Below are 66,910 nucleotides of genomic sequence, written 5' to 3' on the forward strand. Positions count from 1 at the left end.
CATTTTGGTCATCCTTCTTGAATTTCATGTGTTCTGTGCATCTATGGTAATTTGCGCATTTGGGCTAATATCCACTTATCAATGAGTGCATACCATGTGTGGTTTTCTGTGATTGGGTTACCACACTCAGGATGATATTTTCCAGTTCCATGTATTTTCCTATGAATTTCATAAAGTCATTGTTTTTGATAGCTAAGTAGTATTCCATTGTGTAGATGTACCACATTTTCTGTATCCATTCCTCTGTTGAAGGGCATCCGGGTTCTTTCCAGCTTCTGGCTATTATAAATATGGCTGCTATGAAAATAGTGGAGCATGTATCTTTGTTATATGTTTGGGCATCTTTTGGGTATATGCCCAAGAGAGGTATAGCTGGGTCCTCAGCTAGTTCAATGTCCAGTTTTCTGAGGAGCCTCATTACTGATTTCTATATGCATGCTTCTCTCTCTGCTCTGTGGCAGGGTCAGCTCATAATGACTACAGGACCTAAGCCAGAGAGTAACCACAGCCTCAACCCTGCGTCTGTAGCTTCTCGGATTTTAAAAGCCTTGGTGTGACAGCTCCTGTTTGTGGACATTCTAGATTAACTTTTCTCTACTTTAACTCTCCGAGTCATCTCCAGTTTCAGTAAGTCCGATCAATTCCATAAACTGAAAAACAGTCACCTGATAAAAATACATTCTCAATATACTCCCAGATCTGCCATGGCAAAGGGGCAACTTTTAACTGTCCCTCCTAGATTCTAGGCTTGCACAGGCCTGCTGTCCAAAAGAAACATGTATATGCAGCTGCAGTCTCCATTCACTAAGGATGCTCTCAAATCTCCAAAAACTGATTAGGTTAAGACAGTTTTCTTGCTATGTATCAAGAGGATTAATGATGCCAAGCTGGCCTAGAGGAGTCTAATTTCTCTCCTCTGTTTTCCCAGATATGTATAATCTACATTTTCATCATAGATCTAGAGATGAAAGACCTGATCTAATATTGAAAGTCATTGATGCTGGTAGATGATCCTAAGTCTCAGTGAGCAGTGAGTGCACCAGATCACTACATGGATACCTGGTAGTCTGAGACACTGATCATGCACATCTCAAACAACTGTACATACACATCTCCTGATATCTCTCCACCTAATTGGAGGTGAGCCTGTTCACCTAACACAGCACATGCCCTGGAAGGACTAAAGCCACATGCAGGAGTTGTGGTGATGACTCATAAGTTAGAGCTTCTGCTGCTTTCTCAGAAGAACTACATGGTGCTGAATAATGTTTTACAACAGGGAATGTGATTCCTTCTTTTGAACTCTAAGGGAACTGCACTCAGGAGGGGCCACAGACATACAGTAGAAAAAACATCCTTTGACATAAATGATAAATGTTAATCTAATGGGCAACAAAGAACACAGCAAATGTATCGTCAAGGACAACAGCATTTATCAAAACCTATTTCCCAAAATGACTTGGAAGGTCATTGTCTCTGTGGTTAATATTGATGCTGTATTGCATGAAAAATTGAAGAACATGGTTCTCAATTAGAATCACCTCTATATTCCTTTGTGAATGTTGTCATTTCCTCAGAGGCTCTACAGAATTGACTGTATATTACTTAGTATCTGGTGGACACCGTCAATAATGAATGTGTATTGTAGACAGATATATCCTAGGATTATCAACACCAATGACTGCATAGTTAAAGTATGGTAGTTATTACATTGTAAATTGTTCATGGAAAAAGGCCCATTATGCTAACAAAAGACACTATTACCCTGTTTACTCCTTAGTGGCTTTGAATTCACTATTTTGAACAGGCTGTATGGAACCTGTGGGAATCCATCTGTAGTTGTGACATGTAGGTCTATAGGAGGGGACAGAATCCTTGAATAAGGAAGATGGTCTTAAGAGTCGAGAGTTACAAATCAATTTTTATTCATAAGCAATACAATGTTCAAAAAATGGGCTTTTAATGGACAGTTTGCACAAAAAGTTAAATGTCTTATCAAATATGAAAAGCAGGACCAATAACATATAACTAACTTTAACATGAAGAAAAACTAAACAAATAAAAAATTATTCAATGGAAACAATGAGAAAAATTAATTCTATTCAGCTGCTTCTTACTAACTCTTTAGAAGTAGAGTCCTGGAGCCTGTTTCTCTCATAAGACACTTGGTAACAAGGCAGTCAAGTCAGTTCTCCCTGAAGTCGTGGTGTCAGTTCATGAAAGGGATTAATTCCTCAACCAGACAGGATGACTTAAGTTATGGACTCTGAACACTGTTGAAATTACCTAAGAGGAAGAATATTGGTCCAAAAAAATGCTGTGGCTGTTGGTCAGTGGGGCACTCCTGAGAAAGCAACTCATTCTTCAAGAGGTTGTATTCTTGGAATGTGTCCAATTCCAGCTCTCTTGTAGCTTCTGAGACCTGGGAGAGGAAGGCACTTATTTAGACACTGATTTGGTGGGGACATGCATGCCAGCTGTCAGATTGGTGACTCCTACAACCTCAGTTCTATTGGACAGTCAACATAGACCTTTAGCTCAAATCATGGCTGCTAACACTAGAGGTCGGGGAAGATATCCACCAACCCTCACAGAAACGTGGGCTGACAAGCTGCTATTCAGACATCCTCCAGTGAAAATGAAAGAACAGGGCAATAGGAAAATACCTCATTGGGTTGCAGGAAGAAAGAAGAAGGCCACATGCCACCCAGGCCAAAGACACAAACAAGCACACAGTTGACATTTGCTCTTGGTTCTTATCCCTGGATGGTGCTTCCAACTTAGGAGGACATATGGTACCTGCATTACCTTTGTCCCAGGCCCTAGAACTTGTTCAAAGCTCTGCATTGCATCCAGTCTATCGAAAGGGCATGCAGTAATGGAACATGTTATTCATCTTTCACCATTACTGGACTGCAGTTCAAAAAGAGTAGCAAGGCATACTTGCCAAGTATTCAGTGTCTCACAGGTAATATCCCAGAACATATGTGCATAGACAGAGCAATGAGAAACTACATCACATGAGGTGGTTGGCTGGTTGGGAGAGTAAATTAGAAAGGTGGTAAGGGAAAGCAAATATGTATCAAACTGGCCAATGGTATCAGACAATGTTAATATGACTCAGCTGCTTGTCCCTACCGGAATTTGTTGGGTCTGGAAGTTGCTGGTCTTCTCCTGTTTGTCGTTATTTTCAAGGTTCAAGTCCAGCAGGTATTTCTGTAGAACTGCACAATCAAGCTGTACCACATTGCTCTCCTGCTTCAATGTGACCAACTTCTTCATGAGACTCTTCTCTGTCTGGATCTGGCTGTGCAGGTTGCTGGAAACACACTCTGCACAGTAAGATTCTGTAGTTTCCTCCACCCATTCCTACTACCAAGTCTCACTAATGCCACCAGGACCCAGATACCCATAAAGAGTATATAGAATCCACATAGATACATATACGGCTGCTGCACAAATAGCAAATAGCCAATTTGGGGAACAATATGTTGTTCCTGCTGCTCAAACTCCAATAAGGGTATATGTCTCTTCAAAAGAACAAGGGATCTACATCTATCCATGACATCCCAATGCATGGGGCATCATCTATTAGTAACGGGCAGATACCCTCATTGTATCTCAATAGAACCAAGTGGAGGTCATAATAACCATGTGTTCCATCACAATCTGGTCTGTAAAACCGTGCCTGAGCCCAGAGGCCCATGGAAACCTAATCACCCCCTCATGACCTGTATTACTACTGTTCCATGTAAAGCCTTCTGAAGATGCCCAGACAATGCTGGGATCAGGAAGAATCTATTATGTAACTGACTACTGATTACTAAAGTCCCTAAGCACAGTGATGATTGAACCAGAGACGAGATGCAAGCAGAGCTGCAGACTCTCCCATCTAGAACAGAGACAGACATGGCCATTCCACAATTGATATCCTCCTTTCTGACCAGTACTGACCAACAGAAGTTAATCTCCTTCTTGAGCTCCTGGAAACTTGGAGGGATCTCAGTGCTCTCCAACTGTAAGTCGTGTAGTAGCAACATGACCCCCTTCTCCTTTATCTTCAATTTTTCATGAATGGGTTTTGTCTAAAGTAGGGCCTGGACACAGGAAGATAAATCTCAATGAACACGGGCTCTTAGGAATAATGAACATAGGATGGGCACTGTACTAGCTCAGCCCTGGAAGGACACATTCTGAATTCTACAGAATGGGTTCTTCTTCAGCTTTGTAAAGTTGTTATTCTGGGCCCAGGAGACAAGAACGTAGGAATCTAGATGGAGGGTGTCCTGGATCCCTTTGTTCACTCAGGAGGACTGGATGGACAGTCAAACAAGTTATGCTCTCAAGAGCCTAAGCCACAGCTCTTTGTCCTCCAGAAACCTGGGATTTCATTTTTTTCTATTTTTAAAATAGGAATTCTTTGTCCTCAATAACTAACACAGTAAGAGCAGACTTACACATAATTCTGGAAATGAGACCAGATATCTCCACAGCTTTATAATCTGCCAGAGCTTTTCCAGTGTATAGACAAATTTGACCATAGAGGAAAAGAACTGTGCTGTTTAAAGAGGGGTTTCCAAAACTCAGCACTCACCTCAACATAAAACTGTCATACAGGTAAATACTCAGGGCAAACCACAGAAATATGGATTACAAATTTGGAGGAATTTACAAATATATAAAGGGTGTACATATGCATGTGAATGTGTGCTCACAGGGACACAGATGTTTCCATATTTGTCCCAACACACCAACAAGAAGAGAAAAGTTAACAGAGTGAGAGAATAGAAAGTGAGACAAATATGGAAACGGAGAGCACAATGAGAATCAGAAGGAATGCAGGTGAGGTTACTGTCTCAAATCATAATGCACACAGACAAGAAGGAACAGGCCTGAGCCTCAGGCCTTCTAGTAAATCACTGAGATGAACAATGTGCATCCTGTCCTCTCAGGCTGCTGTCAGGAGATTCTAGCACTCTGTTGACTGTGAGGCAAGTACAAAGTCTCGACATAAACTCAGTACCTAAAATCTCACAGAGCCACTACCTCTCAAGGGTTTTCCAAATGCACAGTGGGGACTCACTGTTCACTGCCTCTGTTTTTGAATTTTACACTCAGAACACAAGTTAAGCTTTTTAGTTGGAGGAAGTAGAGGAGTCCATTTCCCTTCTCACTCCTGACCAAACTTCAGGTTCTTTCTCTCCTGTGAGAAGTATTTTGGGACATGAAACTGAGCAGAGGTATGTTCTGGAGGCACAACTTTCTAGAATTCACAACCTTAAATGGATGAGGGTGACAGTGCAGGCCCATGACTGATACCACAGGATTTGGAGCAGTGCATATCTCTTGTTCATGGATCCCTCCGTTATGTAGGTCAGGCGATCTCTCAGCTCATTTCTCTCCTTGGTAACAAGCTGTAGCTCTCTAATAATTCTCTTCCTTCTTGTCCTGCTCATTGCTTAAGACAGTTGCAGGGGTCAATGTCTGTTTGACAGTCTCTGTAGGTAGAAGAACTCATGTGAACCTGCATCAGGAGAATTCATAGCCTCTATATAGGCCACACTGAGGCCCAAAGAAAAGCAGGACATGCCTGGAAGCTAGTGTGACCACAAAGAGTTTGGTCCAGGCTGGAGATGCCTGGGAATCTCAGCTGTTCCATCACTCTATAGAGACCAAGAGATATCAACAGCCAGCTGTTTCCTCTGCACATGCCTTTGAATACCACAGATATGGCTACTCCTGGATTATCAACTGTTCAAGGTACATCTTTGCTTCCAAGCCCCGAGTCTTGTGGTTTTATAAGTCAGATGATAAATTCATCATCAATACATACTTGAGTGCTCAGATGATCTGATGTTTTTACCCTCTTATTCTAGGTGCATAAGTTTTGATTAAAAATCCATGCAGCAGAAAAAGATGGTCAAGAATTTATGCTACTGGAATGCCAAACGTCACTGGAGTTCCCTTAGTATTCAATCTGTGTCTTGGTCTAACTCTCTGATAATTTTGGGTACGCTGAAAAAATGTTTGCCACCCACAATCTCTTATAAAAATCTCTGTATGGCCCTCCCAGGGCAAAAGAGGTCAGAGAAGTTCTAAGGACACACTCTAGTTTTCAGGACCATAATTATCTGCCAGTTCCTACACTCAGATAGCCACTGACTTTAAAGAAGTAATAGGAATGAAGTGTATTGATGCCATGCCACAAATTCAGATAAGTTAGACACTCCATGGCTCCTGATGGTCTTATTAAACCCAATGTACCATCACCAATGCACTGTAGAAGTAAAGGCAAGGAGTATTCAATTTAACAGTCTTGTCATTGCTGTATACTGCCTTAAGGGATAGAGAAGATAGTCTTCTGAAAACCTTGACTTTCAAGAATTGAAATCATAGAAAATCATTTGCTTTGCAGAGGCTCCTGTTCTTTTGCCCCACTGCTAGAACGGTCAGCTCAAGCCCCACCCCTGAGAGGATGAGGCACATATCCTGCCCAGGACTTACTCTGCATTCCCCAGGACCACCTCCTTTGTCTTCCATTACTGTGAGGTGAAAGTCCACCTTCCTTTGCCTTCACTCTTGTCTCTCCAGAATCTACCTTCACCCGCCCCAACCACTTGTGCAATTGGTCCAACATGCCTGTGGATGAATCCTTCATACAGTGGCTGAGAGACCTTAGCAAACTGCTTGTTACTACAACACTGGTGACATCACAGGAGATGTCTCCAGGAGAAAATAGAATGTCCAAGAAGGAATTATTGATGTCATGGGGAACAGAATAGCCTCCCTGCTAATATTCTCCCTATACTTACCAGAAAAGAGGGACCCTATCCAGGAGACATTCCTGGGGATTATCCACAGAGTACCTCCTGCTTCCAAATTCAGATTCGCTTTAGACTTGATTGGATAAAATGTAATTCATATGTATCTAAATGAGTGTTTCTTTTGCAAACCCTGCCCAGCATTCTTACATTCTAATTCAAATTCTCGTCCTGCAATATTAGCCATTAAAATCTGAGATATCAGACCTGTTTTTCTATGCAGCCAAAAAGTTCCCCTGTCTCATTATGTAAAGGTGCATGAAAACACATCCAACAATTGCCTGCAATGTAGGATTCTATGTGGGCGTGTGTTAGTGGTACACTCAAGAAGCCTTGTGCTTAGCTTTACTTGCTTTAGTAGGAGAACTGGACTCTGATAATGCCAAGTATTTGGGTTTTTTTGTTTTTTGTTTTGTTTTCTGTGTGTTTATTTTTTCCTCTCTTTATTAAATTTGGTATTTCTTATTTACATTTCAATTGTTATTACCTTTCCAGGTTTACTTGCCAACATGCCCTTAATCCCTCCCCCTCCCCTTCTATATGGGTGTTCCTCTCGCCATCCTCCCCCAATTCCCAACCTCCCCCCAACAATCCCATTCACTGGGGGTTCAGACTTGGCAGGACCAAGGGCTTCCCCTCCCACTGGTGCCCTTACTAGGCTATTCATTGCTACCTATGAGTTTGGAGCCCAGGGTCAGTCCATGTATAGTCTTTGGGTAGTGGCTTAGTCCCTGGGAGCTCTGGTTGGTTGGCATTGTTGTTCGTATGGGGTCTCAAGCCCCTTCAAGCTCTTTCAGTCCTTTCTCTGATTCCTTCAATGGGGGTCCTGTTCTCAGTTCAGTGGTTTGCTGCTGGCATTCACCTATGTATTTGCTGTATTCTGGCTGTGTCTCTCAGGAGAGATCTACATCTGGTTCCTGTCAGCCTGCACTTCTTTGCTTCATCCATCCTATCTAGTTTGGTGGCTGTACATGTACGAGCCATATGTGGGGCAGGTTCTGAATGGGTGTTCCTTCAACCTCTGTTCTAAATTTGCCTCCCTATTTCCTCCTAAGGGTATTCTTGTTCCCCTTTTAAAGAAGGAGTGAAGCATTCACATTTTTGTCATCCATCTTGACATTCACGTGTTCTGTGCATCTAGCGTAATTCAAGCATTTGGGTTAATATCCACTTATGAATCAGTGCATACCATGTGTGTTTTTCTGTGATTGGGTTACCTCACTCAGGATGATATTTTCCAGTTACATCCATTTGCCTATGAATTTCATAAAGTCATTGTTGTTGATAGTGGAGTAGTATTCCATTGTGTAGATGTGATACATTTTCTGTATCCATTCCTCTATTGAAGGGCATCTGGGTTTTTTTCCAGCTTCTGGCTATTATAAATAAGCTATGAACATAGTGGAGCATGTGTCTTTGTTATATGTTGGAGTATCTTTTGGTTATATATCCAAGAGAGGTATAGCTGGGTCCTCAGGTAGTGCAATGTTCAATTTTCTGAGGAACCTCCAGATTGATTTCCAGAATGGTTGTACCAGTCTGCAATCCAACCAACAATGGAAGAGTGTTCCTCTTTCTCCACATCCTCGCCAGCATCTGCTGTCACCAGAGTTTTTGATTATAGCCATTCTGACTGGTGTGAGGTAGAATCTCATGGTTGTTTTGGTTTGCCTTTCCCTTATGACTAAAGATGTTGAACATTTCTTTTGGTGTTTCTCAGCCATTCGGCATTCCTCAGCTCTGAATTGTTTAGCTCTGAACCCCACTTTTAACAGGGTTATTTGTCTCCCTGCTGTCTAACTTTGTGAATTCTTTGTATATTTTGGATATGAGCCCTCTATCAGTTGTAGGATTGGTAAAGATCTTTTCCCAATCTGTTGATTGCCATTTTATCCTAACAACAGTGTCCTTTGCCTTACAGAGCTTTGCAGTTTTATGAGATCCCATTTGTCAATTCTTGATTTTAGAGCATAAGCCATTGGTGTTTTGTTCAGGAAATTTTCTCTAGTGCCCATGTGTTCGAGATGCTTCCCCTCTTTTTCTTCTATTAGTTTGAGTGTATCTGGTTTGATGTGGAGGTCCTTGATCCACTTGGACTTAAGCTTTGTACAGGGTGATAAACATGGATCAATCTGCATTCTTCTACATGCTGTCCTCCAGTTGAACCAGCACCATTTGCTGAAAATGCTATCTTTTTTCCATTGGATGGTTTTGGCTCCTTTGTCAAAAATCAAGTGACCATAGGTGTGTGGGTTCATTTCTGGGTCTTCAATTCTATTCCACTGGTCTATCTGTCTGTCTCAGTACCAATACCATACAGTTTTGATCATTATTGCTCTGTAATACTGCTTGAGTTCAGGGATACTTATTCCCCTGGAGGTCCTTTTATTGTTGAGGGTATTGTTACCTATCCTGGGTTTTTTGTTATTCCAGATGAATTTGCAAATTGTTCTGTCTAACTCTCTGAAGAATTAGATTGGTGTTTTGATGGGGATTGCATTGAATCTGTAGATGGCTTTTGGTAAAATGGCCATTTTTACTATATTAATCCTGCCAATCCATGAGCATGGGATTGTTGCTTCCTGTTATATTTGTGTTTGGATGTGAGATTATGTTTGTGCTTGTCTTCTGTTTGTTTTGTTGCAAAGTGATTAGTTTCTTGCTTTTTCTAGGGTGTAGCTTGACTCCTTAGTTTGGGCTTTACCATTTATTATCCTATGTAGGGCTGGATTTGTAGAAAGATATTGTGTAAATTTGGTTTTGTCATGGAATATCTTGGTTTCTCCGTCTATGTTAATTGAGAGTTTTGCAGGATACAGTAACCTGAGCTGGCATTTGTGTTCTCTTAGGGTCTGTATGACATCTGTCCAGGATATTCTGGCTTTCATAGTCTCTGGTAAGAAGTCTGGTGTAATTCTGATAGGTCTGCCTTTATATGTTACTTGACCTTTTCCCCTTACTGCTTTTACTATTCTTTCTTTGTTTTGTGCATTTGGTGTTTTGACTATTATGTGACAGGAGTTTTTTTTTTCTGGTCCAATCTATTTGGAGGTCTGTAGGCTTCTTGTATATTTACAGGCATCTCTTTCTTTATGTTGGAGAAGATTTCGTCTATGATTTTGTTGAAGATTTTTACTGGTCCTTTGAGTTGGGAGTCTTCAGTCTCTTCTATACCTATTATCCTTAGGTTTGATCTTCTCATTGTGTCCTGGATTCCTTGTATGTTTTGGGCTGGTAGCTTTTATATTTTACATTTTCTTTGACAGTTGTTTCAATGATTTTTATGGAATCTTCTGCTCTTGAGATTCTCTTTTCTATCTCTTGCATTCTCTTGGTAATGCTTGTATCTACCGCTCCTTGTCTGTTCCTTTGATTTTCTATATCTAGGGTTGTCTTCCTTTGTGCTTTCTTTATTGCTTCTCTTTCCATTTTTAATTCTTTTACCTGTTTGTTTTGTTTTCCTGTAATTCTTTCAAGGATTTTTGCATTTCCTCTCTATAGGCTTTTACTTCTTTATTTGTGTTTTCCTGCATTTCTCTAAATGTGTTCTTTATGTCTTTCTTGAAGTCCTCTATCATCATGATCAAATGTGATTTTAAATCTTGATCTTGCTTTTCTGGTGTGTTTGGATATTCAGTGTTTGCTTTGGTAGGAGAATTTGGCTCCTATGATGCCATGTAGTCTTGGTTTCTGTTGCTTGGGTTGAAACATAGGATTCCCCTCTACCATACAAGGGACGGCAACAGCAAATTTCCTCATACACACCTCCAATAACATCTCAGTTTGATGCACATAAGCCATCAAGAAGACCTCAACAGCACAATCCCTAAAGTTTTATTCCAAATGACCAAGATTACTATGCCAGAACTCTACTCAATGCCAACACGTTGGCCTTTACAGGTCATTGGTAAACTTTATCACTTGACTGACCTTGTTTCAAAGCAGCATCCTACACTTTTTTCCAAGAAAAAGTACATAATTTATTATATAACCTTTTTCAAATCTAAACTTCATATATGTAAATGGCCAAGTTTATATAACACACTACATTATATAACCCCATAATATTTCAGCATATTTAGTACTGGTTAGAGCAGAAAGGGAAGATTCTGGATGACATTGAAAGTTCTATCTTCTCTGTGTACAGCAACCCACTTTGGCCTGGTCCAAGTCAGTGATAAACTTCCCAGTATTTTTCCCATCACAGTTTTCCAATTCTGCTCAATTAACAAGTTGAAAAGCAAAACAGATCTCAAGGGCATCAATTTCCACATCTTCATGGGGCAAAGTTTTATGGACTCAACAGAAATGACCCAGGCATGATGAAAGGGACATATAAATGACAGAGTACCGCCGTCTAGGGTCTGTTGCCGTTTTCTCCTGTACATGTAATCTGATGTGAGCAGGGAGAAGGAGGCAGGAAAGGACTGCCTTTACTGACAATACATTTGTATAACATCTGATCCCACTGCCCATTAGTTACTCTTATATTCACATATACTCACATGCCTCATACACTCACTGGAGCTGTCCAGCCCCATCCCTGTTTTTGCTATGCTGTCCAGCCAGCACTGCTGCCCAGTCACCACCGACATAGTGAGGGTGAGCACATGATGGCCACCTGGCTGCCTGGTGTTCCCAGCCTCCTGATGACAAGCCCAGGGCTCTTATGCCACATCTTATCAGGACACCTGGAATCTCCCTAACTGTATCAGTGAAACCTTCTCTTAATTATCCATAGGTCCCCAACCTTCTTAGTGTAATACATGGTGGAATCATGAGTCAGATGAATTACTTATGCCCATGCCATGAACATATCAGGATACAAAGCTGATTTCTCATATCATGGTTGGAGGCAGAGAGATCTAGTCTGAAACATTTGGTGAGAAATTAAATAACATAAAAGGGATGAATTTTTGCCCCCAGCTTATGAAACTCAACAGGTTGCACTTTTCACAGTGCTTCCTCTAAAACAGAGATCCTCAACCTCCTCAACATTGCAACCCTTTAATACAGTTCATCACAGTGTGGTGACCCCATCCCCCCCAACCATAAAATTATTTTCCTGGTACTTCATAACTATAACTGTGTGACTGTTGGGAATTATAAAGTAAATATCCCTGTTTTCTGATGGTCTTAGGCGGCCCATGTCAAGACCCACAGTTTGAGAACTCTGCTTTAAAGCCTCGTTGAGTCTTGATAGTTCTTTCTTGAATCAATCATTTAAAATCACAGAAGAGGCCACTTAGGGAGAATCTACATGCTGTTAGCCTCCCTGCTGTTTTCCTTTCCTAAGGGTTTTTATATATGTGTGATCCTACAGCATCTTGTAGGGTTTGTGCAAGCCTTTTATAAACACCGGACAGTCTGAACAAAATATTAGTAGGAAAACCAGGGAAAGCATAATTAGGACTAAAATTAAGAGTATGTATGTGAGTCTGTGTGTGTGTGTGTGTGTGTGTGTGTGTGTGTGTGTGTGTTTGCATGTGTGTTCAGTCATGTAAATTCTCTTTCTTGAATTGTAGGGTTTCTCAGTTTTTCTGAAAGTAGGTCTTTATTCAATGACATTGTTTGCCTAGACCCTTGAATGACATTTTGGGGAAAAAAAAAAGACCTAAGCCCCTGATTCTTACCAGGCACAGAAAATTGCCACAATTCCAAAACTTCCTAGCAGAAGCTCTATGAGCATTCTGTTTCTGCCTCCCACACAGGGACTTGACATTGAATCCAACACATGATCGAGGATGTCATTTTCCAAACTGCCTGTTCCCTAGGGGGATTGGAGGGGACTGTGTTTCACACTAATGTATAATTGAAGTGATACTTTTTTCTTTCTGAAGATGCTGCTTTTCTTTGAGGGATCTTAATAGAACTGTCCCTAATTTTCAACAACATATTTGATGGAATGCTATGACCGTAATACAGCTTACAACAACACAGAGTCCAGAAATTCTAAGTTCAGAAAATTATCAGGTTTGTTTTAGAATATACTTAAACTTTCTAACCTCAGTTTAGTCTTTTTTTTTGGCTTTTTGGTTTTGTTTTTTGCCTGTTCAATAAATTGTTGCTGTAGACAGCAACAACAACAATAATAGGAAAGGAGAAATTTGTAATTACCCAAATTTTCAAATTTCTTCTATGTACAAAAATCAATTAAAAGGAAAAAAGAAAACACTGTCCGTTTAGATAAAGAAAATATCTGGTGTCTGTATTGTCTTCCTCCTAAGATGGTAAGAAAATAACAACTTCATTTAGTCTTGCTGTAAGCTAAACCAGTCTGCTTGTCTACCTTGGTACCAGGTCAAATTGGCTGGGAAAAACCAGGGTGTGGCTGATGCTGGCAAGGTATAAGGACTTGAAAACTGCTTCAGTTTCATTTTCCATTTCTCTGAAATGGAAAGAGACTTCCAAAAATGCTTTTTTCCTCCTTTTCCTGGTGTTCTTTAGTACCAGCTATGACACTATCTGGTCTGCTTGGGTAAAGCCCAAAGACTTGAAGTCTGAGTTTTTCCCCCATTAATTAATTAATTCACTTTACATCCCAATCAATCAAGTCCTCTTCCCGGTCATCACCTTACAGTCCTTCCTGATACAGCCTCCCCTTCTCTGAGATCCTATCTCCCTCTACCCCTTTAACTGTCACAAGTCTCTGCAGAGCTACGTGCATCCTCTCCCACTGAAGCCCAACAAAGCAGCCCAGTGTGGGGCTACAGGATCCCCAGGCAGGCAACAGAACTGCATTTCTTATAGACAGAACACATTTTTGGTTGAAAGGTTTGTGGCTGGGTTGTTGTTCTTATCCTTCCTCTGGGATTACTGCCTGGCTACAGGAACTGGCCACTTCAGGTTCCATATCAGGAACCCACTAGGAGTCTCAGCTAAAGACACTCCTGAGAGTCTTTTTCATCCAGGAGATGCCTGCATGTCCCTATCCTTACCAGCTGTAGATTTTCATTCATTCTCCTGTCCTTCTGGGCATCTCTCCTGCCACTCCTCACACCTGCTCCTGAACTGCACCCATTCACTTCCCCATCCCTCTTCCACCCAATTCCCTCCCTCTATCCACCTCCTATCACTACTTTATTCCCCTTTCTAACTGGGGTTCAAGTCTCCTCCCCTGAGTGTAAGGGGAGGTTGTGATGTTTAAGTCCTGTGCCCTAATTGGTTTTTGATTTGTCAATAAAGAAGGCCAGGAGCCAATTCCTGGGCAGAAGGTACAGGTTGGACTTCTGGGTCCTCAGTGGGAAAGGAGATGCAGGGAAGGAGAGAGGGGCTTTCCTGCCATGCTTTGGAAGTAGAAGAACACAGCAGTCATGTAAGACCTTGGGGGGAGGGGGAGGTAAGGCCTGCAGCCTCTGCTACAGACAGGTGGCTAAGGATGTTTGGCCCTAGGTTGAACTAAACACTAAGATTAGGGCAGGTTGAAAGACAGACAGAGATAATAAATTATTAACGGCATGTTTTTTACAGGCAGAAGATAGCCTCCCCCAGCAGTTGTGCTTCGAAGGCAAGTTCAAAGTGAAAAGCTGTGTGTGTGTGTGTGTGTGTGTGTGTGTGTGTGTATGTGTGTGTGTGTGTGTTATCCACAGATTCAAAAGTCCCACTCCCAACTCCCAGAGCTAAAGGCAGGTAGAAAGGAAATCTGGGAGTGGCTGGTAGTGTGGCCCTTCCCAGGAAAAGGCGCTAGTGATTTCAAAACTATACACAACACTTGAGTCGTCCTTCTTGTTGAGCTTCTTTGGAACTCTGGAATATAGCATGGGTATCTTGTACTGAAAAATGCTTTCGCAAAACCTAACACCCCTTGAGGGATACAATGATAAATATAATAAAGGTTGTTTATAGCAGGCCACTAGCCAAAATCAAATTAAATGGAAAGAAAGTTAAAGCAGTTCCACTAAAATCAGACACTAGGCAAAGCTGTCACCTCTCTCCCTATCTCTTTAATATAGTACTTGAAGTCCTATGTAGAATAATAAGACCTCTAAAGGACATCAAGGAAATACTGAAAGATTCCTGTTTGATATTAGTGCAGCCATTTCCTCTGGAAATCAGTCTGGAGGTTCCTCAGAAAATTAGACATTGAACTACCTGAGGACCCAGCTATACCTCTCTTGGGCATATACCCAAAAGATGCCCCAACATATAACAAATACACATGCTCCACTATCTTCATAGCAGCCTTATTTATAATAGCCAGAAGCTGGAAAGACCCCAGATGCCCTTCAACAGAGTAATGGATACAGAAAATGTGGTACATCTATACAATGGAATACTACTCAGCTATCAAAAACAATGACTTTATGAAATTCATAGGCAAATATATGGGACTGGAAAATATCATCCTGAGTGAGGTAACCCAATCACAGAAAAACACACATGGTATGCACTCATTGATAAGTGGCTGTTAGCCCAAATGTTTGAATTACCCTAGATGCACAGAACACATGAAACTCAAGAAGGATGACCGCAATGCGAATGCTTCACTCCTTCTTTAAAAGGGGAACAAGAATACCCTTGGCAAGCATTAGCAAGGCAAAGTGTAGAACAGTGGCAGAAGGAACACCCATTCAGAGCCTGCCCTACATATGGCCCATACATATACAGCCACCAAACTAGATAAGATGGATGAAGCAAAGAAGTGCAGGCTGACTGGGACCAGACGTAGATCTCTCCTGAGAGACACAGCCAGAATACAGCAAATACATAGGTGAATGCCAGCAGCAAACCACTGAACTGAGAATGGGACCTCTGTTGAAGGAATCAGAGAAAGGACTGAAAGAACTTGAAGGGACTTGAGACCCCATATGAACAACAATGCTAACCAAACCAGAGCTTCCAGGGACTAATCCACTACCCAAAGACTATACATGGACTGATCCTGGGCTCTAACCTCATAGGTAGAATGAATAGCCTAGTAAGAGCACCAGTGGAAGGGGAAGCCCTTGGTCCTGCCAAGACTGAATCCCCAGTGAACATGATTGTTGGGGGGAAAGTGGTAATTGGGGAAGGAGGGGGAGGGGAACACCCATATATAAGGGGGGTTGAGGTGTTACGGGGATGTTGGTCTGGAAACTGGGAAAGTGAATAACAATCAAAATGTAAATAAGAAATACCCAATTTAATAAAGATGGAGAAAAAAAAAAGAATGAGGATCTTTAAGCTGGCCCTTGCTTAGCCCCTAGATGTTAGACAATAGACCAGAAAGTACAGAAAGCACATTCCCACCCACTCTCTAAGAAGCTGCCCAACCATAAGAACAGATGGTATAGATTGTATTTACTGCAGGACAATTACAATGCTGGAAACATTTCCAGGAAGCTGACTAACCACTATAGAGTGTGCTGCAGGACGAAAAACATATATCAAGTTACATGTCCTTGGTACTGACATAGCTGTGCTGACATAGCTATAGTCTTGTCCTGGGAACTTCAGGAGAGAAACATCTGCCAAGTCACATACCCTGGGTCCTTGTCCTGGGAATCCCAGGATGGGAAAACATATATCAAGTCAGACATCCTTGGTACTGAAATGGCTACACTGATATGGTTGCGGCCCTGTCCCAGGAACTCCAGGACAGGAAACATGCCTAGTCAAATATCCTTGGCACCAAAATAGCTGAGCTAATGAAACTGTGTAACCTTAAATGTTTATATAAGCTGTACATTTCTGCTGGTCTGGACTCTTCACATCCCTCCTGCGTGAGGACCATGTCGAGCTCCAATGCATTGGTATCCCAAAGTAAATCTCTTGCTTTTGCATCAAGATGTGAGTCCCGCATGTTTGTGGGGTGGTGGGTGTCCTCTGGTATTCTCGACGTTTTCCAATGATGCCATTCCTACTCCCTTAGTTTGTGGTTTCTTCGTTTAAATACTCCTTCTCCCAGCTATTCAGGATTGAACTCCTTTACCCCTGCATGGGATACAAGTCTCGACCCCAGTGCCCTGGTTCCTATCAATAAACCTCTATGATTACAGCACAGACAGTCTCACGTGAGTTCTTGGGGTGTTGTGTCATCCTGACACTTGAGTGAGGGTCTCCCTGCTCCAGGGGTCTTTCATTTGGGGGCTTGTACGGGATTGGCAACCACCCTTGTCTTCGGAGATCCACTTGGAGATGAGATATTGTCTGTGTCTTTGTGTTTTTGTGCTGGCTGAATTCTGGGTCTGTATTTGCTCACAAGTTCTGGTTTTGCAGCTGCTTGCATCTCCGGTAGAGACAGAGGCTCACATCTCAGGAAAGATGATGAGTGTGAGCGGTAGACGTGCCAGGAGCTCACCAATTGTGCTGCCCTGGGAGACATCCCAGGAGGTCTGGGGGAACCCCAGGGATGCCTGAGAGATTCCCGTCTGGGTACTGGTGAGGATACGATAGTTCTGTAGTTCTCCTGGATTGGAGAAATCTGCACGCCTTCCCAGACTTCTATATTTCCAGAGTGGTCTTGTCTTGTCTGTCTAGGTGGAGACAGACATCTGTTATTCTTTGTCTGTGTGTCCTAGGTCTCTGTTTTGTGTTACTTGTGACTTTGACGATGGGACAGACTGTGAAGACTCCTCTGAGTTTGACTTTAGACCACTGGACGGAAGTTAGGGCTAGAACACACAATTTGTCAGTTGAGATTAAGAAGGGACCAAGGCAGACATTTTGCTTCTCAGAGTGGCCGACGTTTGATGTCGGATGGCCTCCAGAGGGCACCTTTGACTTAACCATCATTTTTGTAGAATCTGTTCTCCTCCATCTGTCTTTGGTGTCCTGTTGAGAAGGAGGAGTGAAGTGGAATCCACTCCCCTTCATCTGTCTCTGGTTGAGAAGGAGGAGTGATGTGGAATCCGCTCCCCTTTATCTGTCTTTGGTGAACTCATGGAAGCTCCTATCTGAATCAGTTCCATTTTGTTTTTTGGTTTTTGTTTTTTTTTGTTTTTTGTTTTTTGTTTGTTTGTTTGTTTTTGTTTTTTGTACGCACTTCTGTTTTTTGTCTGTTAATCTTTTGATTGTCTTTCTGTGTGATTGAATGCTATTTGTCCTCTTCAGCAGACCTCTATTTTCTGGACTCTCTTCTTTCTTTCTCACTAGCCCACTTGAGATGCTTGTCAGTAGCTGTTACAGGAAATACAGAATCCTAGTAGAGGCCAGAAAGAATGTTCCAGATATGGATGAAAAGTCCTCACTTCTGCCTGTTGACTTCAATATGCCTGAAGGTAGTGAGGGCCAGGTCTACCGCCAGGATCCAATGTTGGGTCTCTGAGGGGCTGGAAAACAACCCACCAATTTGGCTAAGGTAAAAAAAAGATATGAGGAAAAGGTTGCAGAAACTTGAAGGGTTAAGCTAAGTTGCTGGGAGAGTTTGTGTAAGTTGCAGAGAAAGTAAGATTGAAGTGCAATTCAGGGGGGAGAGAGAGAGAGAGAGAGAGAGAGAGAGAGAGAGAGAGAGAGAGAGAGAGAGGGCAAAAAGAGCAGGAAGCTAGGGAAGAAAAGAGACAGAAAGAAGAAGCTATAGAGCTAAAGAGAGATAAAAGACAGGAGAGGAACTTATACTGGCCACAGCAGTTAGAGAGACTAGGAAGACAGTACCTGGCAACAGAAGAGAATTCCTGGCTAAAGATCAGTGTGCCTATTGTAAGAAAAAAGGACATTGTGTCAGGGACTACCCCAGGATAGAGGGGAAGCACACCCAGTGTTTTGTGGACATGGGGGCCCAACACTCTGTGCTCCTATGCCCAAGTGGGCCAGTATCCATCAAAAGACCTTGGGTACTGGGGGTTACTGGCCACAAACAATACTTATGGACTACCCGAAGAACAGTGGACCTTGGTGTGGGTCGGGTAACCCACTAGTTCATGGTCATCCCTGACTGACCCTATCCCTTGCTCATGAGAAATTTGCTCTCCAAAATGGCTTGCGTGGGCTGAAATGGCTGGGTGAGGCCATGTGTATGCATATCTGCAGACTGTGTATGTGGAGCTTAAGACCCAGGCTGACCCTGTCTCATTGCACCAGTACTTGAAAGGTGATTTCTTCTGCCTGAGCTGGGTACCCTGAAGTCAAAAATGCTTTGCCTTTAAATGAAATGTCACAGAGGATGGGACCACTGGTCAGCTGAAATGGACTAGATACGCCACCAGTTGGGGGCAATCTGGTCACCTTGCTGCCCAATCCTGACCTGGAGCCACCAAAGCACGAGTGTCAAGTACTGGAAGAAGCCCATGGGTGGAGGGAAGACCTCTGTGACTGACCGATGGACCACTGCTGAAAGCCGAGGCTACCTTGTCTACAGACAGGAACAGTTCTCTTCATGAAGGTCAGGGATGAGTGGGTATTGCCATGGTGTACTACACAAATGTCATCTGGGATGGATAAACCTCTATCCCCAGCACATCAGCTCAGATGCCTTTGCCATCTCTTGGATGCCATGATGAAGCCAGCAACTGCTAAAAGACCTACAGGTGATACAGAAAGAAATCTGGTCACAGCTGGCAGCAGCCTATGCCCCGGGGACCCCTGAGACATCTCACCAGTTCCAGGTCGGAGACTTGAATACATATGATGACACCAAGCCCAGACACTCGAGCCTTACTGGAAAGGAACGTACCTGATGCTGCTAACCACCCTGACAGCCGTTGGACCTAGAGGGACACTCAGATTTTTAAAAGCTCCCTAGACTTGCACATCACATAAGTAGATACATTGGGGAGCCAGGAGTAGAGATGGCGTTGGCAGGAAGCCCATGGTCCCGGGTTTCCCAAGAGGGCAGTTATTAAACATGAAATCGGCCCCACAACTAGCTAAGCATTAGATGGTGCCACTCTTACCAGGAGGATAAAAGGCCTCAGCTGGGGGCTTCCTGCCACGAGCACTGGGTCATAAGAGCTGCCATTCAGGATGGCAACCCCAACCTCAATCCCAGACACATGGGCTCTAATGGTTGAGCTGGCCCCGGGGAAGGCCCAACAGCCAACCTGATACACCAAGCCATGTGGGCTGCTGGAGACAAGTTAGAGACCCACTTCCAGCACACCTTCTCTGACCTGGCCACTCAGCTACATGTGATGCCAGGCTCAGCCCAACAATGCTTCACCCAGGTTTCCAACGAACTTTTCCAAGGGGGCCCCAACTAGGGCCATCTTGTGACATTCTTTGTCTTTGGGGCTGCCCTGTGTGCTGAGAGTGTCAACAGAAAAATAGAGCCATTGGTGGGACAAGTGCAGGATTGGATGGTGGCCTACCCAGAGACACGCCTGGCTGACTGGATCCACAACAATGGGGGCTGGGTGGAGTTCACAGCTCTATTCCGGAATGGGGCCCTAGAAGAGACATGGTGTCTGAGGGAGGGGAGCTGGGCATCAGTGAGGACAATACTGACTGGGGCTGTGACACTGGGGACCCTGATAACTGTAAGGGCCTTTTTTACTAACAAGTAAAAAGTCTAGGGACAGGGGTTGGGGATTTAGCTCAGTGGTAGAGCGCTTGCCTAGGAAGCGCAAGGCCCTGGGTTCAGTCCCCAGCTCCGAAAAAAAGAACCAAAAAAAAAAAAAAAAGTCTAGGGACAGGTGGGGCTAGGTGTAGCTAGGGGCCAAAAGAGCTATAAAACAATAAAAAATGCCCTAAATTACATCGAGATAGGTTCCCCAGTCGTAAGTGCAGGGGTAGGCTGGATGTCTATTACAAATGATGTTACACCAACAATATCATGCTTTGCAAAGTTAAAAAATCAATAATATAAAGGTACTGAAATTTAGTTCTATGGCTAGAACTAGCCACTAGAAGAAGTGGGGAGATGAAGGACCAGGAAAATTCAGACCCCCTAGCAAACAGAGTAGAGCCAAAAATATAGGTTAGCCAGTTCAGTGACTCTGTTCCAGTAACTTGACTGACCATAAAACTGATGATTACACCAGCCAGTTCAACAACTCTCTCCCAGGAACTAGCTGACCATAAAGTTAAATGAAAATCTTAAAAACAATCTTAAAAAACAGGGAGTTTCCCCTTATGATTTTTCACTGGTATTCTCGACATTTTCCAGTGATGCCATCCCTACCCCCTTAGTTTGTGGCTTCTTCCTTTAAATACCCCTTCTCCCAGCTACTCAGAGTCAAACTCCTTTACCCCTGGGTAGGATACAAGTCTCAACCCCAGTGCACTGGTTCCTATCAATAAACCTCATATGATTACAGCAAAGACGGTCTCATGTGAGTTCTTGGGGTGTCTTGTCATTCCGAGACTTGAGTGAGAGTCTCCCTGCTCCAGGGGTCTTTCAGTGCTTCTTTCTGGTGCATTCTGGGATTAGAGACAGTCTAATGCATAGACGATGCTATGTAGATCTTAATTTTGATTTGAATAAGAGCACAAAAATCAGTTCAATTTTAAAAGGCTTTAAGACCTGGAATTATAAAGCTGATAGAGGGAAACATAGTTAAAATACTTTGGGATATTGACATAGACAAAGCTTCCTTAAAATCATCCTACTCTTCATGAAATCATTCTGTACTCTTCTGTAACATCACTGGTATTTCTAAGCTTAACATAAATTTATATTTCTCAGATTTTGTTTCTTTTTCTTTTTTAGCTGCTCATGTGTTTGGAGAAAACATGGGGAGTACTGTTATTATTGAAATGTACAAGCTGTGTAACACTTAATGATCACTAGCAGGAAATATTTAGAAAACCTTGAGTTAGCAGTGATGCTACATATCTATTCTCAAAAGGATGCCAATTTGTGGAGGTTGTATATAAACATACTTGTGCTGTTTAGTTTTGTCAGCTTGACTCAAGCTTAGTCATCTGGAAAGAAGGAACTTCAGTGGAGAAAAAGCCTCTATCAGATTTCCCTGGATGTAGAGGATTTTCTTGATTAACAGTTGATGTGAGAAGACCAAGGTCACTGAGGCCAGTGTCACTCCTGGGTTGTATAAGAATGCAGGAAAGCAAGCCATGGGCCTGCTTCAGACAGCATTCTTCTGTATTCTCTGCTTTACTTTCTGCCTAAACGTTCCTACACTGTCCTGCTTTGGCTTCTCTCAGATTCAGACTGTTACTGAGACCTTTAAACCTTTAAGTTGCCTTGGGTCATGGTGTTTCATCACAGCAATAGAAAGCAAACTAGAACGATGTCCATAAAAGTGGAGATGGGTATAATAGCCAACCTGCCTTTGTATGATTGCTTGCAGGTCTGTGTGCCAGCTTTTATGCAGTCTGTGTGTGCTAGTCTGTGCTTTGCCCAGAGGGAATAGTGAATATGGCATATCACCCCTCTCTTGGGATGCTTGCATTTTTAATTTCCTAGCTCCTGGAGCTTCCTCCTACCCAGCTTCAGAGCTTGAATTTACAGGGGATCACAGTTCTAGTAGACACGAACCTGGCTGTTGGATCATTTGTGAATGTTTGATACTGTCATGGCACAAAGACTTGTACCCTCACAAACTTACATTGAAACTTTCTTTTCTGAGACATTAGGGGATGCTACTGTCTGGGACCTTTAAGAGGCTGAGCCCTCATGAATGGATTAATCTATTCAAAGAGTAAATGATTCAAGAGTCAATGGGATATCTGTAGCGTGGCTATACTACAAAATCCACTTGAATTGGACCTGTTCCACCCTGGCACTCATAGGTCGCAGATACTAACTCGGGATTCTGCCAGGATGAAGGCAGTCAGTGGACATGATCTATTTTTCTTAAACCAGATCTGTGAGCTATAAACCTTCCTCCTATAATATAGCCATTCTGTGGCATTGTGCTTATATTGATGTGTATAGGGGGAGCAAGCAAAAATATAGCCACTGTTCACAACAGAAGGTGCCTCTAGAGGTGATAGCATAGCAGGAACAACCATGCTGGGATGGAATGACAGGAGCAGGTACCAAAAACCTTTTCTAGCTTAATGCATGAAAGAGGGTGTGTTCTTAGTTTCTCTTGGTTATCCTCCTTTCTTTCTGCTGAAACACTGAGAAGGGAGAGATGATTGAGCAGCACCTCTGATTAAGAACCACCTTGACTTTGATAGGCACTTTACTTCACTGATAGGTCCTTGTTCTTCATATAATTTGTTTGTGCATGCCCAGTCAAATGGAGCCTGCCTGGGTCTGTGAAACAGTGGGTAAAACCTTTTAGTCAGTATGGTTCTCAATGATGCTCTGCTTAGAGCCTGCATCCTAGCTACTTTAGCTCTATACTCAGAGGGAACCTTTGAAGTCAGATTTGCTCCCTCAAAGGAATATAGAATTGACTAGTCTGTTCAAGTTTCTTTTCTTTTCTTTTTCTTTCTTTCTTTCTTTGTTTCTTTCTTTCTTTTTTTTTTTTTTTTGCTGTGATGGAACAGCCTCACCAAAAGCAAGATAGGGAAGAGTTTATATGACTTACAGTTCCAGGTTACAGTCATTACTGTGGGGAAGTCAAGGCAGGAACTCAAAGGAAATACAAAATTTGGTGAGTAGGGGGGAAGGATGAATCTGAGAGGAGTTAGAAGACAAAAAAGAATAGAATCAAAATATACTGTATGAATATTTCAAAGAAGCCGTGAAAATATGCATGGTATGAATTTTTGCCATATAAAAAGGAATAGAAGTGCTGATGTGTGCTGTAACATGATGAGCCATGTTACAAGGGATCATCTATCGTACAAGTTCATCTATATAAATGTTACTACTCATCATATACTTGTAATTAGTTTACCTCCTCCACTTATAAAAGATCAAATCACTTCACTCCTTTTCCTGTAAACGGGAACTCAGAAGCCAGATGAGCTGACATGTACCAGAAATCTCAGTTGTTGGGAGCCTGAGACAGGAAGAAAACTGCAAGTTAAAAGTCTGTGAGGGATCCATTGTATCAGGCCTCTCAGTTCTACATCCTGTCCCCTTAAAACCAATGGAAGCAACCCAAACCAACTAATAATATGACACAGTCAGCAAATGACTAGCACAGAGAAGTGTGGACAATAAGTCTGTCTCCGTTCTAAAGTTGCTTTTATTCCCTAGCTGTCTTGATTGACTTTATTTCCAAATGGTCAGACCTACAGATTATTTGTTGTGCTGTTATCAGTTGTTTTAATCTGCCATATGCTTGGAGCCAGTTGGATACCAGGAGGGCAGTGAGCCCAAGAAAGGAGGAGTTGAAGAAAGAGAAAACAAGGTTAACAAGTAGTATCACAGACTGATAAATATTCTCTGTAACAACATTTTCTTTCATGTTTCCTTGATGATATAGAATGAAAAGGAATAAGCTAGAATGTATAGTCATCTATCATAAGTTTTTTGTAGGTGGAATTTTCCCCACATAACAAAATAAAGTCTCACTCAGCTATACCAGAGGTCACACAGGTACCCAAAACCCCAGGAAAAAAGCCTGTTTGCAGATATCCAGTGCTTCCTCAGTGCCTGCCCAGCTTTCTCCCAATAATACCCCCATACTCATCTCTATAGTCCAGCCCACAATTCTGGCAAAAGACCTTGCTCTACCAGAGGCCACCAGAGGAAAAGAAAGTCCCCTATAACCCACTGCATAATGATCAAAACACTAAACATATAGAACTAAGAAAGATTATTTAAAGCTGCAAGGGAAAAAAGCTCCACTCTTTGTCCTAGTATTTCCTTTAGACAGTAGCAATTCTGGGTTAAAATTTTGTGAAGTGTGGGTGATCTCATCTCTCAACGGGAGACCTTGCCAAAACTCTGAATATGGTCTCTACAAGTTCTCTCTCCCCTTTGTTGGGGATTTCCACTACTATCATCTCCATTGGGTCCTGTGAGACTATTGCTTTCCTGGCTTCTGGGATTTTCTGTTGGCTACCCCCAGTTTCCCATGCCCCATTGCTACACACATCTGTTCAATTTTCTGACTCTCTGTGCTTCTCTCCTGCCCAGTCTTCTTCCATACCTGATCCTGTCCCCTTTTCCCCCTCCCCCTCCTCTCTTCCTGCCAAGTCCCTCCCACCTTAAACCTCCCATGATTATTTTATTCCCCCTTCTAAGTAGGACTGAGGCACCCACACTTTGTTCTTCCTTTTTTTGAGCTTCATATGGTCTGTAAGTTGTATCATATGAGCTTTTATCCCAATATCCACAATCAGTGAGTACATACCATGTGTGTTCCTTTGTGATTGTGTTACCTCACTCAGGGTGCCATTTTCTATTTCCATCAATTTTCCTGTAAATTTCATGAAGTCATTGTTTTTAATGACTGATTAGTACTCAATTGTGTAAATGTAAAACATTTCCTGTAACCATTCCTCAGTTGAGGGACATCTGGGTTCTTTCCAGCTTCTGGCTATTATAAATAAGGCTGCTGTGAACATAGTGGAGCATGTGTCTTTGTTATATGTTGGAGAATCTTTTCAGTATACGCCCAGGAGTAGTATAGCTGGGTCCTCAGGTAGTACTATGTCCAATTTTCTGAGGAAGTGCCATGTTTATTTCCAGAGTGCTTTCTACCAGCTTTCAATCCCCTTGTAATGAAGGAGTGTTCCTCTTTCTCTATATCCTTGCCAGCATCTGCTGTCACCTGAGTTTTTGATGTTAACTATTCTGAGTGGAGTGAGGTAGAATCTCAAGGTCGTTTTGATTTGCATATCCCTGATTACTAAGGACATTTAACATTTCTTTAGGTGCTTTTCAGCCATTCCTTAGTTGACAATTCTTTGTTTAGCTTTGTGCCCCATTTTTAAATAGGTTTATTTTGTTCTCTGGAGTCTATCCTCTTGAGTTCTTTGTATATTTTGGATATTAGCCCTCTATAGATGTAGGGTTGGAAATGGTGTTTTCCCAATCTGAAGATTGCTGCTTTGTCTAATTGACAGTGTCCTTTGCCTTACAGAAGCTTTTCAATTTTATGACATCCAATTTCTCAATCATTGATCTTAAGAGCCTGAGTCATTGGTGTTCTGTTCAGAAAATTTCTCTCTGTGCCCATGTGTTTGAGGCTCTTCCCCACTTTCTCTTCTATTAGTTTCAGTGTATCTGGCTTTATGTGGAGGCCCTTGATCCACTTGGACTTGAGCTTTGTACAAGGAGATGAAAATGGATAAATTTGCATTCTTCTACAAGCTAACTGCCAGTTGAACCAACACCATTCATTGAAAATGCTGTCTTTTTTCCATTGAATGATTTTGTCATCTTTATTAAAAATCAACTAACATAGGTGTATGGCGAGTTTGTTCCTAGGTCTTCGATTCTATTCCACTGATCTTCCTGTCTTCTCTGTACCATACAGTTTTTATCACTATTGCTCTGTAGTACAGTTTGAGGTCAGGAATGGTGAGTCCTCCAGAATTTCTTTTAATGTTGAGAATAGTTTTCACAATCTTGGATTTTTTTTATTCCTGATGAATTCTAGAATTGCTCTTTCTATTTCTGTGAATAATTGATTTAGAATTTTGATGGGAACTGGAATGAATCAGTAGGTTGATGTTGGTAAGATGGACATTTTTACTTATGTTAATCCTGCTGATCCATGAGCATGGGACATCTTTCCATCTTCTGAGCCCTTAAATTTCTTTCTTCAGAGACTTGAAGTTCTTGTCCTATAGATCTTTCACTTCGTAGTTAGAGTTGCACCAAGATATTTTATATTATTTGTGATTTTTGTGAAGGGTGTTGTTTTCCTATTTTCTTTCTCAGCCAATTCATCATTTGTATAGTGTTGATGATTTGTCACAGTTAATTCCAAGAAATCTTCAATTTCTTAATTTCTTTTTTGACCAAGTTATCATTGAGCAGAAAGTTGTTCAGCTTCCATGAGTATGTGGGCTTTCTATTGTTATTGTTGCTATTGAAGACCAGCTTTAGTCTATAGTAGTCTGATAGAATGCATGGGATTAATTCGATCTTGCTATATTGGTTTGAGGCTTGTTTTGTGTCTAGTTATATGATCAATATTGGAGAAAGTACCATGAGGTACTGAGAAGAGGTATATTCTTTTGTTTTAGGGTGATTGTGGAAAGCCGCAATAACATTCACCATCACAAGATGGCACTGGCTTCCGCTGCGCCAGCCCGACTTCCTTTCAGGAAGCTAGCTGTGTGCGCATGTGCAAGAGTGTGTTTGCGCCAAGTCTTTGCCCACCCCAGGGCGTGCCAGTGAGATCATGGGTAAGCGACCAATCAGGCGTGGACGCGCCGTGCTAGGGTGTATATAAGCAGCGCCATTCTGGGGCTCGGGTCTCTCCTCTTCAAGATGCAATAAACGCTTTGCTGCAGAAGGATCCTGGTGTCCGCATCGTTCTTGCTGACGAGACGTTGGGTGCCGAAACTCGGGAAAAAACGCCTCACCATCGCCAGCACCAAGGAGAGCCTCCGCTCGCGGAGAGGGTCCAGAACTGCAGGTCGAAACGTAAGCCTTGAAAGGCATGTTTGGTCTTGATCTCTCTCATCTCTCTCCCCCATTAGAAGATGCGGTGGAAGCTTTTGTTATTGTTTTGGCAGTGCTCATTCTTTTTCTTTTGGTTTTTGATTTTGCGGCTGCCACTAGGCACAGTCAGAAATCGTGCCTAGAAGATGAGAAATGCCGCCCAACAGTAATAGCAGGACAGGGGGCATTAGAGGAGTTACAGGACAGCATGTCAGAAACAGAGCGAGGTGAAAGATTAGAAGCTTTAAGAAGGAAAGGTGCACCTAAGAAAAGAGGCCCTTCCAAGGATCTTGGATCTGAGGAATCGAGAGATAAGGGAAAGGACGCCCTGGGAGAGAAACAGCGGAAGAAGAAAACCCTGAAAAAAAGCCTTTATCCGGTAGAGGAGTTAGAGGCTTTGGGGCTTGATAGTTCAGAAACAGACGAGCTTAGCCCCTCTGAGGAAGAGGATTTAGAAGATAAGACAGCTCGCTATGAAGAAGAAAGATATGGGCCTAGGTGGAGAGCCACTGTGAAGAAACCGAAAGGTATGGATCCTTTGTGGGCAAGGCTGGTAATTTTGTTTATTTTTTTCTTTGTGTGGGAAGCCATTACAGCTGTTAGGACAGGTCAGAGGGTCCTTGCAGAGCAACAAGAAAGTATGTCTGAGGGAGAAAAGGTCTCGAAAGAAAAAAGAAAAGAAAAGGAGATAAAAGGAACACAGTATTTTGGGAGAAAAATTTTGTCTTTGTGCTTGTAAAAGGTGTGATTAGGCTCTGGAAACTTCACAGAGTCATACTGATCAGATTTGATAGAGGTAGTCCGCCTGAAAAATTTATTCAGGAGAATCAAACAAAAAGATATCTCAATTCTAAATTTTTGTCTTCAGAGTTGTATTTTACAGAGTGTGCCTACTTGGATTTCTGGTCTCAAGGACTTTTAGCTGGGACCAGTCAGAACACATCAGCTACAGCATTAGTTTCATTTTTCCTACCCCCTACCCCCAAGGACATCTCAACACACATGCACAGCTTGATGGAATTAATGCAACTGGGTTGTGAGTGGAAATATTCAGGACTGTGTTTCACTTCCATACCATTTGTGAATGTCAGTCGTGCTGCTCAGATATCCCGTAATATATCTCAGTATCTTACAGGAATTTGGTTTCAACACGTTGATGGACTAGTCCAGGAATTGAGACAATCCATCGTCCATATCAACTCCACTCGAGTGGATGGTCACAGTGGAAGTGGTGGGAAAGGGGAAATCCTACCTCTCTGCTGACTCCTATTGGAATCTGTGTCCCTTTGGTGGGACACCATCTAGTTTTTCCCCTTTGTCTATTGTCTGTCCTTGGTGCACTAAGCTGTCCATGTATGTCAGTTTATGTCTGTGGTTTTTGTTTCTTGTTGCTTAAATGTTTTATGTTTCATGTTCAAAAGAGAAAATGGTAAAAACTTTATCTGCTGGTTGTTCACACCTTGATTTGATTTTAACTCGTTTCAAAAAAGGAACAAATGAATAAAAAGCAGTTCAATCAGCCCTTGGAGCCTTACACCTGTGGAAGGAGCCTGGGTCAGCTGGAGAAGCTGCCCGGGGATGAGCGTCTGCATGAGCTGATTATTAGACTTAGCAGGTGACAAGGTGCTTCTCTTAAAATCACAGCTAGAAAAGTCATAATGGTGTTTGGTCTAAATATTGAAGATTTTGCTTTCCAAAATTGTGGTTTGCCCTGAAGTTACTGTATTTTAATGCTAATTCCACTGCCCCAAGGACAGCTGCCTAGTCACTACTCAGAACTCAGGTGACCTTGTGGTTGTGCTCTGGTGGTACAAGGAGAACTTAAAGATTCTGATTAAGGATTGCCAGTGTTGCATTGACTAACTCAAACTTATTTATAATTGAGAAAAAATCAAACAGGTAGAGATTGTTACAAGATTCATGAAGGATTGATGAGGTTTTAGAACTTGTGAGAGCATTACAGCCAGTTTGCTTACTTCAACTGCCATTTCAAGACAGACTTAGAGGATTGATTTTATGCAATTTGTTTACGTCATAGCGATTGTGAGTTTTCATTTCATGAGCTTGCTTATAATTTTAGAGAGCCCATGAAGTGATATCATTAAAAATTTTTACAAAAGAATGGCTAAATAGCCTTATATTATGTAATTTTGTTGCTTCTTCAATGTAAGAAGTTAGAACTTTGAATCTTTCAGTGTATATGGAAATTTTTACTACAAATCTTTGCTCTCAAAATGAGCTTTAATATTTGGGGAGTAGCTGTTACACTACTCCAGAAAAGAATATTTGAAACTAATTTTAAGCTTCTAAGGATATGTTAATTGGCTAAGTACCTCACCTTACCAGAGGACTTAGGTCTTTGTTATCCTCATTGGAGATAAAGCTTCAGTTGTGTTAATACAGAATTGTAGGCTAGAGTCATGGACAACCCATAGGAAATGTGCTTACTATATTTAAAATGTTAAAAAAAATCAAGCTTTCAATTCATATACTGATAGCCAATGTGTGGCTTATGGTTTACAGTTGATTAAAAAGTTTTCTTTTTTTAGATACTACTAACCCTTAAATTTTACAATTAATGCCTTATTGGAGACAAGTTTTCTACATGAAATCAGTGAGTGATGATTTCAGTGTGAATGTCTGACAACTCACTGTCCTTTCAGTGCTCTGGCTCAGACAACTAAACAAACCATAAACCCAGCTCTTTGAAAATGGTAATGGAGTTGATAACACACCCTCACGAAAAGAGGAAGACTCCATTTGCTTACTTTCAATGCCCAGCCTCACCCTGCCAACTCAGGGATTTCTAAATAAGGCTAAATCTGGACCCTGTTTACAGGATTCGGCATTTCTAATTAATGCTTAAAACTTGTGAGGTGCTGGAGAGATGGCTTAGTGGTTAAGAGCACTAAGTACTGTTCCTTTGTAGGCCATTTGGGAGCTCAGGCTGGATTGCTTGGACCCCTTAGCAAGGGAGGACAATGATGCCAGGCAGATTGTAGGCCTTACATAGGAACAATTAGTCAAAAAATCTCATTCTTTATATATCCAAAACAATAATGCTGGAAACAATAATTTGGTATACAAGTCAATTTATAAATAAATGCTCAGTGTCCTCAATTATCTTAATAAATAACATTTTAACAATTTTAATAAACCAAAAGGGGGAGTTATCCCTGTATGCTAAATAATACTCTTTTTATTTCAATTTTAAAATTTGGATGCCAAGGAACTCTGAGTGTTTATGGCACCCTACAACTAGGCATACTTCTGCCTAGGTGAAATAGAAAGATCCATATATTGACATGATCCAGGTATTTTTATGGGGAAGAGGGAATGTTTGTGTTTTTTCTACAGGATGCTACAGGAGTGTGCCAGCTGCCTGAGTGTCTGGTGAGACATGCTGATCCTGGGAGCATGAAGATTCAGGTCTCGTGGTTCGGGTCCCTGGAGTCATTCCTCTGCCCTGAGAGGAAGACGGAGGATTCCCCCTCATCTTTTGTCATCACAGAAATTCTGGCGTTGCTGCAGTCATTGTGTCCCATCCCATCGCGGCCTGCGTTCCGACCCTCTGTGCACTGCTGCTTGCTGGAGAAGCTGGACTCCAGCTGTTACCCCTGCCCCCTCATTCCCCTGGTGACTCTTGCTGCCTTAACTGGTGTTGTCATCTTGCAGTCTGTAGCTTCACAGGAATGCCATCTGCGTGGAGCTGCTGTGGACTGGGGAACTCTGCCCCGGTTATACAGATCTCAGACGTGGTTCCCTTGCCTGCTGGTTGTTCCAGAGATCCTAAACTGTCCTGGGAAAGACCTTGTTATTTTTGCTGCTATTGTAGCAGCCATTACTGCTGCAGTCATTGTGTCTGCAGTGTCTAGAGTTACCCTCCCCCAATCTATTGTTAGGCAAGCACAGTGGGTGAACTTTCTGGAGTAGTTGCTAACAATTGGGAATTCTAAATTTTATTATAGGAGCGGCTTGACTACGGCCCTTGGTGGTAACAGCTGAGAAGAACCAGATGAGGTGCCCACTACTCATCGGGAGTGGCTCTGTTTGGTGCAGCCATATGCTGTGGATTAGTGTTCATGCTATGGTTGGTCTGCAAACTCAGATCTCAACAGAAATGTGACAAGGTCGTTATCACTCAAGCACTTGTGGCCATTGAACAAGGGGCCTCCCCTGAAATTTGGTTATCTATGCTCAAGAATTAGTCGGCATCTGAGTTCTCTGCTCTTGCACCCCACGGATTTGTGGATCCATTGCACTGGGATGAGAGAGACTCAATGATTCTTTGATCAGCCCTTCTACATCGCTGAGGTTTCCTCATTGCACGCGATAGGGTGATCATGATTTCCCCACTAACTCATTTTCTGGCTGGCCTCTTTTATAGAGTTCGCCCTAGTTCGTTTAGCACTTACTGTCCCACAGCACTGCGGTATCCAGAGACGGGCAACTTTCCTCATGCACAGACCAATCTAAGACACGGGGCCCGGTGGCGATAGGGTTACCCTACGACGGATAAGTCTGTGACATTAGAGGAACGACCTAAGACAGGAGCCACAGCAGATGGATGTAACTGCAGAGGCCTAGACCAGCCTCATTCTAGTAAAACAAAAAGGGGGAGATGTGGAAAGCCGCAATAACATTCGCCATCACAAGATGGCGCTGGCTTCCACTGCGCCCCACGTGGAAAGCTGGTATAGCATTCGCCATTACAAGATGGCGCTGGCTTCTGCTGCGCCAGCCCGACTTCCTTTCAGGAAGCTAGCTGTGTGCGCGTGTGCAAGAGTGTGTTTGCGCCAAGTCTTTGCCCACCCCAGGGCATGCCAGTGAGATCATGGGTAAGCGACCAATCAGGTGTGGACGCGCCATGCTAGGGTGTATATAAGCAGTGCCGTTCTGGGGCTCGGGTCTCTCCTCTTCAAGATGCAATAAACGCTTTGCTGCAGAAGGATCCTGGTGTCCACGTGCGTTCTTGCTGGTGAGACGATAGCGCGGGACAGGTGATATGTCTGTAGATATCTGTTAAATCCATTTAGTTCTGTCTTAGTTAGGTTTTACTACTGTGAACAGACACCATGACCGAGGCAACTTTTATAAGAACAACATTTAATGAGGGGCTGGCTTACAGGTTCAGAGATTCAGTCCTTTGTCATCAAGGTGGGAGCATGGCACCATCCAGGCAGGTATGGGGAAGGAGGAGCTGAGAGTTCTACATCTTCATCTGAAGGCTGTTCGTGGAAGACTGGCTTCCAGGCATGAGGGTCTTAAAGCTCACACCCACAGTGACACACCTATTCCAACAAGGCCACACCTACAGTAAGGCCACAACTTCTAATAATGCCACTCTCTGGGCTAAGCATATACAAACAATCACAGGTTCATAATTTCTGTTAGTTTCACTGTGTCTCTGCTTAGATTCTGGTTCCATGACCTGTCCATTGGTAACAGTGGGGTGTTGAAGTCTCCCACTATCATTATGTGAGGTTCAATATGTGCTTTGAGCTTTAAGTAATGTTTCTTTTACCCTTGCATTTGGAGCATGTTCAGAATTGAGAGTTCATCTTGGTAGATTTTTCCTTTGATGAGTACGAAGTGTCCTTCTTTACCTTTTTTGATAACTTTTGGTTGAAAGTCAATTTTATTTGGTATTAGAATGGCTACTCCAGCTTTTTGGGACCATTTGCTTGGAACATTTTTTTTCCAATATTTTACTCTGAGGTACTGTTTTTCTTTGTCACTGGGGTATATATCTTGTATGAAGCAAAATGCTGGATCCTGTTTACATATCTAGCCTGTTACCCCATGTCTTTTATTGGGGAATTGAGTCCATTAATGCTGTTATTTTTGTTGTTCAAGGTAGAATTATGTTTGTATGGTTCTCGTCATTGGGTTTGTTGTGAGAAGATTAATTTCTTGTTTTTTCTTAGGTGTAGTTTCCTTCCTGGTGTTTGAGGTTTTCCTTCTATTGTCCTCTGCAGGGCTGCAAAGATATTGTTTAAATTTGGTTTTGTCATAGAACATTTTGGTTTTTCCATCTATGGCAAGTGAGAGTTTTGCTGAGTATAATAGCCTAGGCTAGCATTTGTGTTCTCTTAGGATGTGACATTTGCCCAAAATCTTCTTTTTAGAGTCTCTGTTGAGAAGTCTGGTGTAATTCTGATAGGTATGCCTTTATATGTTACTTGACCTTTTTCCCTTACTGCTTTTAATATTCTTTGTTTTGTGCATTTGGTGTTTTGATTATTATGTGACAGGAGAGGTTTCTCTTTTCTCTTCTAGTCCAGTCTATTTGGAGTTCTGTAGACTTATTATATGTTTATGGGCATCTCTTTCTTTAGGTTAGGGAAGTTTTGTTCTATAATTTTGTTGAAGATATTTACTGGCCCTTTGACCTAGGAAGCTTTGCTCTATTCAGTACTTACTATTCTGGTTTCATCTTTTCATTGTGTCCTGAATTTCTTGGTTTTCTTTTTTTGTTTTTTGTTTTTGTTTGTTTGTTTGTTTTGTTTTGTTTTGTTTTTGGTTAAGAGCTTTTTGCACTATGTATTTTCTTTGGCTGTTGTGTCAATGTCTTCTATGGTATCTTCTGTGGTTGAGATTCTCTCTTCTATCTCTTGTACTCTTTTGGTAATGCTTGCATTTATGACTCCTGATCTCTTTCATAGGTTTTTCATCTTCACGGTTGTCTCCCTTTGTGATTTTTTTTATTGTTTCTCTTTCCATTTTTAGATTCTGTAAGTTTTTGTTCAACTCCTTTACCTGTTTGTGTTTTCCTGTATTTCTTTAAGGAATTTATCTATTTCCTCTAAGGTCTTCTACCTGTTTACCTGTGTTCTCCTGTATTTCTTTAAGGGAGTTGTTGATGTCCTCCTTAAGGTCCTCTATCATCTTCATGAGATGGGATTTTAGATCAGAATCTTGCTTTAGAGGTGTGTTAGGGTATCCAGGGCTTTCTGTGGTGGGAGATCTGGATTCTGATGTTGCCAAATAGCATTGGTTTCTGTTGCTTATGTTCTTGCACTTGCCTCTGACCATCTGTTTATCTGTGGTGTTAATCTGCCTTGCTGTCACTACCTGCAAAGTATCTCTCCTATGAGCCTGGTTATGTTGGGACTCCTTGGTTCAGGCTGTGTCTGGGTATGGGAGGGGGGTCTGAGAAGTCTGATCTGTGATCTTGGCTGTGTCAGACCTCCTTGGGATCAAGTTTGAGATGGGGTGGGGAGGGGGCTGGGACACAGGATCTGCTTCTGGGTGCAGATATGAACTCCAGGGATCCCACTTATGGTAGCATTGGGATAAGGGGGACTTACCTGTGAGCCTGGGTGTGTCAGAACTCCTTGGAGTCAAGCTGTCTCTGGGAGGGAGGGGTAGATCATAGGATCTGCTCCAGGGTGGAGATGTGGAGTGAGATTTTTTTTTAACTTTCCTGGAGTGTCTCCATTATCTCTGTTATCTCTCGAGGTGTATCCCCCTCTATTTTCTTTCCTATTACTTGCCCCTTCCTGGCAGCTGCCAAGGTCTCTAGCTTCCCTGGTCTGTTTTCTCTCTCCTAATCCCAGGAAGTCTCTGATAAATTAAATGGGAGTAATCTTCTGAGTTTGTCTTCAAATTCATTTTTTAACAAGACTAAGAACCTTCAGAGAGGTCTCTGTGCCGAAGTGACATGAAGTTAGCTTTGGCTCTCTGGAAAATAATGTTTTTCAGCCTTTCTTTATAACTTCCTTCATTCAGATCTCACATTGGGATGTCTTGATTTATGGATGCTAAGGCCTGGACTTAGCTGCTTTGTGAGGAACTTAGGGATAAGACTGTATCCACAGGGTAACTTCTGGAAATGCTGTCACTTGAAGTGTATTAACAGAGGAAAATGCAGGATGTAGAGGAGGAAGCAGTTGTTAAGAACAGGTGCCAGCAATATGTGTGGCTTCTGGAAATAGGGATGTTTTTATGGACTATGTGAACTGCTGTTATTTATAAAGCAGTTCCTTAAAAAAAATTCACTACAAGAAGTTCAGGAGATTGAACCTAGTGCCTTGAATATGACAGATCAGAGATTATCAACAAGCTCTATCTTCAGGTGCAAAATCATTTATTGATTTTAGTGGTGGAAATTGAATTCAGAGCCTCAAACATCCAGGTGAGCCATCTGTACTCCCAACCCTTTATGAGGAGGTCCTGCAGAAGAAAGTTCCTCAGTCGACCAAAAGAACCCAGGCAGAGGATTTGTACAGAGTCTTCTGAGAGAGCTTGGGTCACATCACCCTGAATTTACAAAGCATGCTGCTACTGAGACTAGTAACCAGATATACTGCTTTCCAATAGTGAAATGAAGACCCATGCTTGCTATGTACCTAAGGTAAAGGGCTAGAGGTGGACTACTTATCTCACTTACTTGAATTGAATTGAAAAGTGTCAGCCAGGAAGTCTACACTTCAGCTGGAATGATTCTATGCAGAATGCACAGAGACCTGGGCCAGGGTGGGAAGTGACTCAGAAAAACAAGAACAACAAAAAGACTTGGCCAGACACTCTAGATTTCCAAACTAAGGCTGTTTTGAATTAGAGGGATTATGTTTAAAAATCATTAAAACATCTTAACAAATAGTGATTTTAAAATAATAACTCAAGTACATAAAAATCACCTATATTTTCATATAAATGTGGAATCCAAGAAATTGTACTCAAAGGGGCAAAGGCATTGAACAAAGACTATGTGATGAGTACTAGGTATGTGTTTAAAATGGGGTGATACAAGTAAATGGATATGATGGGCAGTTAAACAAGAGGGTCTATTATATAGTATGACAATTATAGTTAATAACAAAGTAACATATTTTTGAAAATTGTAGGCTGGCATGGTAGTACACACCTTTGATTCTAGTACTTGGGAGGCAGAGGCAGTCAGATGCCTGTGATTTCAAGGCCAGACTGGTTTACTTAATGAGTTCCAGGACAGCCAGGGTTATGTAAAAAGAGAGACCCTGATTTAAAAGCAACAACTCAAAACAGAGAGAGGGATGTGGGAAAAAGAAAAAGACTAAGAGAATAAATTTCAAATGTTCTTATAACAAGACATAAGTTGTAAAGCAATGAGTATGTTACTCAGCTTAACTTAACCATTTGTTAATGTATACACATTTTTAAATCACATTGCTTACCCCAAGTGCCTATTTGTCAATTAAAAGAAAAGAGTTAACTGATAGATTATAGAGATAAGTTTAATGCAGAAGGCAGGAGGAAAACTGCCCCAGCAAGATTCTAGTGAAAAAATGAAGATGAAAACAAATTGCATATTTTTGTCCGATTTTATTTTGCAGAAGTTTTAGAAGAATTTCTTGCCAACACAGAGGGAAGAGTAAAAAGAACCCTATGCACAGAAATACCCAAGTGAGGCTCAGTCTTGTTTTTCTTCTACTACTCTTCCTTTCCCCACTACACAGAATTATTAAGAGTGGTATCTATAAGTAAATTAAAGAAAAAAGTTGATATTAAAACCATATCTCTTGAGAAACTCAAGGTCTTAAACAATTTTAATGTCATAAGCAAGAAGGCCGCCAATGGAAAATCCTAGGTAAAAAGACACCTTTTCTATGCTCCTCCCACTTCTAAGCTGACCAAAATGAGTGGGTTTAATTGGTATTGTGATTTTTTCATTGATCCCATACTCTATGTATAAACAGTTGTTTTCAGCTCGTCCCGGTAAACGAACTAAAAGATCCTGGACCTTTTTCTCTTCCCATACTTTTCCTGTATGCCACCAGGAATTAATATCTGATAAATTTTCAAAATTTTCATCAATTTTTCCTTTGTGAATCAGTCTATTCCTACTGTTGCCTTTCCCAAGAAAGAAATATGCAATTGGTTGCTTTGTGCGATACAAACGTTTATACTGCCCCCGGAAAGATTTCTCCAGTGCTTGAGCATACTTTTCCATTTGTTTAGAATCTTGATCTAGTTGTTGGTTTTCTGGCCAGAATAAAAGAGAGGCTAGAAAATAAGGTTCTGAAAACTGGTAAGTCAGTCCTATTGGTTGCAGGATCTCTCGAAGCTGTTCTTTCAGTTTTTTAATGGGCTTCACGAACTTGGAGATAGGGTTAATACAAGAGAGAATGATGCTGGCCAAGATAAAATTTTGCTTTTCCTTTTGTTGGATTTTGATAGCACATTGCTCAAGAAGGAAAGTATATTTATTCACAATATCTTCCATGGAGCTCACCGTATCTTTTGGACTTTTGATAAGGTATTCCAAGAGTCCAGAAAACTTGTCTGCTTTTAAAGCTTCTAGGCTTCTCCGAGTCCTTTCTACTTGTAGTGGTAGACTGAGCTTTGATCTAAAATTTTGATTTTGTAATTCTGCCAAGGGGCCAAATATTTCTACATACTTCTTAAAGTACATGGCCACCTTTCTCCGACTTTTAGCCTCTTCATATTGCTCTATATTGTTTCTGGGTTTTAGAAGGACAAAGTAATCATCAAAAAAATCAAAGGATTTCTTCAAAGAAGACTGCAGGTTAGTTAGATAAGAAATAAAATTCTTCAATACTGACTTAAATTCATTTAGATCCCCTGGTATATCACAATTTCCTGATATAAAGTTGATCATAACTTGTCGAGATAGTTCATTTTTGCTGTTAAAAAAAGGAAGAAGTTTGAGGATCTGGATGGTATAGAGGCCAACTTCTATCTCTCCTTGATAACCAGCTATGTTGTAAGTGTCATACCTCCTTTTTGACTTCTGATACACGCTTTCTTTCCCTTCATATTCTCGGTCTTCAGTTTGCTGTTGAGAGTCTTTGAAAGCCTCTGATGCATGCTTCGCTAAATCTAAAAGTTCAGTTAGCTCATCCACCGAGATAATCCCATTTTTTATATTATCCTCTACCCACCATCTTAGTTTACTTTTGTAGACTTGACCTAGTGTATCTGAGATGTAAGAATTATTAGGCGCTATTTTTCTTGCTTGTTTTGCCCAAAGTAGAGCACTTTCAAAGTCCTTCTCTTTAAGGTAGAAATGTCTGGCTAAAGCTTGGCAGATGAATGCATTGGGGTCGAACCTACGTGTAGCTTCATGTAATACAGCTTTCACTGCATCATTTCCTTCATCTTTATGTAAGGCTTCAATGAATGGAGAAAACCAGTTTCCTGTCTCACGTTCATGTTCATTGCGCTGTCTTGTGATCAGCAATGTTTGCATGTCTTGGTAAAATTTGCTTTTTCCTATACCAGTGTCATAGAACAAGTTTTCTGTTAACATATCCATCACAATTTTACTTTTGCTCAAATTGTAGCTTCTCTTCAATTCCTCCAGGGAGAGAGTGGCAATCAAATGGTGAATGATGCGCACTCCACAGTAGCTCCCACATTCGATCACCTCTGATTTGATTAGAATTGTGGAGTAAGTACCCATCTTATCTTCAAACTTTTCTGTCCCCCAGTAAGCCTTCTTGTTTGAGATTCCTAGGAAAAGCTCACACTGTGAAAGAGAAATGGTAGTGTCAGGTACAAATGCATTAAGGAGAGCCAGGAAAGCAAAGAGCTTTGCTTCTTTGGTGGTGACATTTTGCCCTTTCAGAATGTTCCTGACCACATTTTCTATGTACTCTTTGTTAAAGTTGGTTTTCATGATCATGAAAGAATAAAAATCTTCAACGTTTTTATGCTGTTCTTTGATTTCTGTCAGCTTCAACTCAAATGCTCTTTGTTCTTTGTCAGAGAGTTGTTGTACTAGGGCAACACTGTCTGGGTTCTTTGCACTTTTCTCAGGATTTTGTGACCTTGTACAATTGAGAATGATTACTAGAGGCTTCTCATATCGAATGTGTTTCTTAGCCACAGCCGTTTGGATGGAGGTCTGAAGAAGGTAGACGTTGTCTTGCTCTTCAAAATCATCAACAAGGAGCAGCACAGGTAAATACTCCTGATGGTTTGTTGCTCCATACGTGATTAAATTTGTTACCTGTTCTCCAATTTCTGAAAAGTCCTCTGTCTTATTTTTCAGCACAGCACATCTAAATTTCTTCCTTAGTTCCCAGAGGATGTGCATTGCTAAAGTAGTCCCTCCACAGCCTGGATGATGATAGAGGTGAATAATTTTTGCACATACTGGCTGAGAAGAATCTGCCCATTCTTGAATCTTTTTTTCAAGTTTTACATATTTATCCCTTTTGACAAATGATGAAGAATAGTTTTCAGAAGAAAAGTAGAAGTTCCACCAAGACACTTTGCCACCCCTGTAGAAGTCTTTCTCTTTGGATGTCTTAAATTCAAATAATTTCTCTCTATCTTTCTCCAAGAGTGTACCTTCGCATTCATTTTCACAGAGGATTTCCAAGGCAGTCATAATTTCTTCTTCCCTTTTCAGAAGGACAGTAGATGAGCCAACAGATGGCAAGAATCGCTTCGAAGACTGAGTTAAAGATTTTAATTTAAGAATAGTGCCATTTATCTCTGCAAGATTTAAACTAAAAATGCTTTGGCTTGATAATTCATCTTGCTGGCTTGATAATCTTACTTCAAGTAGGTCTTTCCATACCTGATATATGTGTGGGTGTACACAAATGCACAGTATATTTTCCATTCCATTAAGATCTTGATAGAAAGCACAGAAAGTCTCAATAAGGGGATCTCTTGGGTCTTCCACAGAGGACAGTAATAAAAACACTACCAGAAATTTCCCTCTTGGCATTATGTCATCACGTGTAAGAAATGAAATCAGTCTTCTGACTTCAGAAGCTCTCTCTCTTTGCCAGGATATCGGATCTAAGGGTTGGTATTTGTCACTCTCTAGGTCTAACCTGCCATTGCAGAAAATCCAGCTAGGTTGCTGATAAAGATTCAGACTGGAAATCTTTTCACTTACTGTGGGTTTTTCTTCTATAAATAGGCTTGGAAAGTGGAGGTTTGCTACTCGGCTTCCTTTGAAAGCCTTGACCACACCATTGCTCTCAGACTCAGGATCAAACTCTAGTACAGCAAACCATTTAATTTCCTTCAGGAAATCTAGGTGTTTGGTTTGATCTGGATGACATTTATTTGTTACAAGAATGTACCATTCATAGTGTGAGTTATCTAGCAGATCCTTATTTCCTGTCAACAGGTCAATTAGCTTTTGCCCCTGACTGTTGCTTCCATCTGATTTTACTTTGGATTTTTTTTCTGCTTCTTTCCTAGAGTCTGCCAGTGCTTTTAGGTCTAACTTAAAAGCTTTGAAATCAGCTTTATTCCCTATGATGTCCTTACTTTTCGGACCATCTCTCACAAAGACCGAGTATTTTGGAATTTGTTGCCATGTTTCATCCTTATGCCAATGCATTTTTATTTGGAAGAAATCTTCTTTGCATTCTGAATATTGTGGAATGATATCCACCTCAATAACAAATTTATTAGATGGAGTACTATTTGGCAGTAAAACTTCCACAAATCTTGGCTCTCGAATGCACTTCTTTGCTTGTTGGACTTGATGGACCTCAAAATACTGGACTATCATCAGATTGAAGTGGTCAATGAGGGCATCTTTAGTGACGGTGGTGAGCTCCATGCCAACAATCCTTCCTTGGGGTTTGTCTTGGACTCCAAAATGAATGGTGCCATTAGTACGTGAGTTCATACAAGCTGAAGCAAATCGGAAGACTTCGTTGCTAAATTTCATCTTTATGTCCTCCTCTGTGGCTGTCTCTGTGTTTGTTAAGGCTTTGAACTCATGTACTGGGTCAATGAGATTGAGTGGCCCTGTTTCAGGCTGTAGGATGAAATGTAATTTGTAACGATATGGATTACTGAACTCATTGAAAGGATATGCAATGCACGTTGGTCCTGGAGATGCCTGCTTATCCTGTTGGACTGCTTTATCTTCTACTAGGTCATTTTTTTCTGATTTAGAACCTTTAGCCTCTGGACTTGCTGCAGTCCTTTGTGAGTTTCCTTCTGGACTCACTGCAGAGGTGTCAGCCTTGCATGAGTTCTCTTCAGCTCTCTGGTTTTGATTTGAAGTCTCTCTACTTTCTGTCTGGGTTTTAGGGATATTTTTTCTGCCTTTTGTCTTCTTACATGTCTTAGTAAGATTTTCTTTGGGTGTTTTCTGCAATTCTTTGAATAGCTCTTCTATTTGGATAGCTGGCCCATGGGTTATGCCCATTTCAACAAGATTTTTTTTATTTAACCACTTCAAGACTACTCCACTCACATCTTGTGCCATCAAGATTTCCCTGTGCTTTTGGTCAATCCTATGACTTTCTAGCCACAGGTTTACATCCTCTTTTGTCCAGTCATCTGTGTTTTTTGGAAGGTTGAGTGTCTCTGCCATTCTGATTAGCTGTATAGAGAAGAGAAAAAAATATGCTGTAGTATATAAGTGAAAATGTGAAGCATTCTGTTTTTAAATAGGTAAAATGTACATATCACAACATTTGAACAGTTTTTGACACCAGCTTATTCTATATCAACCAAGAGAAATACCCCCAAATCTAAATGCACAGCACTTATCCTTACATGACTTGTAGCACATTATTTCCAGTCCTCCTTTCTCTTTTTACTTTATATACTAAATATATATTGGGAATACTTCCATTCATAGATCATGCTTTTTATGGTTATCACTTATAACATGTGTTTTCTGTATTATTATGAATATTCAACTCTGCTATATAGAAGAAAATAAAAATATGTGTTGTAGTATGGTTTAATCTCAAATTGGGGTTTTCTAGCCTACCTTTGATCATTTGGCTCCCAGATATTAAAAAACCCTTTATATCTTTAATAAAACCTTTAAAGCACTCAGGATGGGCTGATGTATACCCTCTGAGTTGTTATAATCTACTTCCCCATCAATAACCCCAAGTTATAACTTTTTCTGTTCCATCTGGGCTGCTCCTAACTCAAATTGGCCAACTCTCACTGCCATGTTTTCATGACTCACCTACCCCATGGTGCCTTCTCTCTCTACCTTCTTCTCTTTACCTCATGGTCTCCTCAGACCCCAAACCCAGCACCCAAAACCCCACCTACCTCTCTTCTGCCCAGCTATAGTCTGTCAACATATTTATTTAACCAATAGTTTTAAATTAAGGAACAAAGTCACATAGCATCACTTGGTATAAGTGTGGATTCTCTACTCCCTGAGGCAACCAGGGCCAGTATTTAGCATTACAGGATTGACTCCCATCATATCAATAACCACTTTCACTATAAATGTTTTATATACAGAAATTAAAAACACTAAGTTGGTGGATTGGATTAAAAATATTACTACACTGCATCCTGTTTATATGATGTCCAATTAAAATATGAGTTGAACACATTGAAAGTAATAGTATGCATAGATTTATACCATTTAAATATTATTTAATACGCATAGAAGTAGTTATACTAACTAACTGCAGACAAAGTAGATAACAGTATAAAGAAAATAATCACAGACTATGGTATTAAATATTTATAAAAGTTCACCTAACAAGATGTCACAAAAATCCTAAAGGTATTTGCAACAGGCAAAACTGTTAGTAACTTTGTGATGTAAACACTGATAGGATTTTGCAATTTTAAGCAAATATGCATGTATAACTGGAGCCCTCAGTACCTTTCCTTGCCTTAACAGTTGAGATGACAGTTAAACAGGAATAGGGAAACATACAGAAGACTTTAACATTACCAATTTAACATCACTGTCTATCAATAGGCTTCAAATTGTATTTATAGAATACTCCAAGAACAACAAAATACCATTTTTAATAGTCAAGATTTTCTATTTCCCAAGTTACAAAGCAAACTTCAACACATTTTAAATAATTGAAATCATACAGAATGCTTGCCAAGCACAATGTAATCTTTTAGATTTTAATGCATGTGTTTAGTGAACCTTGCAGCATGTTTTATGTGAATGCACATGGCGGGCTCACATGATTGTCAGCTTAATGGATGTTTAGAATTACTATAGAAACAAATTTTGGGACATTGTAGTGATTTGAATAAGACTGAGTCCTCTGTAGGTTCATATATTGGAATGCTCAGAGAGTGGCACTATTTGAAAGGATTAGGATGTGACTTTTTGGAGAAAGTATGCCACTAGGGGGTAGACTTTGAAGTTTTTAAAAGTTCAAGCCAGGCCCAGTGGGATGGCTAGTATTGGTTGTCAACTTTATTACATCTTGAATGAACTACAATAAAGTAATGGATTGTTATCTTAAAAGTAACCACAATGAATAAATGAATATACAATCAAGTACACCTAGGAGAGATGTATTGCCTGGTTTAAAGTGGTAAATCTACCCTAGTCCAGATTTTTTAATAGGAAGACACACCATTAATTGTGCCATACTTTCTAATGGATGTCTGTGTAAAGACATAGAAGAAGAAAGCTTTTCCTGATTCTATTAACTTGCTAGCAAGTTCATTTCTTCACTGGCTTTAGAGTATACCTCTTTAGGATCATAGCATATACTGAAGACCAGCTGAGACATCTAATCTTATGGACTGAGCATTCTTGGACATTCTATTCACAGACAGCTATTGTTGAATTAGCTGAACTACAGCCTGTAAATCATTTCAATAAATGGTGTGTGTGTGTGTGTGTGTGTATGTGTGTGTCTGTGTCTGTGTCTGTGTATGTGTGTTCTTTGTAGCAAACTATCCACTGCAGTCTCTTCTTCCTCTCTGCTCCCATTCCCAGTGATCATGCATATATTTTCCTACAGCTTTCCTCCACTGCCTCACCCCTTTGTCCTAGCCAACAACACCTATAGTTACCCCCTGGAAACCCTCTGGCCATGCTGGCCAGGGAATCAGTGATCATCACTTTCCCTCCTCTTCTCCAATTACAATCATCCACTTTCACACTCACCTTTGTAACAGACAACATGCTATGGCTTCTCTGCCAGCACATCCAGGAGTCTACACAGATCCTGGTGGCACACCCAGCTTCCCTCCCTTTTATGGATTCTCCCAGCTCTTCTAGTTCATCTACATTTCTTAGTGTCAGCTTCTAGTGTCTCAAAAATTTTTTCTACCTGAAATCCTTAGTGGTCACACCTGGATTTCCGAAGCATACTCTCCCAGGCAACCTGCAGACACCACACAGTCCAAAGAACCCAAAAGAACATAGGAAAACCAGGAATGAAACTCCCACAGAACAAAGAGAAAACCTAATATCAGCACAATGATCTCAAACCCAGGTGCCCAAATAACAGCATAAAAACAATAGCAGCCTTATTATAGTAATTAATAACAGCAAGGAAAATATGACTTCACTAGAGCCCAACAGCCTTATTGGCCTCGAGAATGCAATGCAGCAGAAGCTCAAGAAAGGACTTCAAAAATAGCTATCATGAGTATTTCCAGGGACCTTAAAGAGGAGATAAACCCATTAATGAAACCCATGAAAACATATAGCAGATGGAAATGAAGAAAATAGTCCAAGATATGAAAGTGGAAATGGGAACCCAACTGCAGTAAAACTGTAAATGAAAAAATGTAGGAATCAAAGCAAGCTTCACCAATAGAATAACAGGAATGGAAGACAGACTCTCAAGCTTTGAAGAAAGAAAAAAAATCAATATCTTGGTGAAAGAAAATGTTAAGTATAAAAAAATCTAGGTATGAACACCCAGGCAACCTAGAACACTATGAAAAGTCCCAATTATGAGTAATAGATGTTGCAGTAATTATTTAAAAATGGTTTCTTTTATCCCGCAATAGTGCTGGCACCGAGGGTCACATGGCATCTGTGGGATATTTTCATCTTAGTTAGCAAAGCGTCACATCCACTAAGCTCTGTCCCATCTCACACTGCTCTGAGCCCAGTATCAATATCTCTACCTTTCTAGTTCCCAAGGTGGGTTGCTATCATGCCAGTTTCATACAGAGACTGCCTATCTCTCCGATCTCTTACTGTGGACTCTGCTTACATTCCCAACATCTACCCTTTGGTCCCAGTGGTGGCTACCCTCTCATAACTCTCTGCCACTGCTCTGTTTACATGTCTAGCATCCACTGCCTAATACTTATGGTATAATCTCCCAACAACCCATTAAAATCATAACTCAATAAATTGCAACCCAAAAATCATATTTATATGTTAAATTCTCAATCCACAATACATCCACACAGTAAACTTAAAATAAGGATAAAAACCTCCCACCTAGATTCAAGACCACTCGGATCTGAGTTATGCTTCTCCAGTCCATCTTGATTCTCCTAGCTCCTCATTCTTGCTTCTCTCTCTCCTTCTAAAACCTCTGTCCCCATCTCCCTTCCTTCTAGTCCAATGACAGGCCTTGTTTTATCTTGTCTGCTTTCACCTGCATAATGACATCAACCTACAATTAGAAATAGAGGAAAGAAAAGAAACCCAGGAAAAAGGCCCAGAAAATATTTTTAACAAAACCATAGAAGAAAATGTTCCTACCCTAAAGAAAGTGGTCTCTATCAAGGTGCAAGAAGCAAACTGAACACCAAAAAAAAACTGGATCAGAAAAGAAATTCCCCATGACATATAAAAAAATCAAAATACTAAATGTACAGAACAAAGAATAGTAAAAAACCTCAAGGAAAAAAGACCAAGAAACATGTGAAGGCAAACCTATTAGAGTAATACCCAAGTTTTCAATGCTTTTTGTTTGGTTCATTTCTTCTGTTTTTTGATTGTTTGTCTTTTGGGTTTTTTGTAGGTTTTGTTTTTGGATTGGTTTGGTTTTGCCTTATTCCTCTTTGTATGTTTGTTTTTGTTTTATCTTATTTATTATCTATACTGTCTGGTTTTGTGTGTCAACTTGACACAAGCTGGAGTTATCACAAAGGAGCCTCCCCTGAAGAAATGCTTCCATGAGATCCAGCTGTATAGCATTTTCTCAACTAGAGATCAAGGTTGGGAGGGCCCATAGTGTGTGGTGCCATCCCTAGGCTAGTAGTCTTGGGTTCTATAAGAAAGCAAGCAGAGAAAGCCCGGGAAAACAAGCCAGTAAATTACATCCATTCATGGCCTCTGCATCAGGTCCTGCTTCCTGACCTGCTTGAGTTCTAGTCCTGACTTCCTTTGTTGATGAACAGCAATGTGGAAGTGTAAGTTGAATAAATGAATAAATCCTTTCCTCCCCAACTTGCTTTTTGGTCATGATGTTTTGGAGGAATAGAAATCCTGACTAAGATATTATCATTCTGTAGAAAGGGTGTGGATCCAATGAGAGGTGAGTGGTAAAGGATCTTGAAGGGGCTGCTGAAGGAAACCATAATCAGAATACATATACAAAAATAAATATTTCCATTAAAAGGGAAATCAAGAAAATAAGAGAGATGAAAAGAGTTATAGCATTTTAATAAGGGAAGCAATTCTTTGAGAGGATATAGTCTTGTAAATATTTAAGGACTGAATCTTGAAACTCGTAATCATATGCAATAAACATTAAAAATTACAAAGGTTAAGTAAATCCTAACATGGTAAATGTTGGTGATTTGCTGGTTAATTTTTTGTTAACTTGATAGAAGTCAGGGTCATGTGGGAAGAAGGAACCTTGGCTGAGAAACTTTTTCTATTAGATTGTACTGCAGGTAAGTCTGCAGGGCATTTTTATGATTAATGATTAATGTGGGAGGGGCTGGCCCACTGTAGGTGGTAACACCCTTGGCCAGGTTGTCTTATGTTGTATAAAATAGCAGGTTGAGTAAGTCATGGGAGGTAAACCAAAACCACAGTGCTCTTCCATGACCTCTGCTTCAGTTATTGAGTCCACGTTCCTGTCTAAGTTCCAGCGTTGGCTTCCCTCAGTGATACACTGTGAGTGGGGTCTCTGACTTTCCTCAGTGACAGGCTGTGACTGGGGTCCCTGGATTCCCTCAATGATGAACTATGGCTTGGATTCCTGTCTTCCCTTAGTGATGGCCTGTGACTGGGAACCTTGGTTTCCCTAAGTGATGGACTGTGATTGGGATAGATAAGCCAAATTAACCCATTCTTCCCCCCAAATCATTCTATGTCATGGTCTTTATGAGGTAAACAGGAAGCAAAGCAAAACAGTGACCCATCATCACACTAACAGATCTAGATAGTTCTTCTAAAGTGTTTAGCAAAGAAACTTCGTAAGAAAATTACACTTTAGATCTACTGTGCTCAACAGTTGTCTCTGGGACATTCTTCCCAATAGATAAAGCATATTTTCCTCAGCAGTATGTGAAACCTTCTCTACTTTCTTTTTTCACTCTAAGCTACAGATTAGTTTTGATCTTTGCTTGCTATACTTCCATTCCTCTTCATGGGTTGGGAATATTTAATCAGTACCTTTGTATGTAGAAGCAAATAAACCTTTTCTCCCATGTGATACCACTCACAGTTAAATGATTGCCTTGAGTATTCAATCCTTTGAAATTGTTGGGATTGTAAAATCCAGAGGAGTTTGCATAGACTTGTCAATATGAGATGACTATAAGCGTAGGGGCACCAGATGTGAAATACTATGACTTGAGCGTGAAATATCTCCCACTGCTTCATGTGTTTGCACACTTGCTTCCTAGCTGGTGACACTGTTTTGGGAGGTTATAGAATATTCTGGGCATGGTGTCTAGCCATGGTAGAGGAGCTAGCCAGTCTCCATTTCTTCCCAAGGTCTCTTTCTCCTTCCTGATATGCTGATTTAACAGAAAACTGTTGTTACTATGCTTTCCCTATTCTAAGACCTTAAATTAAAGTAAATCCTGCCTGCTCAGATGCTTTTTGTCAGTTTGGTCACAGTGGTGTTACAAGTGACAATACAAACTGCAATCCTAGATCACAAAAATGAAACGATGAAAGTGTTTCCTTTAAAACAAGAAAATGAGAAAAGGTGTCCACTCTTACTGAGTTTAGAACTATCTAGATGTGAAAGTGGGCTGAGGAGTTACTGTTTTGTTTTACTTTCTGTTTCCCTAATAAAGACTGTGACTAAAGGTACTTTAGGGAAGCTTAGCCTTATTTGGCTTATATATTCTAAGCCTAGTCCATCACTGACAGAATCCAAGGCGGGAATTTAGGCAAGGAGCCTGGAGTCAGAAACTGATGGGGAGGCCATGGAAGAGCAGTGCTTTCAATATACTGTTGAATGTCTTTACTAGACCAGTAAAACAGAAGGAACAGAAGTGACACAAATGGGAAAGGAAAAAGTAAATTGTTTCTAGGTGACATTATCCTGAAAGATACCGGGACAGTATCGCCAGAAAACTCTTAGTTATAACAAATACTTATAGCTAAGTAGGAAAATACAAATTCAACAAATGAAATTTAGTAGCTTTCCTAATAATAATAATGAACTAATAAAGAACATTCAGGAAAATAAATCAGAAAAATAATAGCTTTCACAGTAACCTTAAACAATGCCCATGAATAAATCCAACCAAGAAGGTAGAAGCTCTTAGGAATGCAACTCTGAGGCACTGAAGAAGCCAAGATGTGGCAGTGGTAAGTGAGAGGGAGCCCTTAAATAATGTTGGTGGTAATATGAATTATTTAATTACTATGGAAATCGGTATAAAGCTTATAAGAAAAATGTAAAATTACCCCAACATTTCATCTAGATATACTACCTCTGTCACATAATGAAAAAATGAAACTTACTGTAAAATAAAGATTTCAATATATTCATTTTTACTATGGCAGTTATCATAATAGACCAGTTAGAAAATTATCAAGGTGTCTTTTCTCTTATAAGTAGTTCTCTTATCATATATATATATATATATATATATATATATATATATATATGATAGTGAACTACTCAGCCACAAAAAAATTATGTCACTTGCAATAAATGGGTGAAACTGGAGATGGTCAACTTAGGCAAAGTAACTCATAAATGTCATAGAAGAAAGACAAAGTGGAGGAAAGCTTCTCACCTCATGTCAGTCAGAAAGCAGATAGGGAAGCAGAGGGAAAGAGTATGGTAGATTAAATAAAACTTCAAAGCATGCCTCGACTAACAAACCTAACTTCCAGCAGCTAGGTCACTTCCTTTAGTTTCTACCATCTTCCAACAAAGCCATCAAACCACAAATCAATCAATAGATTAATCCATTTATTAGGTCAGAGTCTTCATGATGCATTCATTTTTTAAGATGCAGCATTTCTGTATACTGTAGGGGACCAAGCCTTCACCACATGAGCCTTCAGGGGATATTTTATAAGGAAACCACAATACAAAACAGCCTTTGGAAATCTAAGGAGAATTTTGCTTAGTGAAAAAACAAGCCTAATGTCACAATCTGCACATTTCCAGGTACATATATGGGGAAGCCATGATAATGGACAACATATTAATAGAGTTAAGGAGAGGTGGTTATAAGGGAGTGAGGATAACTATAAAGACCAACAAGGGAGACCTTTGTGCCAGGAGCCAAGTAAGCTCTGTCTCAGGAATTCTTCTCAGGAATGCTCTGCTCATTGTACGGCCCCTATCTCCAGGAAAATTAAGCCAGTTACAGCCTCCAGCCTTGGGACACCTAGCCAGTTGTCTGTTCTTATCAGTGTATACCTGCAATTTATGGTTTAGGGCTATAGGAAGGGTGGTGGCAGTGATGGATTGTCCTGGGTAACCTTCCTGCCTGCTTGTCTTTATAAGCCGCTATTTTTTGAAATAAACTTTGAGAGCTTGACCAGAACGCAGACTGGCTCTCCTTCTTTGCACCTCCTGTCCCCCATTCTTTCACCCCCTCCCAGGTCCACTCTGAATCCCTGCAGACCGGGCCACCTCTGTGTGTAGCTTTTATGTTTGAATGTGCAAATCTCAATGTGATGTTGTACTGTAACATTGAAAGCATGTACCGTTAAAAAAAAACCTTAATAAAAGGTATATCAACTATATGATTACTTCCCACAAGTGCATGTAGATGGCGGTAATCACAAGTTAAACTTAAATAAAAAAACAACAAAATTACAATGGCATCCATTAAAGAGAAAACCTTTACATTGAACATCAATGAAAATGTTGAGTATCAAAACTTCAAAAAAAGCCCCACAAATATTTGTAGAGCATATAACCTTAAATGCTTTTATAAAAATAGAGTGATAATTTAGTAAGTTTATTGAACAATATAGTAAAGTTAAACAGGGAAGAAAGAGGGACAATAGTTAAAAGAAGAAATTTAAAAAGTAAAAACAGTCACAACAAAGATGCTCACGTAGTCCAAAATGGTACTCAATAAAAGGTGATTGACACAGGTATGCAAGAGTTCTTCAAGAATAAAAGAGAGATAGAAGAATACAGCAATACTAGATGCTACAAATATTAGGTGAATCAGAAGTTATTATAACTAACTCTACATGAGCAAGATCTGAAAAGTGAGATGAAACATGTAACTTACCCAAACTGCCTGGAGACACAATGAACTCCCTCAAGTAAGGTTGATGATCACAGAGGTCACTGATGCTCTCACTGTGTCCAAAAGAAGCAAGATCAATGAGTTTGGAAAACTTATACTTTCAAAGTTATATCTTTAGATAGCTGACACAACAGGAGCTACACATTAAAATTCCAGTGATGCAAACGTCTCTCCTTATGGGAATTTCGGACAATTTGCTGGTTCTGGGTTGGAGATGAGGACAATATAGGACTAGCTGTAGGATGGTAACTGGGTGGGTGTCAGACCCTCCTGGGTCTCCCTGTCAGGGCTTGCCCCCTGCTGAGCCTTGCTGATGCTGTGAAAGCCTTTGTTCTCTTGAAGGAACATCCTTACCTTTTGTTTGGCCATAGGGGGTAGGTAACACCTGGGCACTATATCTTTGATCTCAGCTTTTAGTTTCAGTTTCTGTTTTCAGGCTGAGAATGTAAACTTATTTCTTCATTGTGCTTCCATTCCTAGATGGTAGTGGTATGTATATATTCTGTGAACTTTAGTAAAAGGCTTGGCATTTGACATCAGGTAGGGCTTTTGAAAGTCACAAAAATCTTAACCAGATGCACACATTCAAAATTAAACTGCATGGATTAATAATAGCACATGCCAACCAGAATAGCTGTCATTAAAACCCCAGAACCCAAAATGTTGCTGAAAGCAAAGGCTGGAACTTTTGCAATGTGCTGGTGAGAACACATTATGTCCTAGCTAATTTGATTAAAAAGAACTTGATTGATTTTTATCAAATTAAATATATATATATATATCTACCTTATAACACAACAATTTTAGTGGAGGAAAAAATGAGGTGCTGACTCAGGCACAACAGAGATGAGTGTGAGTCACTCACGAGGGACAGAAGAGAACACACTGTGTGAAGGTGAAGGACAGGCAGAGTTGAACTAAGTAACTGCAGTAGTTTGTGCATAGGGATGTGTTTTCTGGGAATGGGAACAAGGACTCTGAATACGGGAAGGTACATAAATGAACATACAAAAAAGTCAGAGCTATATCATGCAGACAGGCTCAGTTCATATACATCACTCTGCTTTTAAACAGCTAGTGATGCCTCTGAAATACATGGTGAAATAAAAAGATGACTAAAATAGAACAGAGGCTGTGTAGAAACAAGACTACCTTGTAGTCTAGAATCAAAGGTAAGGACTAGTTCAAGTCAAGGTATTCACATCTACTACTTTGTATTGCTACACCAGACTTCAGTACTAGCTTTTGACTTGTTTATTCACTCACAGTTAATTCTTAGTACTGTTTTCTTTAATTTCTCCAAAACTAAACTCAACGTTATCTGCCTAGTGGATATAGCTCACTGTTAGACTTGGGCTTAGATCCCCCGCACACAAGAATATCAACTGTAGAAACATATCTACCCTCACCATTACTAAGGCTCCATAGACAAGAGATTCATACAAACACCTCACTAGGTTTCAGCTTGAAATCTGAAAAAACTACATTTTATGCATATTTGTGTGTTGGTTTTTTAAATGACCATCTTGTTTCTAATCAATCTTCTTAGACCTCATATGGTTTGTTTGCTTTGTCTCTGTCTCTGTCTCTCTGTCTGTCTCTGTATCTGTCTCTGACTCTCTGTCACTGTCTCTGTCTGTCTCTCTGTTTCTCTCTCTCTCTGTGTGTGTGTGTGTGTGAAAGAGAGAGAGAGAGAGAGAGAGAGAGAGAGAGAAAGAGGTAAAAGTCTAGTAGAAAGATTAACATCCTGCTTGCAAATTTTGTAGTTGAATAAACTTTCTGAATAATCTGACTGCTTTCAATAAAGAGGACTCTTACCCTATAAATTTTAGTTGCTAGTTTATAAACTGAATTTACAATACCAGCATATCAGAAAGTCCTTTAATAATGCCCCTTCATTCTTTCTGTATCTTGCATTTTTCTTCAGCATACAAAATAAAGGGTTTTATTGTGGTATTTAAATTTTTAACCTATTTCTACTAAATCTGTGAGATTCTTTGCCTATGTGCTTGTGTGGGGGTGGGCAGAGAAGGAAGGGGAGGGAAGGCAAGAGGCAGGGAAAGGAGGGAGGGAAGAAGAGCACTCATGCGATGTCCTTGTGTGGTTTAAGATAATGGGAGTCTGTGCTATTGCTATCTATTGTTTTTACTCTGAGACAGGTTTTCTTACCCAAACTGTGGCTAGGCTGGCCACCAAAAATAACCAATGACCTTCCACTCTCCACCACAGACAGTGCACATGTTACAGTCAGGTCACTACCCCTGGGTTTCAGAAGTGAGAGCTAAGGATTGACCCAAGTTCTCATACTTGCACATGCAACAAGTGCTCTCCTTTTTCACCGAGCCATCTCTCCAGCCCTGTATTATAACATTTCCATGTATTCTGTTCCACTTTAAATTTTTAAAAAGCAGACAGAAAAATGTTTTATCTATATCTTGCAGGCTTATCTAACCCAAGGCTCCCTGGCTGCACTCAGACGATGACTACATAAAAATAGTCCAATGCAAAGTTATAAACTTACTTAAAACATTGTGAGTGTGTGTATGTGTGAGTGTGTGTATGTGTGTGGTGAGTGCATGTATGTGTGTGTGAGAGTGTGTATGGGAATGTGTGTGTGTGTGTGTGTGTGTGTGTGTGTAAGAGAGGGGGGTGAGAGACTTTGTGTGTATGATTTCTTTTGTAAGTGGATGGCATGGTTTTCAAACATGAATTTTGAAGATGTCTACCTGTCAAAATGTTGAAACATTGGATTCCCCTCTACCATACAAGGGACTGCAACAGCAAATTTCCTCATACACACCTCCAATAACATCTCAGTGTTGATTCACATAAGCCACCAAGAAGAGCTCAACAGTATAATTCCTAAAGTGTTATTCCAAATGAACAAGTTTTCTATGCCAAAAACCTGCTCAATGCCAACACCTTGCACTTTACAGGTCATTAGTAACATTTATCACTTGATTGGCCTTGTTTCAAAGCAGCATTCTACCTTTTTTCCCAGAAAAGTACATAATTTATTATATAACATTTTTCAAATCTAAACTTCATATATGTAAATGGCCAAGTTTATATAACACACTACATTATATAACCCCATAATATTTCAGCATATTTAGTACTGGTTAGAGCAGAAATGGAAGATTCTGGATGACATTGAAAGTGCTATCTTCTCTGTGTACAGCAACATACCTTGGCCTGGTCCAAGTCAGTGATAAACTTCCCAGTATTTTTCCCATCACAGTTTTCCAATTCTGCTCAATTAACAAGTTGAAAAGCAAAACAGATCTCAAGGGCATCAATTTCCATATCTTCATGGGGCAAAGTTTTATGGACTCAACAGAAATGACCCAGGCATGTAAAAGGGACATATAAATGACAGAGTACCGCTGTCTCAGGTCTGTTGCCGTTTCCTCCTGTACATGTAATCTGATGTGAGCAGGGAGAAGGAGGCAGGAAAGGACTGCCTTTACTGATAATACATTTGTATAACACCTGATCCCACTGCCCACTAGTTACTCTTATATTCACATATACTCACATGCCTCATATACTCACTGGAGCTGTCCAGCCCCCTCCCTGTTTTTGCTATGCTGTCCAGCCACCGCTGCTGCCCAGTCACCACCTACATAGTGAGGGTGAGCACATGATGGCCACCTGGCTGCCTGGTGTTCCCAGCCTCCTGATGACAAGCCCAGGGCTCTTATGCCACATCTTATCAGGATACCTGAAATCTCCCTAACTGTATCAGTGAAACCTCGTAGTTATACATAGGTCTGTGGCCCCACCCATCTTAGTGTAATAGTATAAAAATACATGGTGGAATCATGAGTCAGATGAATTACTTATGCCCATGCCATAAACATATCAGGATATAAAGCTGATTTCTCATATCATGGTTGGAGGCAGAGAGATCTGGTCTGAAACATTTGGTTGAGAAATTAAACAAATAACATAAAAGGGATGAATTTTCACCCCAAGCTTATAAAACACAAGTTGCACTTTTTACAGTGCTTCCCCTAAAACAGAGGTTCTCAAACTCTCCAACATTGCAAACCATTAATACAGTTCATCACAGTGTGGTGACCCCATCACCCCAGCCACAAAATTATTTTCCTGTTACTTCATAACCATAACTGTGCGATTGTTGGGAAATATAAAGTAAATATCTCTGTTTTCTGATGATCTTAGCAGCCCATGTCAAGACTCACAGTTTGAGAGCCTCTGCTTTAAAGCCTCATTGAGTCTTGATAATTCTTTCTTGAATCAATCATTTAAAACCACAGAGGAGGCCATTTGGGGAGAATCTACATGCTTTTAGTCTCCCTGCTGTTTTGCTTTCTTAAAGATTTTTATATATGTGTGATCCTACAGCACCTTTTAGGGTTTGTGCAAGCCTTTTAGAAACACCTGACAGTCTGAAAGTCTGAAGAAACTATTAATAGGAAAACAGGAGGAAGGCTAATTAGGACTAAAATTAAGAGAATGTGTATGTGAGTGTGTGTGTGTGTGTGTGTGTGTGTGTGTGTGTTTTAAAGTTCCCCAGAATTATGAGCTTACACTATAAAAAAAGAAAGAGAATTTACATGACTGAACAGAGAGAGAGCGAGAGAGAGAGAGAGAGAGAGAGAGAGAGAGAGCGAGAGAGAGAGAGAGAGAGAGAGAGGAGAGAGAGAGAGAGAGAGGGAGAGGGAGAGGGAGAGGGAGAGGGAGAGGGAGAGGGAGAGGGAGAGGGAGGAGGGAGAGGGACTTGAATTGTAGGGTTTCTCAGTCTTTTCTGAAAGTAGGTCTTTATTCAATGACATTGTTCGTCTAGACCTTTGAATGACATTTTAGGGGGAAAAACATCAGACCACAGCCCCTGATTCTTACCAGGCACAGAAAACTGCAATGATACCAAAACGTCCTAGCAGAAGCTCTTTGAGCATCCTGTTTCTTTGAGCATCTATTTCATGTCTCCCACACATGGACTTGTCATTAGATCCAACACAGGATTGAGGATGTCATTTTCCAAACTGCCTGTTCCCTAGTGGATTGGAGGGGACTGTGTTTCACACTAATGTATACATTAAAATGGTTCTTTTTTCTTTCTGAAGATGCTGCTATTCTTTGAGGAATCTTAATAGAACTGTCCTTAATTTTCAACAACATCTTTGATGAAATGCTATGACCACAATACAGTTTACAACAACACAGAGCCCAGAAATTCTAAGTTCAGAAAATCAGATTTGTTTTTGAATATACTTGAATTTCTAACCTCAGTTTTGTCTTTTTGGGCTTTTTTGTTTTGTTTTTTGCCTGCTCCATAAACTGTTCCTGTACACACACTAACAATGACAATAATAGAAAAGGAGAAATTTTGTACTTACCCAAATTTTCAAATTTCTTCTATGTAAAAGAAAATTTTAAAGGAAAAAAAGAAAACACTGTCCATTTTGATGAAGAAAATGTCTGGTGTCTGTATTCTCTTCCTCCTAAGATGTCAGGGAAAAATAACTTCATTTAGTCTTGCTGTAAGCTAAACCAGACTGCTTGTCTACCTTGGTACCAGCACAAATAGGCTGGGAAACACCAGGGTGCGGCTAATGACTTGAAAACTGCCTCAGTTTCAGTTTCTGTTTCTCTGAAACGGAAAGAGACTTCCCTAAATGCTTTTCTTTTCCTCTTTTTCCTGCTGTTCTATATTACCAACTATGCCACCATCTGGTCTGTTTCGGTAAAGCCCAAAGACTTAAAGTCTGAGTTTTTCCCCCATTAATTAATTAATTCACTTTATTTCTCAACCAATAAAGTCCCCGGTCCTGGTCCTCTCCATACAGTCCCCCCTGATCCTGCCACCCCTTCTCCTCTGAGATCCTCTCTCCCTCCACCCCTTTAACTGTCACGAGTCTCTGCAAGACTAGGTGCATCCTCTCCCACTGAAGCCAGACAAAGCAGCCCAGTGTGGGTCTACAGGATCCCCAGGCAGGCATTTCTTACAGACAGAACACATTTTTGGTTGAAAGTTTTGTGGGTAGGTTGTTGTACTTATCCCTCCTCTGGGAATCCTGCCTGGCTACAGGAAGTGGCCACTTCAGGTTCCATATCAGGAACCCACTAGGAGTCTCAGCTAAAGTTTCCCACATAGACTCCTGGGAGTCTCTTTCATCCAAGACATGCCCTCATGTCCCTATCCTTACCAGCTGTAGATTTTCATTCATTCTCCTGTCCTTCTGGCCATATCTGCTGCCACTCCTCCCACCTGGTCCTGAACTGCACCCATTCACTTCCCCATCCCTCTTCCACCCGATTCCCTCCCTCTATCCACCTCCTATCACTACTTTATTCCCCTTTCTAACTGGGGTTCAAGTCTCCTCCCCTGAGTGTAAGGGGAGGTTGTGATGTTTAAGTCCTGTCCCCTAATTGGTTTTTGATTTGTCAATAAAGAAGGCCAGGAGCCAATTCCTGGGTAGATAGTACAGGTTGGACTTCTGGGTCCTCAGTGGGAAAGGAGATGCAGGGAAGGAGAGAGGGGCTTTCCTGCCATGCTTTGGAGGTAGAAGAACACAGCAGTCATGTAAGACCTTGGGGGGAGGGGGAGGTAAGGCCTGCAGCCTCTGCTACAGACAGGTGGCTAAGGATGTTTGGCCCTAGGTTGAGCTAAACACTAAGTTTAGGGCAGGTCGAAAGATAGACAGAGATAATAAATTTTTAACGGCATGTTTTTTACAGGCAGAAGATAGCCTCCCCCAGCAGTTGTGCTTCGATGGCAAGTTCAAAGTGAAAAGCTGTGTGTGTGTGTGTGTGTGTGTGTGTGTTATCCACAGATTCAGAAGTCCCACTCCCAACTCCCAGAGCTAAAGGCAGGTAGAAAGGAAATCTGGGAGTGGCTGGTAGTGTGGCCCTTCCCAGGAAAAGGCGCTAGTGATTTCAAAACTATACACAACACTTGAGTCGTCCTTCTTGTTGAGCTTCTTTGGATCCCCAGAGTATTGCATGGGTATCTTGTATTGAAAAATGCTTTCACAAAACCTAACACCCCTTCAGGGATACAAGGATAAATATAATAAAAGTTGTTTATAGCAAGCCAGTAGCCAACATGAAATTAAATGGAAAGAAATTTAAAGCAATTCCACTAAAAGCAGAGACTAGGCAAAGCTGTCACCTCTCTCCCTATCTCTTTAGTATAGTACTTGAAGTCCTAGGTAGAACAAAAAGATAGTTAAAAGACATCAAGGAGATACAAATTGGAAAGGAAGATGTTATAGTATTGCTATATTTACAGATGATATGATAGTATATTCAAGTGACCCTAAAAACTCTACCAAAGAACTCCTACAGTTGATAGACACCTTCAGCAAAGTGGCTATATACAAAATTAAGTTAAAAAAAATCAGCCCACCTTTCTACATATGGTAAATGGGCTGAGGAAGAAATCATGGAAACCACACCCTTCGCTATAGGCACAAGTAATATAAAATATCTTGGTGTAATTCTGGACAAACAAGTGAAATACCCATCTGACAAGAACTTCAAGTCTGTGAAGATAGAAACTGAAGAATTTTCCAGAAGATGGAAAATTCTCCCATGCTCATGCTCATAGTGTTAGCATAGTAAAAATGGCCATCTTACCAGAAGCAGTCTACAGATGAAAGACAAATTATGAGTCTGTTTAGCTGACATCCCTAGGAATAGCAGTTATGTATTTATTTACTCTATTTAATATTATGTTATCATATGTTCTCTTGATATAACTGAACACCATAATCTAGGCCATTCATAATGTTAAAAAAGCGTTCTTTATGGGTTTTGGAGGCTAGGAAGTCCCAGGAGAAGGATGTGAATGTGGGGAGAATCTTCTAGCCATCTGGGATCCTTACAGAGCACCTAGGTAGACAGAGCAACACAGGTTGATGTAGAAGCAAGCTGCTCATTTGGCTCTCTCTTCCTCTTCTAATGACACCATGAAGGATATCATAGGGGTGTTTGCCCTCATGATTGCTTATAATATTAATTACCTCTAAATGGCTCCATCACAGGAGACCATTAACACAGTCCCTGGGCATCTTTAAATCCCTGTTTAAATACAAGTTTTAAGAACAAGTTTTACAAATATACAGATTATAGCACTTAATGTATGTCAGTTTCAGGTAAAGCTAACACTTAGTAGAAATGACAATACTTCAGAAGATCACTTTGATTTGCTATTAGAGTTTATAAATTTTTATACTAAATAAGCCATTCAAAGAATAGTACTACAAGAAATGGTAAGGATGTGCACATATAGGTAGGCATATGTATGTGTATGTAGAGATATAAATGATTGAAAGATATTAAATGCTTGTTTTGACATCTTCTATTATCTAAAAGAATCCCTTGGAGAATTCAAGTAATCTTATTAATGAAAAGACATTTGTTATTTCTGAGTAAAGAGAGAATAGCCTTTGCACACATGCAAAGTCTTTGGATCAGCTCCAGTTTAATTTTCCTATCCTATAACCAAATGTGTATTTTCAATGATAGGGTCTTACTATCCAGTTCCCATGAGCAGCCAGAATCAATAGCACTAGCCTGGGTTGTATTGGGGCTCTGGAACCTCTCTGACTATAGAAAAGTGTCACATACCTCACACTGGAATTTTCCTATGACTTCTTGGACAAACATTATCTACCCTTACAGAATATCCCCAACCTCAACTATATTATTTTAGTTATCTTATAAAGTAATGTTTCCATATGTCTTTTTTATAATCCAGCCTTTGAATAATCTTTTTCCTCTTTTCCCCATCCCCCATGTCCCCATCCCCACCTATATCTTATTGTTGTTTAAATTTTTCTACCCCTATATTTTTTCTACTTCCATATAATATCTGTTTTGCTAGCCCTCTCCCATACACTTTAAAGCCTTCAATCTGCAAGCATGTTATATTTGTTACTTCTTGGCCTCCTTAGATACATATATACTGTGTTTTAATTATCCACAGTTGATTGACATCTATTGATGGGTATCCATGTGTAGAAGCTGGGTATGCAGTTGTAGGATATAGCAACTGCCTTGGTTAGACTTTAACTACTGTGAACAGACACCTTGACCAAGACAACTCTTATAAAAGACAACATTTAACTAGGGTTGGGTTACAGGTTCAGTGGTTCAGTCCATTATTGTCAAGGCAGGAGCATGGTAGTATCTAAGCAGATGTCGGGGCTGGAGGAACTTCTTGTTCCATCTCTTGTTCCAAAGGCAGCTAGTAGACTGGTTCCCAGGCAGCTATGCCAGGGGTCTAAAAACCCATGTCCACAGTGACGTACTTCCTTCAGTAAGACCACACCTACTCCAACAAGACCATACCCCCATATAATGCCACACCCTGGGCCAAGCATATTCAAACCACCACAGAGAATAGTGGAATAGCTACATCATGTGGTAGTTCTATTTTTACCTTTTGAGAAATATGCATACCAACCAACACTGAGTAAGGGTTCTTCATCACCCACTACCTTGCCAGTGTCTCCACAAAATAGTCATTCTGGCTGTGGTTAGGTAGAATCTCAAAGTAGTTTTACTTTGTTTTTTACTGATAGCTAAGCATGTTTTGGTACTTTTAAAAAGTGCCATTCAGTCTGTTGGTGTAGAAAATTGATCAGTGGTCTTATCCAGCTATTAACCTTGTGTAATCACATACCAAGCAAGATATATCACTGTGCACTAGAGGCAAGGCTGTTAACTGAATTTGAGTTTTACTTCACAGGAGGGAATTTATGTCTGGTATTCTAAATTTTGTCAAAAGCCTATGACAGGGAGATCACAATTATTGCTGTTTTCCAAATGAACATGACAAACAGCTTTCTGAATATTTGTCTGTACTCATAGATTACAACACTTTAAGCCTTGATCAACAATTACTTCTTTCAGATGACATTCATTAATGAAGGGACTCATAACTAGTCAAAGTGTTGAGAGTAATGACTGTTGAGTGCACAGTCGAGAGATAGAGAGAGAGAGACAGAGAGAGAGACAGAGAGAGAGAGGCACAGAGAGAGAGAGAGAGAGAGAGAGAGAGAGAGAGAGAGAGAGGTGTCTCACTCTTTTAAAGACCTGGAAAACATTACAGAAGAGGTAATAAAAAATGTGAGCACTAAAAGATAGGATGCAGTGCTAGGACACTGTCTTGGGGATATGCCATGGTAATTGCAATCACAAGCTCACAGCATCTATATTTACCTGCATAAGACCACAAGAGTGGGCTCATCAACATTCTGTCATGAATAGGGAGGGAGTCATGAGGTTTGACTGAGCTTTTGGCAGTTAGTGGTTGTTCAGGGTAGGCAGAATCAATTTCTTCACTGATGAAGCCATATGAAGTAACTTTTAACTCCCTAGCCATGCTTATACCAACAACTCTGATTAAAGTCAATGCAATTAGAAGGGGCATTAATTGGGAAAAACAAAAGGTTTTTCACAAGTAGGAGGAGAATAAGAGAGAGTAATGAGAGACAAATATCAAAATATAGTGTATACATGTATGAGATTGTAAAAAGTTCAAGTACAGACTTAAAGAAATTAAAAAATCTATTATGGAGATATAACCATAACTTTTCTATTACACATATTGGTGATACTTCATTGAAACAGTTTTTGACTGCTCTTTTTAAAAATGTTTGCAGCATTATACAATGGTGACCTTTTCTGTTTTCATTCATCAATTAGATATGCTAAAAGCCATTGTCTTAAAGTTAGAAGAATAAATGTAATCTGGGGTTAGAGACAGTCTAATGCATAGACGATGCTATGTAGATGTTAATTTTGACTTGAATAAGAGCATAAAAATCAGTTCAATTTTAAAAGGCTTTAAGACCTGGAATTTTAAAGCCGATAGAGGGAAACATGGTTAAAATACTTTGGGATATTGACATAGACAAAGCTTCCTTAAAATCATCCTACTCTTCATAAAATCATTCTGTACTCTCCTGTACTGTCACTTGTATTTCTAAGCTTAACATAAATTTATATTTCTCAGATCTTGTTTCTTTTTTTTTTAGCTGCTCATGTGTTTGGAGAAAACATGGAGTGTGCAATTATTATTGAAATGTACAAGCTGTGTAACAACTAATGTTTACTAGCAGGAAATATTTAGAAAACCTTGAGTTAGCAGTGATGCTACATAACTATTCTCAAAAGGATGCCAATTCGTGGAGGTTGTATATAAACATACTTGTGCTGTTTAGTTTTGTCAGCTTGACTCAAGCTTAGTCATCTGGAAAGAAGGAACTTTAGTGGAGAAAAAGCCTCTATCAGATTTGCCTGGAGGTCAGCATGTAGAGAATTTTCTTGATTAAAAATTGATGTGAGAAGACCAAGGTCGCTGAGGCCAGTGTCACTCCTGGGTTGTATAAGAATGCAGGAAAGCTTTATATCTTAATAATATCTTCAAAGTTCTCTCACAAAGTCAGTAATATGTTTGCTATTTGTCCCATAACTCATATGTGTAATCAACTCAGAAGTTTGTAATGACATCAATAGAAGGATTGGCTCTAAACCTTGTACTTTTAAACTTTTAACAAATTCTATATCAAAGATATGATTTTAGCTTAGTTAACAAATGAGATTATGTCGATATTCATAAGGGAAATTGGCCTGAAGTTCTCTTTCTTTGTTGGGTCTTTGTGTGGTTTAGTTATAAGAATAATTGTGGCTTCATAGAAGGAATTCGGTAGTGCTCCATCTGTTTCAATTTGGTGGAATAGTTTGGATAGTATTGGTATGAGGTCTTCTATGAAGGTCTGATAGAATTCTGCACTGAATCTATCTGGACCTGGGCTCTTTTTGGTTGGGAGACTTTTAATGACTGCTTCTGTTTCTTTAGGAGTTATGGGGTTGTTTAAATGGTTTATCTGTTTCTGATTTAACTTTGGTACCTGGTATCTGTCCAGGAAATTGTCCATTTCCTGCAGATTTTCAAGTTTTGTTGAATATTGCCTTTTGTAGTAGGATCTGATGATTTTTTGAATTTCCTCTGATTTTGTAGTTATGTCTCCCTTTTCATTTCTGATTTTGTTAATTTGGACACACTCTCTGTGTCCTCTCGTTAGTCAGGCTAACAGTTTATATATCTTATTGATTTTCTCAAAGAACCAACTTTTGGTTCTGTTGATGCTTTGTATGGTCCTTTTTGTTTCTACTTGGTTGATTTTAGCTCTGAGTTTGATTATTTCCTGCCTTCTACTCCTCCTGTGTGTATTTGGTTCTTTTTGTTCTAGAGCTTTTAAGTGTGCTGTCAAGCTGCTGATATATGCTCTGTCCTGTTTCTATCTGCAGGCACTCACAGCTCTAAGTTTTCCTCTTAGCACAGCTTTCATCGTGTTCCATACATTCGGGTATGTTGTACCTTCATTTTCATTAAATTCTAAGAAGTCGTTAATTTCTTTCCTTATTTCGTCCTTGACCAGGTTATCATTGAGTAGAGAGCATTGTTCAACTTCATGTATATGTGGGCATTCTTCCCTTATTGTTATTGAAGACCAGCTTTAGCCTGGGGGTGGTCTGATCAGATGCATGGGATTATTTCTATCTCTCTGTAACTGTTGAGGCATGTTTTATGAACAATTATATGGTCAATTTTGGAGAAAGTACCATGAGGAGGTGAGAAGAAGGTATATCCTTTTTTCTTTTTAGGATAGAATGTTCTATAAATATCTGTTAAGTATATTTGGTTTATGACTTCCCTTAGTCTGTCTATGTCTGTGTTTAATTTCTGTTTGCATGATCTGTCCATTGATGAAAGTGGGATGTTGATATCTCCTACTATTATTGTGTGAGGTGCAATGTGTGCTTTGAGCTTTACTAAGGTTTCTTTTATATATGTAGGTGCCCTTGTATTTGAAGCATAGATATTTAGGATTGAGAGTCCATCTTGGTGGATTTTTCATTTGATGAATAAGAAGTGTCCTTCCTTATCTTTTTTGATGACTTTTAGTTGAAAATCGATTTTATTCGATATTAGAATGACTACTCAAGCTTGCTTCTTCTGACCATTTGCTTGGAAAGTTGTTTTCCACCCTTTCACTCTCAGGTAGTGTCTGTCTTTGTCTCTGAGGTATGTTTTCTCTAGGCAGAAGAATGCAGGGTCCAGTTTGTTAATCTATGTCATTTTATTGGGGAGTTGAGACCATTGATGTTGAAAGATATTAAGGAATATTGATTATTGCTTCCAGTTATATTCATATTTGGATGTGAGACTATGTTTGTGTACTTTTTTCTCTTTGCTTTGTTGCCAAGAAGATTATTTTCTTGCTTTTTCTAGGGTATAGCTTGCCTCCTTATGTTGGGCTTTACCATTTATTATCCTTTGTAGTGCTGGATTTGTAGAAAGATATTGTGTAAATTTGGTTTTGTCATGGAATATCTTTGTTTCTCCATCTATGTTAATTGAGAGTTTTGCTGGATACAGTAACCTTGTCTGGCATTTGTGTTCTCTTAGGGTCTGTATGACATCTGTCCAGGATATTCTGGCTTTCATAGTCTCTGGTGAGAAATCCGGTGTGATTCTGATATGTCTGCCTTTATATGTTACTTGACCTTTTTCCCTTACTACTTTTAATATTCTTTCTTTGTTTTGTGCATTTGGTGTTTTGACTATTATGTGACGGGAGGAGTTTCTTTTCTGGTCCAATCTATTTGGCGTTCTGTAGGCTTCTTGTATGTTTATGGGCATCTCTTTCTTTAGGTTAGGGAAGTTTTCTTCTATAATTTTGTTGAAGATATTTACTGGGTCTTCGACCTGGAAGTCTTCACTCTCTTCTATACCTATTATCCTTAGGTTTGATCTTTTCATTGAGTCCTGGATTTCCTGTATGTTTTGGACCAGTACCTTTTTCCACTTTCCATTATCTTTGACCATTGTGATGGTGATTTCTATGTAATCTTCTGCTACTGAGGTTCTCGCTTCTATCTCTTGTATTCTATTCAGACTGAGAGAGGCTAACTAACAAGGAGTGCTCAAGTTGCAAAGCATGAATCTTTCCAGGAAGGGGAAATAGAATAGGTATTTCCATTGACCTAGGGATGATTAAATATTGGAAATGGATGGAACAGTACTGGGAAAATGGAGGTGAGAGTTCTGAAAGAGGCATCTGTAATTGGTGGATATTTAGGGGACAAGATAAAAACCTACTGTGACAGAAACTCCCAGAAATCTACAGGGGACTTTAGCTAAGACTGCAAGGAATTAGGGGATATGGCGCCTGAATTGGACCCAGAAATGAACTCACACACGTATAGTCACTTGATTTTTGACAAAGGAGCCAAAACCATCCAGTGGAAAAAAGATAGCATTTTCAGCAAATGGTGCTGGTTCAACTGGAGGTCAGCATGTAGAAGAATGCAGATTGATCCATGCTTATCACCCTGTACAATGCTTAATCCAAGTGGGTCAAGGACCTCCACATCAAACCAGATACACTCAAACTAATAGAAGAAAATGTGGGGAAGCATCTCGAACACATGAGCACTGGAGAAAATTTCCTGAACAAAACACCAATGGCTTATGCTCTAAGATCAAGAATAGACAAACGGAATCTCATAAAACTACAAAGCTTCTGTAAGGCAAAGGATACTGTTGTTTGGACAAAACGAGAACCAACAGATTGGGAAAGGATCTTTACCAATCCTACAACTAATAGAGGGCTTACATCCAAAACATATAAAGAACTCAAGAAGTTAGTCTGCAGGGAGACAAATAACTCTATTAAAAAATGGGGTTCAGAGCTAAACAGAGAATTCACAGCTGAGGAATGCCGAATTGCTGAGGAACACCTAAAGAAAGGTTCAACATCTTTAGTCATAAGGGAAATGCAAATCAAAACAACCCTGAGATTTCACCTCATACCAGTGAGAATGGCTAAGATCAAGAAGTCAGGTGACAGTAAATGCTGACGAGGATGTGGAGAAAGAGGAATACTCTTCCATTGTTGGTGGTATTGCAGACTGGTACAACCATTCTGGAAATCAGCCTGCAGGTTCCTCAGAAAATTGGACATTGAACTACTGAGGACCCATCTATACCTCTCTTGGGCATATACCCAACAGATGGCCCAACATATAAAAAAGACACATGCTCCACTATGTTCATAGCAGCCTTATTTATAATAGCCAGAAGCTGGAAAGAACCCAGATGACCTTCAACAGAGGAATGGATACAGAAAATGTGGTACATCTACACAATGGAATATTACTCAGTTATCAAAAACAATGACTTTATGAAATTCGTGGGCAAGTGGATGGACCTGGAAGATATCATCCTGAGTGAGGTAACCCAATCACAGAAAAGCACACATGGTATGCATTCATTGATAAATGGATATTAGCCCAAATTCTGGAATTACCCTAGATGCACCAAACACATGTGGCGAATGCCATCATTAAACCACTGAACTGAGAACGGGACTCACGTTGAAGGAATCTTAGAAAGGACCGAAAGAACTTGAAGGGGCTTGAGACCCCATATGAACAACAATGGTAACCAACCAGAGCTTCCAGGGACTAAGCCACTACCCAAAGACTGTACATGGACTGACCCTAGGCTCCAACTGCATACATAACGATGAATTGCCTAGTAAGAGCACCAGTGGAAGGAGAAGCCCTTGGTCCTGCCAAGACTGAACCCCCAGTGAACGTGATTGTTGGGTGGAGGGAGGTAATGTGGGGAGGATGGGGAGGGGAACACAGATAGAGAAGGGGAGGGGTAGTGGTCAGGGATATGTTGGCTCAGAAACTGGGAAGGGGAATAACAATCGAAATGTAAATAAGAAATACTCAAGTTAATAAAGATTAAAAAAGAAGATGAAAAAAAAAAAGAATGGGGCTAAGAATGTGGTGAGTTCAAATAAGAAATGTCTTTGTGCAGTGAGCCATATTGGATTTGGGCCTGGCCGTTTTGTGACTGCATAACTCAAGTTTGCTACTTGACTCTGGCCTGCATGGCCACAGAGGTTTAACCTTGAAATGACTGCCATACAGACTTGAGATTGTTGAACTAAGAGCCTCTCCCAGGAAGACCCTGGGAGCAATGACAGGATGTTTCAGCCTGAGCAAAACACCGGATGTCCCTGAGCAGATTCCTAAGAAGGGTTCGACCTTTTCAAAGAACAGGTCCCCGGAAGACTGTTGCCTCTTTGTTATAGTAGGATATCTTGCAGTGTAGTGATTCACCTTATATCCTTGGGCACTTCCCAAAGTCCCCCACCCTAAGCTTCAGTTCCTGCTTCTATTCCTGCCTCAGCACTTTAAATGCTGTACATTTCTCTCAATAAACGAGACCTTGACAACAGAATCTTGCTTGGTCTCCTTCTTCTCTTCACCCCCATTTTGGCCCACAGGTAGAAAGCCTCTTCGGGACCCTGAATAACTGGGTCCCCGCTGGTGGGGACAAGTGGCGCCTGAACAGGGA

The 66,910-nt window shown here is 40.5% G+C and overlaps 1 protein-coding gene and 1 pseudogene across 2 annotated transcripts; one reads left to right on the forward strand and one right to left on the reverse strand.

Annotated features, from left to right (window-relative positions):
* The first annotated feature begins 17,970 nt into the window (after nt 1-17,970).
* Nucleotides 17,971-20,240, forward strand: Bcl2l2-ps2 (Bcl2-like 2, pseudogene 2; annotated as a pseudogene).
* A 16,205-nt stretch (nt 20,241-36,445) lies between these two features.
* Nucleotides 36,446-56,136, reverse strand: Samd9 (sterile alpha motif domain containing 9). Of its 2 annotated transcripts, XM_063286467.1 has the most exons (4): nt 55,857-56,136; nt 50,473-50,543; nt 45,290-45,449; nt 36,451-41,470 (listed from the first exon to the last, which is right to left on the reverse strand). In XM_063286467.1, the coding sequence occupies exon 4, from the start codon at nt 41,459-41,461 to the stop codon at nt 36,680-36,682; it is 4,782 nt and encodes a 1,593-aa protein (XP_063142537.1). In that variant the 5' UTR covers nt 41,462-41,470; nt 45,290-45,449; nt 50,473-50,543; nt 55,857-56,136; the 3' UTR covers nt 36,451-36,679. The 2 variants fall into 2 exon arrangements, with proteins under 2 accessions (NP_001386282.1, XP_063142537.1); NM_001399353.1 differs by lacking the exon at nt 45,290-45,449 and having other exon boundaries at nt 36,446-41,470; nt 55,857-56,086.
* Nucleotides 56,137-66,910: the final 10,774 nt, after the last annotated feature.

Source organism: Rattus norvegicus, chromosome 4 (genome assembly GCF_036323735.1).
Source record: "Rattus norvegicus strain BN/NHsdMcwi chromosome 4, GRCr8, whole genome shotgun sequence".
Lineage (NCBI taxonomy): Eukaryota > Metazoa > Chordata > Mammalia > Rodentia > Muridae > Rattus > Rattus norvegicus.

Coding starts and splice junctions, on each gene's coding strand:
- Samd9 (NM_001399353.1), bottom strand. CDS start 41,461: ATGGCAGAGACACTCAACCTTCCAAAAAACACAGATGACTGGACAAAA.